Consider the following 72,089-nt stretch of genomic DNA (forward strand, 5'->3'; position numbering starts at 1 on the left):
GAAAGCTATTAACGACAAAACTTTAATTAGCTAGATACTTTTTTTTTCCAAAGGAAAAAACAATTTAAACTCTTACATACATATGCTGTCTGCCACTATTTGAATTGTGTTCAATAAAACATTTGAAGAACACAATCAAAGAAATTGAAAGGGGGTGGATTATTTTCTTTTAATTTTGAAGATTGTGAAATGCGTGAAGATAATTTAAAAATGATAATCAGTAAATCAACTTTGGTATTAAGAGAAATTTTAGTGTTGATAATATTACTTGTGTATGCAGTTAATGGAAATGAAAAACTTGCAACGCAATGCGTTAATCAAGGCGAACAGGTAAGTGATGCATTAACATTCATTAAACTATGATGATAGTTTGTTATGAAATATTGATTAAATTTTCCCAGTGCGACGCATATCAACAAGATCCATGTTGTGATAAGAATTTCAGATGCAAAAGTACATATCAAACCAATCAATTAAAATGTATAAAAATAGGTAACTGATTTTATTAAATTAAGAGTGTAACAGAATTGTTGCTAGCAGTATATATATGTTGATAATATACCTTCATAAACTATTATGTCATTCGAAAAGTTATCTTAAATTAAAGTTAAGATCAGACTCGGTATTATAATATATCAAGTAGATTAGAACATGTAACCACACTATTACTTACTGTTTCTTCTTTTTGAGGGACGTTAATGATTTGTATTTAAGCTTGTATTATAATAAGACGATTTTCACGTTAAAATAACAAATTATTATGTACTGTTACATATCATTACTTCAAACTTTGATCTGTTCTGCGAGCTCTCTTCATGATGAAGAAAAAATCCTTTAAAGAATATCATTATCACAAAATAGGCTTGGTATAAATATACTTTAATTATGCAATTGAATTCTTTTCTTGTTTAGCAAAATTGGACGATTTTTGTCGAACGAATGAAGATTGTAGTGACATATTACATTCTAAATGCTCAATAAAAAACAAATGTGCTTGTAGACCAAACAATATTCGAGTGAACAATACGGATTGTGCACCATTATTAAATGAGTTTTGTTGGAAAAATGAAAAGTGTGGGCCTGCTAACTCTATATGTCTCGATAGTGAATGTAAATGTAGAAATGGTTATTTACCCAAATCTAATAACCAATGCGTACCAAGTAATTATAATTATAAGAAAAATATTATTCGTTGCAGCCAAATTAACTTTGATTAAATCTTTCTCTATTGCTTTCATTTTATTTCAATTCTCATACTTGTAGAGGTATTAGGAGCATTCTGTGAAAATGATACTACTTGCGAACAAATAAGGTTTGCGAAGTGTTCGTCACAAAATATATGTGTTTGCACTTCAAACACATTTGCTTTAAACCCAATTTTATGTTCACCACTTTTAGAAGAGCCATGTGATAGCAAGAATGAATGCGGAGTTACGAATTCCGTGTGTATTAACAATAAATGTCAATGTAAATCAAAATATATACCATATTCTAATACTGCTTGTGAAATACGTACGTTTCAATTTGAATTGACAACTTTTATTTTTCTCAAATATTCAATTACTCAATTTTTCATAATATCATTAGAACTAGCTTACTTGGGAATGTCTTGCAAATTTCATGTATACTGTCAAAATTTAATAAAGAACACAATTTGTAACATTGATGAAAAATGTACATGTAGTCATAACTACTTTGCAAAGAATTTTAATACCTGTGGACAAGCATTCAACGCACACTGTTCCGCTGATGAACCCTGTGCAACAATAAATTCTGTTTGCCTTGATGGCATATGCCAATGTAAAACCAATTATGTGTTCCATAATTATAAATGCGTTGCAAGTATGTAAAAGTATTGAATGACCAATTTTGATAAGCTATCACTGAATAAAATAGCTGATGTTTTTATTATTATTATCATTATTGTTATAGAATACTTGAATGAACCGTGTGAAACGTCTGCCGATTGTGAGGAAATAAAATTTGCAGCATGTTCAGAAGACAAAACATGTCGTTGTGAAGATGAATACGTCGCTATCAATAAAACAAATTGTGTAGTACGTATAGGTAGATATTGTTCAACCGATCAAAAATGCGGTGCGAAAAATTCTCATTGTGTCCGCAACGAATGTCTGTGTAAAATTGGTTATGCCACTATTTCTGAGAAACAATGTTTACCTAGTAAGTGACTCGTTGAAATTGAATTAAATAAAAATCACACGGTCATAAAAAGAACGGAATAAATAAAGCGTGTACTGTAAAAACGGACTCTCCTAATTTTAAATTATCAAAGTTGCTATCTATACTGTAATTTTTAAGTTTTATGCAGCAATGAACGTATTGCAATTCAAGTAACAAATCTTGCATCGCAAAAATCGCGATTTCGTTCAAAGATATTTTTTGGTTCATGGGAAGATATTAACTATTTATTTAATAAAAATTAAATTGGGATCTTTATGGACTAAATATTACTACACGGAAAGAAATTTATGGGAAGTTTTCCTATGCATTATGGGAATGGTTCCCATAATAGTATGGGAATAGTACTTTTACTACTAAAGGAATGGTTCCCATATATTATGGGAACCATCCCCATAATAGTATGAGAATAGTTCCCATAATGATATGGGAATGGTTCCCATACCATTATGGGAATGGTTCCCATAATATTATAGGAACCATTCCCATATTGTTATGGGAACCATTCCCATGATGGTATAGGAATCATTCCCATACTATTATGGGAATGGTTCCCATATTGGTATAGGAACTATTCCCATAATGTGATGGGAACCATCCCTATAATATCATAAAATTTTTTTTCTGCACAATAGTGTAGAAATTTCCCAAAATTTAAATTTTCTTGAATGTTTTGTGCTGACAAAAAATTCTTATTAAAAATTTTAATGTTTTTTTGCCAAATTCGATTTATTTTTTCAATGTTTGAATTTTCGTTTTTATGTTTAATAATATTTCGGTGTATTGTAGAAGTGATTACCACACTTCTTTAAATTAATTTTTTCATGATAATATGGGAACCATTCCCATAATATTATAGGAATGGTTCCTATAACAGCATGGGAACTATTCCCATAATATTATGGGAATGATTCCCATAATATTATGGGAACTATTCCCATAATATTATGGGAATGATTCCCATAATGGTATAGGAACCATTCCAATTGCATTATGGGAATCATTCCCATAATATTATGGGAATAGTTCCCATACTATTGTAGGAACCGTTCCCATAATATTATGGGAATGGTTTTTATAATTTATGGGAATGGTTCCTATAAATTATAGGAACCATTCCAATAAATTATAGGAATGATTCCCATAATATTATAGAAAGTATTCCTATAAATTATAGGAACCATTCCTATAATTATAGGAACCATTCCTATAGTGTTATGGGTATCATTCCCATAATTATAGGAACTATTCCTATAATTATGGGTATCATTCCTATAATTATAGGAACCGCTCCTATAATTTATGGTCGTAATTCCTATGATGGTATAGGAAAAAATTTCACAAAATTTTGGGAACCGCTGCCATAATTTTCTTTCCGTGTACAGCTCGCATTGTAATTTTCCAATTTTGTTATTAAATTCAAAGATACCAACATACAAAATAATAAATTTAACTATTGAAAATGCATCGATAAAATAATCTTACACCAATCTTGCCGAAGCCTGGTCCGTAAAATTTGTTTTACTATAGAAAAAAAAAATTGTATTCGAAATTCTATTCGTGTTGTGTAGCAACGATGCCGTAAATTTTACTATTTCTTTTAAAAAACCTTGCGTTACTATTTGAAAATTTGGTGACAGTAGAGCACTACCACTCCGAGGTGTGCAATTAAATAAATGCTCAGATGTAATATCAATTATTCCTGTATTCTTTATTTCAAGTACAAAACTAATTTTGTTTGTCATTGCACTTTTAGTAAAACTTAATAGATTATGTGACGATGATAATGAATGTAAACTAATTACTAATGCCAAATGTTCAGAAAATAATCGATGTGTCTGTAAAAAAAATCACGTTAAAACAGATATCTTAGACTGCGCACCATTGCTTAATGAAACATGCACGAGTGACAAAGAATGTGTACCAGATAATTCTGTTTGCATTGATAATAAATGTCAATGTAAATTAAACTACTTGCAGCTGTCTAATAACGAATGCGTATTAAGTAAGGAAGATAATACATTCAAATTCAAGGGAAAATTCATTCAACAAATGAACAACTGATTTATTTATTGATTTTAGATTATTTAGGAAAACGGTGTACTCAAGACGAAGATTGTAGTATGATACCTTATGCAAAGTGTTCAAATACGAGTAAATGTATTTGTCATTCAAATTATGTACAATTGAATGCAACAGCATGCGCACCATTATTGGAAGGATCGTGTGCTAACAGTACACAATGTATACCGAAGAATTCAATATGCATTGACAATAAATGTGTTTGTCCCAATAATTATTTGCCACGATCAGTGGATACGTGTTTACCATGTAAGTATAGTTGTTGAAAAGAAAAAAAATTGTGTAAGCAATTTGAATTTGAATAATAGTGTTTTTGGTTAGTTTCTTTGGGACAATCTTGTAGATATGATAAGGATTGTAACAAAATATCAAACTCACAATGTTCAGATGACAATAAATGCATTTGTAACTTTGGTTATTCGAAATTCGATAGTCTCATATGTTTACCGCTTATTGGAGGTCAATGTAATGAGCACAAAGAATGTCTTGTCTATAATTCCAATTGTGAAAATAACACATGCCAATGTTTAGAAAATTATGTACCCCAATCTAATCGACAGTGTGTATCAAGTAAGTGTTTAAGCTTTTTCTTTTTGCGACTAATGGTGACATGAAACAAAACTACGAGCTCGAAATATTATATCGTAAGACTCCAAAATAATCCAGTTTAACGTACCACAGACAGACTTTGTCACGTACGATTGGATTAAGTTTCTAGTAGATTCAATAGAAATCTAACCATAGGATTTCTCTTGATAACACCGCTTTCCACAAGTGTTACCGTTTTCAGTCTCTAGTCGAGTAAGTTAAAAAGTAAACAATTGTTTCAAAAATTTGTATATGAAGTAGATTGATTAAAAAAAATCGGCTGTTTTTTTTTTAAATTATATGGAAATTATTGTTCGAGAGAAAGAAAAGAAAATACCGTTAAAGCTCAAGCTGTTAATATTAATATTCACAACCGCCTCATCGCAATTTTCTATTTTCCATTTAGGTCATTCGATTTCCTAAAACTTGTTTTTTACAAAGTTTTCAAAATTCCTCAAAGCTCTTTAGTTATTGGCATTCAATAATAATAAGAAATCTACATTCATTTCGAATCTGCCGATTGGCCTTTTTATTAATATCAAATAGACTTTTAGTACTTTCTAGGCTGTCTTTGTCACTTACAATTGAATTCTATTGGAGTTTTTGAATAGGGTAAAATTGTCAAGGCTCGCACATGTCTTGGTTCCCAAAAACTGATTCCATTATCAATTTCATTGTAGCAGCTGAATAACATTATTTTTTTCCAGTTCAATTGAATCAAGTCTGTTTTAGTCATTATGACTGTAGCGAAATAATAAATTCGCATTGCTCTAGGCACGATTTCTGTGTTTGTTCATCAAATTATATTGCAGTAAATGGAAATATGTGTGCACCACAGTTTAATAATCCTTGTTCAGAAATAACCACATGTATGACGAACAATACGATTTGTGTTGATAATATATGCCAATGCAAACCTAAATTCGTTAGTGATAGTTATAATAATTGTGTCCCAAGTGAGTATAAAATGATCATTAGATAAAATGTCATTTCTCATAAGTGAAGTTTTAGTCGCATGAGGCAACAAAAATACTTTCATTGAAAAATAATGATGAAATGACTTTATTATCTATATATTTATTAAGATGCGTTGCGTCGGAAATATTCACTAGTAAAAATTAAACATTTCACTCCTTCAAAAAATTGAAACTCCGTTTTTTTTAGTTCAATATAAAAATAGTTTGCGAAAAATTGTAATAACAATTCTTTAAGAAAGAAATTGTTTAATTTAGGTCTCTTTTAAATTAGTTGATGGTATTATTTTTAAATTGAAATGTACCAAACATAATTGATTCTCAATACTCTATAATTTTATTAATTAATGATTATTTGAAGAAGATTTTTTCTTCGATAGCACATTTGGGAGAATCGTGTCAAAAAGATGAAGATTGCATTGAAATAAGGCATGCTAAATGTTTGAATGAGAAGTGCAATTGCAAAATAGATTATATTCCATTAAACAAGACAAAATGTGCACCACTTTTAAACGGTTATTGTTATAGCCATGCCGATTGTATTGTCGAAAATTCAAATTGTGCTTTAAATAAATGTCGGTGCAATTTTGGTCATTCGGCGAAATTCAATAACAGATGTGAGCGAAGTACGTAAATATTACTATTTTTTAAAATGCTTTGATCAATCTAAAGTGTATATATGTAATATTTGATTTCTCTTGAATTTTATTTAATAATCAGTACAGTTAAGAAAATCAATTATTGATATAAAGTGAAATGATTTACATTGTTAATTTAATTCTTATGAATAATGTCTTAAAAATTCGAATTGATGTAAAATTTGAGTATTTATGGTTGGGCGCGTTTCCATCCCCAGACAAAACGTCCCACGACAAAATATCCCCAAAAACCCCTACTCGTTTTTTTAGTCGTAATCTTATTCAGAGTAACAATTCCAAACAAGAATCGATGTTGTGAGTATATGTAAAGATGATGTCACATAAACCGCCATTTTGATGTTAAACTGACACGTGTACACTTAAATATCTACCTAATAACTGGTCGATAATTAGTAGATATCGCAAATTAAAATGTGTAATTTGCCGCGTTAAATCACTAAACTTATAATCTTTATCAAACTTAAAGTTTAATAGACACCGAACAATATTAGGTTTCATCCCAGATGTGTTGGTGGAATCGTCAGTGAGGCACCTCCAACACATCCTGCCTCATACCTAACACTGAAGTTACCAAAAAATTATAAATGGGTTGGACCTATAACGCCACCGTCCATCATACAGTTTTAAATGAAATTAATTGTTAAATATTTTTAATTTTTATTTAATCTATTACAAGATGGTAAGTAACCGGCTACACGTATGTAAATAAACACCATCTGTGTGTACACGGTTGACTTTTCTATTGTTTATGTGCCACATCACCATACAAACGCATTTCAAAACCGTTTCGAATAGAAGTCCCCAGGGTCAACCATCGGGAGATATTTTGTCTGGGGATCAAAACGCGCCCAACCAGTATTTATATAAATGAATTCATAATTATATTTATATGTAATATTTTTAACTGATCTGAGCTCTTATAATTTTAAGTAAATTGCTTTCAACTTTATAAGAAATTTTTAACAGTGTTGTTTATTTTCGAAAAGTTCCCTTAGGAAAATCTTGTAAAGTAGATGAGGATTGTAAATACATAAAAAATTCAAAATGTTCGATCGGTAAAATTTGTACTTGTGATGTAAACTATTATGCTTTGAATAAATATACTTGTATGGCTTCTTTGAATGCCCCTTGTTCAAAGGATGAAGAATGTCAAATGGATTTCTCTTTTTGTTTTGACAACATGTGCAAATGTAAACCAAATGCTACAGCTATTTCTGCTAATCAATGTATGATAAGTAAGTCTTATTTTTGAATTTATACCCTTTGTCTTCAGAGCCTTCAACAATCGTTACACAATTTATTGAATCGGTTTGTTAGTTCAAATAACATTAGCAACAAAACTATAAAAAAATCACTGATTCTGATATTTTTTCCTGATATTTTGATTCAAAGATCATGTTACTTTTTATCTTGATCATTTTAATTATTTTCTATCAAAAAACATTGAATTTATCGAAGATAATCGTGAGAATACTTTAAAAAACAATCCTTGTTGATTATTTTCAATTACTAGAACTTTTTTGGAGAGTAATATGAAACGTAACTTTTTTCGAGCTCGAAAAGCGAAAATACTACTGTACTAAACCGTACTGTCGATCTCAAAGAGCCCGAATATATGTTAACAATAATGTTCTTGAGCTCCTTAAGGTTTAAACGGTTTCCTGATTTCTTTTTTTCGATTTTTTGACGCGTGGTTATCATAGAATCGGTGCTGCTATTGGCACCATCCACAGAAGAAATCCGTGTCTCTCAGTGGCAATACGGAAATAGTTAAAAATACGGATAAAATTTCCGTGGATGTAATGAAGATACGGATGCATTTTCCTTCAATAGAATAGGGGTCGTGTCACCTCCTATCTTATAGAAAACTTTTAAAATTCAACTACTTTATTTGTTACGACTTTTTTCAGCCCGTTTGCTATATTCTTGTAACAGTAGTTCAGAGTGTGCAGAGCCCTGGCATGAACAATGTTCAAAAGATAAAAAGTGTGTTTGTAAAGAAAACAATGTTGCATTAAGCTTATCATCATGTTTGCCTATTTTGGGTGGACTTTGTTGGAAAGATGAGCAGTGTTCTGCTGAAAATTCTGTTTGTGATGATTTTCGTTGCGTATGTCAACATAACTATAAATCTGTCTCCAATAATATGTGCTTAGAGGTCAATTAAGAAAACAGATATAATAGGCACCATCTATTTTGTTGTCCCAATGGACTCATGATTTTATAATTATTTTATCGTGAATTTTAATGTCTCGAAATGTAATTATTGTTGTTCTTTTAATATATAATAAATAATTATCAAACATCGATCATGTCTTCTTTTATTGCATCGCTCCAAAAATAAGTACGTACTTTATAGTTTTCTGCATGTTACTTCGACGAACTTGCGGGGTCTTAAAAATTTTTTGTAAATTGAAGTGTCTTTGCAAATGATACAATAGAAAGTGATCTACTTTTACTCTAACTTAAGATTTTAAGTTGAATTGCTTTTATTTTTGTTTTAATCGAATTTTCTTTCCACGTGTGATATAAAAGATGATAGTAGAACATTGCAATTTGTCTATTTGTCACCTTAAAATTTGGGTCATGTGACAATATTCCGTGGGTTTACTTCGAGTTTCCTTCCTAGATGCGTACGGTACTATTTTTGCTTCAACTATATTTTTTTTCTGTATTAGATCCGTTGTTACAATTATCGGTGTATTAAGCAGCTTTATGTTCCCTTTTCTTATTTTTCCCTACCAAATTGTTAACTTCCCGCTAAGAAAATCGATGATTTTCAAAATTTCGGGAAGTTATTGTTTTCGAAAATCGAAATTTCATCAGGTGTCGACGTTCTGTTCTGAGGTCCTAGGAAGCTATTCTTACTATTTTTAGAATGATGTCCGAGTGTCTGTATGTATGTATGTGTGTGTGTGTGTGTGTGTGTGTGTGTGTGTGTGTGTGTGTGTGTGTGTGTGTGTGTGTGTGTGTGTGTGTGTGTGTGTGTGTGTGTGTGTGTGCATGTATGTTCAGATCATTTGATCAAGTAGACTCGAAAATATTGGCGAATTACGAAAAAAAAATTTTTTTATTTTAAAGTTTTTTATTGATTTCTCAGAAACGAGTTGAACGATCGATTGCAAAATCTAATCAGCTCTATAACTTAAAATAACGCGTCGGTTGCCACCTCAACCTTCAAAATCGGATAATTTGTTCGAGAGTTATCGTGAGAGAAAGAAATGGTGAAAAACGGTTTTTTGCGAATATCTTTAAAACAACTGAACTAAACAATTCTAAAATCTGATCAGCTTTACAATATATTAAACGCGTCGATTGCCACCTCAACCATCAAAATCGATTCATTGGTCTAAGAGATATCGCGGGAAAAAGAAACGATGAAAAACAGTTTATTTGCCAGTATCTTTGAAACAACTGAACTATACAATCCCAAAATCTGATCAGCTCTAGAACTCAATAAAATACGTCGATTGCCGCCTCAACCATCTAAATCGGTTAATTCGTTCGCGAGATACCGTGGGAGAAAGAAATGCTAAAAAACGGTTTTTTTCGAAAACAATGGCATACAAAAGTATTTTCGAGCTCGAAAATGTACTCACAACAATGTTTTCGAGCTCCTCGAGCTCGACAACAGCAGGAAGTTTTAGGGCTGGCCCGCAGGGTCAACCGATAGACAAGATTTCTTTATTTTTTTATTTATATTTTTGTCATAAATTTAATATTAATAGTGATTCATAGCTTTTATATTTACACCTAAAAAACCCCATTTCAAACTGAATGATTATCATAATCAACAGAGAGTTAGTTGAGTAATTAAATCAATAAAAACTCATTATCAAAAGTCGTTTCTAAAATTATTTATAACGAGTTGCCGTTAAAACTCATCATTAAATTTTATTTAAAAAAAAAGTATCGTTCAAAATTAATGGTAATTAGTTTTTGTTTTATCAATAGATGTAAAATCCTGCTAGATTGAAAAAAAATTAATTTTATCTCGTTGTTAAATTTCATTAAAAGGCGTCATATGTAACCACAACAGCCCAAGGGGTATAAGCATGGGGAATCGGCCCCGGTAAGATATTTTAGTGATACTTAGAGAGTACACTGTAAAAAATCCGGAGTGAATTCGGATTGAAATTAAATTCGAATTCACTCCGCATTCACTCCGCCACTCTGACTCCACATTATGAGATTATTTGTTAGTAACCAATTCAATTACCGGTTTAAAATAACATTCTATTATAGAATTATTTTTAGAAAAAACGCTTCGAAATACATACATATTGACACACAAGAGTTTACCGATAACATTATTGTTGGATATTTCGATGAAATAAAAATTAGAAATAACTTTTTTTATTGAAGTGGAAGCTATTAACTATAAAACTTCAATTAACTGGTTGGTTTTAATTCGAAAAGGAAAAGACTATTTAAAACTTAACATCCGCATAATAACTGTGGCTATTTAAATTGGGTTCAATAAAACATTTGGAGAACACAATCGAAGAAATTGAAAGAGAGTGGATTATTATCGTTTAATTTTGAAGATTGTGAAATGCGTGAAGATAATTTAAAAATGATAATCAGTAAATCAACTTTGGTATTAAGAGAAATTTTAGTATTGCTAATATTACTTATGTATGCAGTTAATGGAAATGAAAAACTTGCTACGCAATGCGCTAATCAAGGCGAACAGGTAAGTGATGCATTAACATTCATTAAACTATTATGATAGTTTGTTATGAAATATTTATTAAATTTTGCCAGTGTGACGAATATCAACAAGATCCATGTTGTGATAAGAATTTCAGATGCAAAAGTACACAGAAAACCAATCAATTAAAATGTATAAAAGAAGGTAACTGATTTTATTAAATTAAGAGTGAAACAAAATTGTTGCAAAGAACATACCCATCTTGATAATATACGTTCATAAGCTATTATGTCATTCGAAAAGTTATCTTAAGTAAAAGTCAAGATCAGACTCGGTATTATAATATATAAAGTAAATTAGACCATGTAATCATACTATTACTTGCTGTTTCTCCTGTTTGAGAGACGTTAATGATTTGTATTAAAGGTTAAATTATATTAAGACGATTTTCGCGTTAAAATAACAAATCATTATGTACTGTTACATATCATTACTTCAAACTTTGATCTGTTCTGCGAGCTCTCTTCATGATGAAAAAAAAATCCTTTAAAGAATATCATTATCACAAGACAGGTTTGCTATAAATATACTTTAATTATGCAATTGAATTCTTTTCTTGTTTAGCAAAATTGGACGATTCTTGTCGAACGAATGAAGATTGTAGTGACATATTACATTCTAAATGCTCAATAGAAAACAAATGTGCTTGTAGACCAAACAATATTCGAGTGAATAATACAGATTGTGCCCCATTATTAAATGAGTTTTGTTGGAAAAATGAAAAGTGTGCGCCTGCTAACTCTATATGTCTCGATAATGAATGTAAATGTAGAAATGGTTATTTACCCAAATCTAATAACCAATGCGTACCAAGTAATTATAATTATAAGACAAATATTATTCCTTGCAGCCAAATTAACTTTGATTTAATCTTTCTCTATTGCTTTCATTTTATTTCAATTCTCATACTTGTAGAGGTATTAGGAGCATTCTGTGAAAATGATACTACTTGCGAACAAATAAAGTTTGCGAAGTGTTCGTCACAAAATATATGTGTTTGCATTTCAAACACAATTGCTTCAAGCCCAATTTTATGTTCACCACTTTTAGAAGAGCCATGTGATAGCAAGAATAAATGCGGAGTTACGAATTCCGTGTGTATTAATCATAAATGTCAATGTAAATCACAATATATACCATATTCTAATACTGTTTGTGAATTACGTACGTCATAATTAAAACTATCAACCTTTCTTCGTTTCAAATTATTCAATTATTAAAATTTTTATGTAATTATTATAACTAGCACATTTGGGGATGCCTTGTACAAATAATGCGCATTGTGAAAATTCGATGAACTATACAATATGTAATAGTAACAGAAAATGTGCATGTAATTATGGCTATTTTCCAAAGAGCGATAACACGTGTGGACGCGCATTTAACGCTTACTGTTCCTCTGATGAACCTTGTGCAACAATTAATGCTGTTTGCCTTGATGAGAAATGCCAATGTAAAACCAATTATGTGTTCCAAAATTCTAAATGCGTTCCAAGTATGTAAAAGTGTTGAATGACCAATTTTGATAAGCTACCACAGAATAAAATACCTGATGTTTTTATTATTATTATCATTATTATTATAGAATACTTGAATGAACCGTGTGAAACGTCTGCCGATTGTGAGGAAATAAAATTTGCAGTATGTTCAGAAGAAAAAACGTGTCGTTGTAAAGATCGATACTTTGCTTTCAATGAAACAAATTGTAAATTAAGTATTGGTGGGCAATGCTTCACTGAGAAAGATTGTGGTATCAAACATTCCAATTGTTGGTTCGGTCAATGCTTGTGTCAACTTGGTTACATTGCTATTTCAGATGAACAATGTATACCTAGTAAGTAATTGGTTAAAAATGAATAAATTAAAATTCACATAATAATTTCAATTGTCGTTGTACTTTTAGTCGAACTCAACAGATTTTGTGTCAATGATAATGAATGTAAACTAATTACTTATGCAGAATGTTCAAAAGATAATCGATGTGTCTGTAAAAAAAATTATGTTAAAACAGATGTCTCAGAGTGTTCACCATTGCTTAATGAACGTTGCACAAATAACAAACAATGTGTTACAGATAATTCTATTTGTATTTATAATAAATGTCAATGTAAATTTAGTTACTCGCAGAGATCTATTAATGAATGCGTATTAAGTAAGAAAAATAAAATATCAAAACTTATGTCACACTGTAAAAATTTTTTGCTGTGAAAATAGTCCCCGAGGACTTTCCGTGGTCTGCTCAGTGTGAATTGACGGTGTGAAAATTTAGCGGGGCACTTTTAACACGGTATGAGTGTTTTGTTTTTATACCGCTCACTTTTATAACCTCAAATTTTGTCCAATAATATAATCTGTCGTGAAAAATTACCAAATAATATATAGGCTGCAGTACTAGTATATCGTTATCCATGCGTCGTGTAACTTTCACACTGGATAATTTGGAAATTTTAAAACCAAATCATTCACACCACACCGCAGCCTCAAAATTTTTACAGTGCAGAAGAGTCGATTCCATCTATTGTATGAATGGACAACTAATTTACTTATTGGTTTTAGGTTATTTAGAAAAAAAGTGTGCTCAAGATGAAGATTGTAGTGAGATACCTTTCGCAAAGTGTTCAAATGCGAGTAAATGTATTTGTCATTTAAATTATGTACAATTGAATGCAACGACATGCGCACCATTATTAGGAGGATTTTGTACTAATGACGTAGAATGTAAAACTAATAATTCAACATGTGTTGATAATGAATGTGTTTGTGCCAATGGTTATTCGTCACGTTCAGCAGATGAATGTGTACCAAGTAAGTTTAAGGATAAAAAAAAAAAAAATTTTCTAAGCGATTTGAATTTTAATTATTATTTTTGTGGTTAGTTTTTTTAGGGCAATATTGCAGATATAATAAAGATTGTGATAAAATATCAAATGCAGAGTGTTCAGATGACAATGAATGCGTTTGTAAATTTGGTTATTCAAAATTCGATAGTGTTGTATGTTTACCGCTTATTGGAGGTCAATGTAATGAGCACAAAGAATGTCTTGTCTATAATTCCAATTGTGAAAATAACATATGCCAATGTTTAGAAAATTACGCACCCCAATCTAATCAAAAGTGTCTATCAAGTAAGTTTTTAAGCTTTTTTTTTTGCAGCAAATGATGACATCAAACAAAACCACGAAACGATGAGCTCACAATATTGTATCTTAAGACTTCGATATAATCCAGTTACTGTCACAGACAGACTTGATCACCTAGGTTCCCCCACTACTTAATCGAAGACAATACAACCAATGACAAAGCAACCAGAAAAATTATGGCATAGGTATTGGTGGCAATGGTGACATGTACGGTCGTTTTGGCATTCGAGCCAATGTAAGAAACTGACACGTGTACACACTATTATTTATAATTAATTAATTGTTTGATTAATTAATAGATAAACATGCGATTTAAGAGTAATAATACAGTTAATTCACCAACTAACAATCTTAAACGAAATTAAATTCGTTAGACACCGACTAACATTCGGTTTCATCCGGGATGTGCTGGTGGAACAGTCAGTGAGGCACCTCCAAAACACCCTGCCTCATACCTAACACTGAAGTTACCAAAAAATTATCAATGGGTTGGACCTATAACGCTACCGCCGATATTGCGGTTTTAAATAAAATGAATTATTAAATGGTTTTAATTTATTATTTAATCTAATTGTGAGTTGGTAAGCTAACATCTACACGAACATAACTTAACGCCATCTATGTGTCCACGTATGACATCACAATCCATAAGTCACATCACCACACAACCGCAATTATTTCAATTTGATATTTTTTCAATCAAAATTCTGTCGCGGTTGAACCGTCCGCGGTTGAACGGTCATGGAACCGTCACCTAAGATTGGATTCAGTTGGAGTTTTTGGATACTTCAATATTGTAAAATTCACATATGTGTTAGTTCCCAAAAATATTGTTCTATATTTTTTTGTTAATATTATATGTTTCAGCTCAATTGAATCAAATCTGTTATAGTGATAATGACTGTTACGATATAGCAAATACGCATTGCTCGAGATACAATTTATGTGTTTGTAATTCAAATTATCTTGCAATAAATGGAAATGTGTGTGCACCACAGTTAAATATTCCCTGTACAGAAATAACTACCTGTGCGACAAACAATTCAACTTGTATTGATAATAAATGTCAATGTAAACCTAAATACGTCAGTAATGATTATAACAATTGTGTGCCAAGTAAGTATAAAATATTGAAAGTGAAGCTTTAGCTGTTTTAGGCGACAAGAGTACTTCTTTACTATAAAATAAAAAAAAAGTTTTGAAATCAGAGTATAAATTAGATAAGATTTAATTTCATGTCTTTTTTAACTTCAATGTACTAGAAATGTTTGAATCTTTATACATCATAGTTGAAATAATTGATAATTTTCTAATTAAAGAGGTTGCCCTGTGTGACGGCTTGTTTTTTAAGCGTTTTTTGGAAATTTTTTTTGACGACCAACGAAAAGATAGAATTTTGAGTTCTTTATCTCACTTCATCAGCATATTCGACACATGTTAAGGAATCAATTTATTTGAAAAAATAAAAATCGATTTTTTTGAACTCATCACACGGGGAACCCCTCTTAAGAAATCTTTTTTTTTTTTTTTTTTAATTATTTAATTTTATTTTCCTCGATAGCACATTTGGGAGAATTTTGTTATGGAAATGAAGATTGCATTAAAATTAGGAATTCTAAATGTATTGATGGAAAGTGTATTTGTAAGAAAAATCATATTGCATTAAACAATAAAAAGTGTGGGACATTTTTAAACAATTATTGTACAATCGACGCCGATTGTATAATTGCGAATTCGATTTGTGTTTCGAATAATTGTCAATGTAAATTTGGCTATTCAGCGATATTCAATCATACATGTAAACCGAGTATGTAAATATTACTATATTTTTGAAATGCTTTAATTTATTTAAAGTGTACTTATGTAATAATTTATTTCTCTTGTATTCTATTTAATAATTTTGTTTATTTTCGAAAAGTTCCATTAGGAAAATCTTGTAAAGAGGATGAGGATTGTGGATACATAAAAAATTCAATATGCTCAGTCAATAACATTTGCATTTGTGATGTGAAATATTATGCTTTGAATAAATATACTTGTATAGCTTCTTTGAATGCTCCTTGTTTAACGGATGCAGAATGTCGTATGGATTTCGCGTATTGTTCTGACAACGTATGCAAATGTAAACCTAATGCTACAGCTATTTCTACTAATCAATGTATGCTAAGTAAGTATCATTTACTAGATATATAAATATAAAATAAAAATGAGAGAAAGGAGCGCAAGACTACCTATTGAAGGCGTTATTAGTTGATCATTAAACAAAACAACTATTTTCCTTTTGACAAACAGAAAAATACCTATCAATTCCATTTTCAAAACTTTTAGAATTTTTATCATGGGTCCGACTTGCCTCGTAATGTGACTGCGCTAAGGCCCATTTATCGCCTAGAAACATGAAACTGACAAAGATACTTTTTTTCGATTTTTTGACGCGTGGTCATCATGGAATTTGGATTTGACCTCCTCCTCTCTAATAAACGACTGAAAATGCAACTGCTATATTTATAACGTATTTTTGTTAGCCCGTTCGCTATATTCTTGTGACAGTAATTCAGACTGTGCAGAGCCATGGCATGGGCAATGTTCAAAAGATAAAAAGTGTGTTTGTAGAGAAAACAATGTTGCATCGAGCTTATCATCATGTTTGCCTATTTTGGGTGGAATTTGCTGGAAAGATGAGCAGTGTTCTATTGAAAATTCTGTTTGTAACTATTTTCGGTGTGCATGCCAACATAACTATGAACCTGTCTCCAATAATATGTGCTTAAGGAGCACACAATAGGCGCCATCTGGTTTGTTTTTACAAGTGACACAAGATTTTATAAGTATCTTGTTCTTTGTATTTTATTTTTCTCGAAAAATATTTATGTTAATTATTGTCATTCTTCTTATATATGCATACATATTTATTTAATAGTTATCGAATATCATTCGTGGATTTATTTTTTATGTAGCTTCAAATATAAGCACGTGTTAGATGCAAACATTGTTTTTTGAATTTTTCATTGAACAACTTATCGAGTCTCAAACGAAATAACCCCATGATTATTCAATCATTAATTTTAATAACTTCCCCGGAATTGTGCAATGATCGTGAAAAGACGTACAAATTACTATGCTAGCTGTACAATTACTATATTTGTTTACTGTTATTATTACAATTTATATGATCTCATGTGTTATCATAAAAATTTTTCCAAAAGTATCTTATTTTTTGAAATATTTTTCGGGCTGTTTTTCTCCATGTACTTTATTCTAATATCGAATGAAAACTCCGTAAGTAAGGAAAACATATCTTTTTGCATTGTCTCGATATCAAATTTCTAAAACTGTTAATTAATTAAAACAAAAAAGTACAATGTCTCCTTTTAGTCATATCATTTGGTTAATTATAAAAAATTAATAACATTCTAGAATATTGAATTTTTTTTGTAGTTTTATTTTGTAGTATATCAAATTTTTAATAATTTTACTTATTATAACTTTTTTTCTTATATTTATTTATCACACTAAAATTAAATTTCATCATTTGAATTTAAATTAACGCAGGAACAAATACACATAACCAGTAAAAAACATCCACGAACTTTGGATCCGTATTTTTTCTAATTTTAGTTTATCAACGCACATTAATATCGACTTTACTTTTCTCATAATTTCATCATTTCGATATAATTTACAAATTTTCTCTTCAATAACAACATTTTTTGGCTTAAAAAATGAAATTGAAAACAAACTTTTTAATTTTCCTGTGCTTCATAGTTTATAAGCGATTAATAATCACAATAAAGTATTTGAAGTAAAAAAACAATATTTCATAAGTTTCAAGAAATATAAGTTTTTTATTCATCACAACAACAATAAAATCTATGAATGGATTACACGAAAAACATAAGTTGTTTCTTGTCAAAATTATTATTTTGGATGTGAGGATAGAGGTCCTCCTACAGGAGCACAAAAAATTGTTTTGTTAGTATTGGTAATTCAAGTAAAATTGAGGGATGCCGAGTTTATGAATAAAATTTTTTTTTTATCATTATTTGGACGGGGTCTGTCGTGCCCCGAAAAAAAAATTTTGCTTTTTCGTAAACTATGACAAAATCATGATGGATTTGTTCGAGATAGATCAAAACAACTTGTACCTGATGCTCAAAAGCTACAAAAAACAATTAGCGGCTTTGGGAAGCTGCCGTACTCAGGTCTTCCCTACACGGAAAGAATTTTATGATAAAAATTACTCTGTAATTTCGAGTAATCCTGGGCCGTTGCAAAAAATTGGTATTTTTTGTTTAAATATTAACGTTGCTAGATCATGTTTTACTCTACACGGAAAGAAAATTATGGAAAATGTTCCCATAATTTTGTGAAATTTTTTCCTATACCATCATAGGAATTACGACCATAAATTATGGGAGCAGTTCCTATAATTATAGAAATGTTGCCCATAATTATAGGAATAGATCTTACAATTATGGGAATGATACCCATAACGTTATAGGAATGGTTCCTCTAATTAGAGGAATGGTTCCTATTGTTTCGGCTCTAAAACGCGTTACACAAAAATTTGCACAACGTATTTTATTGTCGAATCCTAAGTTGTTATTAAGCAAGTTAGGTGGTTTTGTGGATAAATAGACTCGGTTAAATTATAACAATTACTATATTCTATGTTAACGGTATACAAAATTTAGAGAGACAGGTCAGGTACAGTCCTGTACTCTCTGCGGGTCAATTGGTAAGTGTCAGTACAATTTTACAAGCTTAGGTATAAGGGTTGTCCTCGTAGTAGGTGGGGAGAAATTTGGTATAGTGGCGATAAGGAAACGTTAGATGACGTCAAAGTTTTCTCAAAAACTCATGGATAGAACTACGTCTCAGGATAAGTGGTAAAATGGTCAAAAGGGGATAGGTTGAAGGTCGGAGCAATATAACTGTAGGCACTCAATTTTATTGCTTTATGACAGGAAAGGATTTAGTCGCCAAATGTTTAAATATTATTTAGAAATTTCCCGACCATACCGTGAGAACAACCGTTTTATGCATTTTATAAAAACATCTATTTGAAAGTTTGGAAAGAAGTACGTTCAAGGACAACACATGCACGTTGTTCTTAACATACTCCCCCCGTTGAGCAGTTATGATCAACACTTTATAATTACAATATTTGAAAGGTAAACAATGCAAATGATAAAGAGTCTATGGTCACAATAATAATTAATCCACTATGATGTCCGGTAAATAAGATTATTAAAATTCACGTGAAGAGCAATTGTATGTTATTAGAGTTTTCACAACGGTGATTTGAACTGATTAACGACATTATTAGTATCACTTCTTGGTTCCTCTGACGTGGAAACTGCATCTTCTTCATGGATATTGACTGGCAATGGGGCTATCTTTCTAATACTACGTTCGACACTGCCCGTCGACGTTTTTACGGTAACGACTCGTATAACTCCGTCAGCTCCAGGATGTACGTTAGTTATTAGACCCATTCGCCATTGCAGAGGTGGAAGATTATCTTCCTTAATTAGGACAACTGTCCCAATTTTTATGGTCTCTGGCTGACCCTTAGTCGACCACTTATGTCTGATGTTGAGTTCGTTTAGATACTCTTTGGACCAACGGTTCCAAAAATGTTGACGTATCTGCTGGAGGTGTTGCCATCTAGATAGACGATTCTCTGGAGTTTCTCTATAATCATGCTCAGGTAAAGACGTTAGTGTGTCGCCAATAAGAAAGTGTCCAGGAGTTAGAGATTGCAGGTCATTAGGATCAGATGATAAGGGAGTCAGAGGACGAGAGTTAAGGATAGCTTCAATATTTATAACAATAGTATTAAATTCTTCGTAGGTAAATAAAGTCGTGCCGATAGCACGTTTCAAATGATGTTTGAAGGACTTTACAGCCGCTTCCCATAGTCCCCCAAAGCTCGGAGCTCGAGCAGGTATAAAGTGCCAACGTATACCCTTGTGGGTAGCAAAATCATGTACTCTCTGATTATGCTGTGGGTCATTCCATAGATCATTTAGCTCCTTTAAACTGTTATTTGCTCCAACAAAATTCGTACCATTGTCAGAGTAAATATCGGAGCATTTGCCTCTTCGCCCAATAAAGCGCTGTAGCGCAGCTAAAAATGCCTCCGTGGTTAAATCGGTGACTACTTCAATATGAACTGCCTTTACAGCTAAACATACAAATATAGCGACATATATTTTTATTTGAGTGCGGTTGCGGAATTTCTTTTCCTTCATGAGAAAGGGTCCACAATAATCTACGCCCACTTTACTGAATGGTCGGGCAAAGTTTACACGATCAGCTGGTAAATCACCCATCAAATAATCCAGTTTTGGTGCATTAAATCGTGCGCACGTTACACATTGTCGAATTACCTTGCGTACTTGTTTTCTACCATCTATAATCCAGTAACGTCGTCTTAAATTGTACAATGTGCCTTGCGCTCCCATGTGTAGGAGTTCGAGATGCTCACGACGGATGATTAACGATGTAATATGATGTGACTTCGGTAAAATGATCTGATGTTTTTCTGAGTAGTCTAATGATGAGTTCTGTAGCCGTCCACCGACTCTTAATAACCCTTCTTTATCTATAAAAGGGTTCAGTGTGAGTAATTTACTGTGCGAACTTAGAGGCATTTTGCGTTGAATGCGGTGTATCTCTTCAGCAAACGCTATCGATTGCGCCAATTTAAAGATAATCTTACGAGCATTATGAATTTCTTCCAGTCTTATAATACCCTTGTTTTTATTATCTATCTTCATGCGCATACACAAGGCGACAATAGACTCAAGCCTTGTCATAGATGAAAATTTATTCCATAGTTCTGTGTCCCTTGGTGTGGCGTGAAAACAGAGAACCCTTTTCAGTTCAGGTATCGGTGTATTTATCTTGGGTAAGTCGAGAGTTGGCCAGGTATCGCTGGTCTGTTGAAGCCATGTGGGTCCGTGTCGCCACAGCGCCGACCGTATGAATTCTGTAGGTAACAAACCGCGTGACAAAATATCGGCTGGATTATCCTTTGTTCTTACATGATACCAATCATCCTTACGTGTGTTTTTTAGAATATTAAGAACTCGATTAGATACAAACTGCTTTAATTGTTGAGGTTCCGATGACTTTAACCAATACAGCACGATAGTCGAATCAGTCCAAAAAATAGTTTTATTAATAGGCACTGGGAGAGCCCGTACGACCGATGCATATAAATTCGATAGCACCGATGCTCCGCACAGTTCGAGTCGTGGTATTGTGGTTGATTTTGTCGGCGCGACTCGTGACTTAGCGCAAAGTAATTCAGTTTTTATGTCTCCGGTACTGTCTATAGTCCGCAGGTATAAGCAGGCGCCATAGGCCTTCTCACTTGCGTCGCAAAACCCGTGTATCTCAGTAACTTGAGTACCTGAGATCCGAGCGTGACGAGGAAACGTGTAATGGTTTAATTCTTGTAGTTGGGTTTGAAACTGTCTCCACTCGGTATGAAGGTCTAGGGGTAGAGATTCATCCCAATCTAACTGTCTCGTCCACAGTTTTTGCATATATATTTTAGCATAACATATGACTGGTCCCAACAGTCCCAGTGGATCAAATATCTGGGCAATCTGAGATAAGACTGTCCGCTTGCAAAGTACCTTGGTAGGTTCAGGTAGTTTGACCGTATATACTATCGTATCTTCGTTAGCATTCCAATATATTCCCAGCGTCTTCAGTGTCACTGACTCACCTAATTGAAATTTAGAGTTTATGCTTTCCTTAGGTAAATCTTCCAACAGCTCTGGTACGTTTGAGGCCCATTGGCGTATATTAAAACATCCTAATTTAAGCAATGCTATCAGTTGGTTTCGTTTCTCTCTCGCTTCTTCAAGAGTATCCGCTCCGGTGGCGGTGTCGTCAACGTAAGTTTCTTTGGTGATGATTGTTGCTGCTAGAGGGTAGCGGTGACCTTCATCCTCGGCCAACTGCGCAAATGTGCGTGACGCGATAAAGGGTGACGTTCTTCCACCAAAGATCAGTACATTTATCACCATTGTTGTCAATTTGCCTTCCTTGTTTCTCCAGATTATGCGTTGATATTTTCGATCTTCTGGTCGTATAATAATTTGTCGAAACATCTTTTCAGTGTCGGCGGTGAAAACTACCTCGTATATTCTGAATCTGATCCATAGTGATGTCAAGTCAGTGTGGCGTGTAGGTCCTATTGGTAATGCGTCATTTAATGACCAGCCAGTACTGGTTTTGGCTGATCCGTCAAATACTACACGTAACTTTGTAGTAGTACTACTCTCCTTAACTACTGCATGATGTGGCAGGTAGTAACCCTCGTCGCTGGGTATCGTCTCGAGCTCAGTCATGTGTCCCAGGTCAATATACTCTTGAATAGTTGCGTGGTAAGCCTCTCGCAATTCAGAATTTTTTAATAGTTTGTTTTCCAGATTTATAAATCTCTTGATAGCTCGGCTCCTTGATTCTCCGAGTAATTTGATCTTGTCGTTGAACGGTAGTGCTACAACGTAACGTCCATTGCTGTCACGAGTTACATGTGACCTGTAATGTTTTTCGCACTCAATTTCTTCTGAGGTCTGCGTTTCGTCTGCTGTGTCTTGCTCAATTTCCCAGAATTTTTCCAAATTAATTTCATTAGAAACGTGACAATGTTCTATTTGTTTTAAATTTGATGCAGGTGCTTGACCTCCTACGACCCATCCTAGCCTGGTCTTCTGTAGATAAAGATCTTCGGTTGAGGTAGATAGATTTATTTGACCGACGCACAGAATAGATAAACTTATACCTGAGCCTAAAAGCATATCTATTGCTGCTGGCCTATGGAAGTGCGGATCAGCTAGCTTTAGATTCCTTGGTATTTTCATTGATCCACGATCAATTGTTTGGTTGGGTACTAGACCTGCAATTTGCGGTACGGTTAAAAATTGCAGTGTACGTTCAAAATGTCCATCCGATGAACGGATAGTTGCTGTAATCATGTGTTTAGAAGTAGTGTTTAGAGAGTCTAGAACGCCGATTGGTACTGCATACTTGCGTTTTGGTAGATTTAATAATGAGGCTAGACGTTCGGTCATGAAGTTAGTAGTAGAGCACGTGTCTACAAGCGTACGGCATTTCTGAGGTTCTTTGTTTTGGTTCAGTACATGCAGTGTAGCGGTTATTATTAAATCACTGGTAGGTCGGTTAATGACGTAAGCCATGGGTCGGTTTGTCGGTGTCTCAGGTACTTGACTGGCTTGCGTTGGGTAGTTGTTACTTCGTATAGCGGCCCTTGTATTGGGTCTTGGGTTCCAGTTACCTGCGTCTTTATCATTCTCATCAGTAGGCTTGTGTAGGAGGGTATGATGACGTTTATTACACTTAAAACAGTTATTTGAATTGCAGTCTCTAGCTTTATGAGTAGGGCTTAGACAGTTAAAGCACAGTGAAGATTTGGTGATAACTTTTTCTCGTTCTTGAGGATTCATAGCCAGAAATGAGGCGCATTTGCGTACACTATGAGTCTCGTTACATAGTGGGCACGGTACATATTGATTGATAACAAAAGTTTGTCTCTGTTCCTTCCCTTGTCCATTGACGTGTGCAGACTTCTGAGCAGCATTTCTGTTATAATGATTATTATTGTTGTGGTGGTTATTATTGTTAGACTGTGTAGGTGGCTTGATCTTCGGTATATCAGCGCAACTTGCTCGCTTTTCTAAAAATTCCAGTAAATCCGTGTATTGAGGCATGCTTGTACCTTTCAAGGTCAATTCCCACTGCCACGCGGTTTCAGAACTGATTTTGGATAGTATCAAGTCAATCAGTGGTGTATCCCAATTCTTAACCGGTTGTTTTAGATTTTCCAAAGCACGTAGATTTTGACGTATGTTGTCGACAAGGTCACCGAGACCTTCTGGTGTGTCCTTGGCCAACCGCGGCAAATCTCGTAGTAAGCCCCAATGTCTTCTGATTATTTTTCTGGTGCAATCGTATTTATTTTTCAGAAGTTCTAAGGCCGTCTTATAATTCTGACCAGTAGTTCCTAATGATTGAATTATCTGGCGGGCCTTACCTTGGACAGCCAATCTCAAGTACTGTAGTTTGCGAGCGTCAGACATAGTTGCATTGTCGTCTATAATCGCGGTAAATAGGTCAATAAATGATGACCAGCCTTCATACGATCCGTCAAAGGTCGGTAACGGTATTTCAGGTAGTTTTATTTCGTTTGCACCGGCGGCCAATGAGGACGGGGTGGGTGTCGGACAGTGGTCATGAGTAACAGATGCAGCACCCGTCTGTGATGTCGTTGATTCTATTTCCTTTTTAAGTTTATTAACCCGTGCAAGTACACGACAATATTCATCTTGAATCTCGTCAGCCTTTTGTGTATCTTCCGGTTCTAATTCTTCGATCTCAAATTGGATGCTGTCGAACTTATCCCAATGTTTATTAACATTATTTAGACATGCAAGCAGATAGTCAAAGTCGCGTTCAGCTGGATCAACAGCTATAAATTCATCGACTGTTTTGGTAAACTTGGTAATTTGACGTTTAATAGATCCACGACTTCGTTTCAATTCAGTTAAGCGCTCGGTTTGTTCCTTGGTCAATACCATTGTAACTATTGCGCGACGGTAATTAATAGGTAAAGGTAGGTAGGTGAAGATTTGTATAAATAGTTATATGGGAGCTGGCGACAATATACTAACGACTTACCTTATGTGAGCTAGTAGATTGACTGGATTTCCGCTGTATTCACGTCGTGGATGAGCCCTCAGACGTAACTCTGGTTGGTTGATGATGTTGGATTAGTTTTTACACAATTACACTCACTTGTCGCGACCTTCTGGTTTACTCAAATTGTCTATTTTTTTTTTTTTATTTTATTAGTAAACGCACTAAAGTTCACTTGACACTCCGTGAATTTACTAATCCGGCTCGAAGGACCATATGTTTCGGCTCTAAAACGCGTTACACAAAAATTTGCACAACGTATTTTATTGTCGAATCCTAAGTTGTTATTAAGCAAGTTAGGTGGTTTTGTGGATAAATAGACTCGGTTAAATTATAACAATTACTATATTCTATGTTAACGGTATACAAAATTTAGAGAGACAGGTCAGGTACAGTCCTGTACTCTCTGCGGGTCAATTGGTAAGTGTCAGTACAATTTTACAAGCTTAGGTATAAGGGTTGTCCTCGTAGTAGGTGGGGAGAAATTTGGTATAGTGGCGATAAGGAAACGTTAGATGACGTCAAAGTTTTCTCAAAAACTCATGGATAGAACTACGTCTCAGGATAAGTGGTAAAATGGTCAAAAGGGGATAGGTTGAAGGTCGGAGCAATATAACTGTAGGCACTCAATTTTATTGCTTTATGACAGGAAAGGATTTAGTCGCCAAATGTTTAAATATTATTTAGAAATTTCCCGACCATACCGTGAGAACAACCGTTTTATGCATTTTATAAAAACATCTATTTGAAAGTTTGGAAAGAAGTACGTTCAAGGACAACACATGCACGTTGTTCTTAACACCTATAATTTATAGGAATACTTTCTATAATATTATGGGAATCATTCCCATAATATATAGGAACTATTCCTATAAATTATAGAAACCATTTTCATAAATTATAGGAACCATTCCCATAACATTATAGGAATGGTTCCCATACTGGTAAAGAAATAGTTCCTAAACCAAATGTAAACTAAATGCTACAGCTATTTCTGCTAATCAATGTATGATAAGTAAGTCTTACTTTTGGATTAATACCCTTTGTATTCAGAGCCTTTAACGATCGTTACACAATTTATTGAATCGGTTTGTTAGTTCAAATAACATTATCAACAAAAATTTAAAAAAATCACTGATTCTGATATTTTTTCTGGATAATTTATATATCAAAGCTCTGGTTTGATTCAAAGCTCATGTTACTTTTCATCTTGATCATCTTAATTAATTTCTGTCAAAAAACATCGAATTTATCGACGATAATCGTGAGAATACTTTAAAAAACAATCCTTGTTGATTATTTTCAATTACTAGAACTTATTCGGAGATTAATATGAAACGTAATTTTTTTCGAGCTCGAAAAGCAAAAATACCACTGTACTAAACCGTACTGTCGAGCTCAAAGAGCCCGAATATATGTTAACAATAATGTTCTTGAGCTCCTTAAAGATTGAACGGTTTCCTGATTTTTTTTTCAATTTTTTGACGCTTGTTCATCGGGGAATAAGGATCTTGCCACCTCCTCTCTTATAAAAGACTCTGAAAATTCAACAACTATATTTTTTACGTTTTTTTTTCAGCCCGTTTGCTATATTCTTGTAACAGTAGTTCAGAGTGTGCAGAGCCCTGGCATGAACAATGTTCAGAAGATGCAAAGTGTGTTTGTAAAGAAAACAATGTTGCATTAAGCTTATCATCATGTTTGCCTATTTTGGGTGGACTTTGTTGGAAAGATGAGCAGTGTTCTGCTGAAAATTCTGTTTGTGATGATTTTCGTTGCGTATGTCAACATAACTATAAATCTGTCTCCAATAATATGTGCTTAGAGGTCAATTAAGAAAACAGATATAATAGGCACCATCTATTTTGTTGTCCCAATGGACTCATGATTTTATAATTATTTTATCGTGAATATTAATGTCTCGAAATGTAATTATTGTTGTTCTTTTAATATATAATAAATAATTATCAAACATCGATCATGTCTTCTTTTATTGCATCGCTCCAAAAATAAGTACGTATTTTATGGTTTTCTGCATGTTACTTCGACGAACTTGCGGGGTCTAAAAAATTTTTTGTAAATTGAAGTGTCTTTGCTAATGATATAATAGAAAGTGTTCTACTTTTACTCTAACTTAAGATTTTAAGTTGAATTGCTTTTATTTTTATTTTAATCGAATTTTCTTTCCACGTGTGATATAAAAGATGATAGTAGAACATTGCAATTTGTCTATTTGTCACCTTAAAATTTGGATCATGTGACAATATTCCGTGGGTTTACTTCGAGTTTCCTTTCTAGATGCGTACGGTACTATTTTTGCTTCAACTATATTTTTTCTTTATATTAGATCCGTAGTTACAATTATCGGTGTAATAAGCAGCTTTATGTTCCCTTTTCTTATTTTTTCCTACCAAATTGTTTTTTTTTTTTTTATTTATATTTTTGTCATAAATTTAATATTAATGGTGATTCATAGCTTTTATATTTACACCTAAAAAACCCCATTTCAAACTGAATGATTATCATAATCAACAAAGAGTTACTTGAGTAATTAAATTAATAAAAACTCATTATCAAAAGTCGTTTCTAAAATTATTTATAATAACTTGCCGTTAAAACTTATCATTAAATTTTATTAAAATAAAAAAAATGTCGTTCGAAATTAATGGTACTGAGTTTTTGGTTTATCAAAAGATATAAAATCCTACTAGATTGAAAAATAATTAATTTTATCTCGACGTTAAATTTAATTAAAAGGCGTCACATGTAACCACAAAAGCTCGAAGTGATACTTAGAGGACATATATATATTAATAAAATACTAAGATCCTGGAAGTTTCAAATCTCTAACTGAATTGGTTTTCGAAAAAAATAAAAAAATGATATGTAAATAGAAAAAAATCGTTTCTCAGGATTGGCTGGACCGATTGATTTAAAATTTTAGTATGGTTTGGAGGCTCTTAATAGCTTTAAATAAATTAACAGTTACATAGCTTCATCAGATCCTTAACAAAAAAAAAATGTTTTCTGTAACCATGATACAATTTTGGTACAATTATAGAACTATTTTTTTTTAAAGCCTTATATAATATATCCCCTATAATATATTCCCTATAATATATCACTTTTTTAAACTTTTGAGAGTCTGAACATTAATAAGTGTAGACAGAAAAGAGTTTATTAATAGTATTACCAACGGACATTACGATAAAAAAATAATTCAAAGCGACATTTTTTAATTATGATCGGAAGTTATTAACTATAAAATTAAATTTTACTCGTAGTAAGTGATCAATGAAAAATAAAAATTTGAAACCTTACATCCTTATGCTGACTGTGACTATTTAAATTGTGTTCAATAAAACATTTGAAGAACACAATTAAAGAAATTGAAAGGGAGTGGATTATTTTCTTTTAATTTTGAAGATTGTAAAATGTGTGAAGATAATTTAAAAATGGTAATCAGTAAATCAACTTTGGTATTAAGAGAAATTTTAGTATTGATAATATTACTTGTGTATGCAGTTAACGGAAATGAAAAACTTGCAACGCAATGCGCTAATCAAGGCGAACAGGTAAGTGATGCATTAACATTCATTAAACTATTATGATAGTCTGTTATGAAATATTTATTAAATTTTTCCAGTGTCACGAATATCAACAAGATCCATGTTGTGATAAGAATTTCAGATGCAAAAGTACATATGAAACCAATCAATTAAAATGTATAAAAATAGGTGACTGATTTTATTAAATTAAGAGTGTAACAGAATTGTTGCTAGCAGTATATTTATCTTGATAATATACGTTCATAAACTATTATGGCATTCGAGAAGTTATCTTAAATAAAAGTTAAGATCAGACTCGGTATTATGATATATCAAGTAGATTAAACCATGTAACCACACTATTGCTTGCTGTTTCTCCTTTTTGAGGGACGTTAATGATTTGTATTTAAGATTGTATTATAATAAGACGATTTTCACGTTAAAATAACAAATTATTATGTACTGTTACATATCATTACTTCAAACTTTGATCTGTTTTGCGAGCTCTCTTCATGATGAAGAAAAAATCCTTGGTATCAATATACTTTAATTATGCAATTGAATTCTTTTCTTGTTTAGCAAAATTGGGTGATTCTTGTCGAACGAATGAAGATTGTAGTGACATATTACATTCAAAATGCTCGATAGAAAACAAATGTGCTTGTAGACCAAACAATATTCGAGTGAATAATACGGATTGTGCACCATTATTAAATGAGTTTTGTTGGAAAAATGAAAAGTGTGGGCCTGCTAACTCTATATGTCTCGATAATGAATGTAAATGTAGAAATGGTTATTTACCCAAATCTAATAACCAATGCGTACCAAGTAATTATAATTATAAGAAAAATATTATTCGTTGCAGCCAAATTAACTTTGATTAAATCTTCCTCTATTGCTTTCATTTTATTTCAATTCTCATACTTGTAGAGGTATTGGGAGCATTCTGTGAAAATGATACTACTTGCGAACAAATAAAGTTTGCGAAGTGTTCGTCAAAAAATATATGTGTTTGCACTTTAAACACATTTGCTTTAAACCCAATTTTATGTTCACCACTTTTAGAAGAGCCATGTGATAGCAAGAATGAATGCGGAGTTACGAATTCCGTGTGTATTGATAATAAATGTCAATGTAAATCACAATATATACCATATTCCAATACTGCTTGTGAATTATGTACGTCTTAATTAAAATCATCAACCTCTCTCCTTTTCAAATTATTCAATTATTAAAATTTTTCTGTAATTATTATAACTAGCACGTTTGGGGATGCCTTGCACGGATAATGCGCATTGTGTAAATTCAATGAACCATACGATATGTAATAGTAACAGAAAATGTGCATGTGATTATGGCTATTTTCCAAAGACCGATAACACGTGTGGACGCGCATTTAACGCTCACTGTTTCCCTGATGAACCTTGTGCAACAATTAATGCTGTTTGCCTTGATGAGAAATGCCAATGTAAAACCAATTATGTGTTCCAAAATGATAAATGCGTTCCAAGTATGTAAAAGTGTTGAATGACCAATTTTGATAAGCTATCACTGAATAAAATACCTGATGTTTTTATTATTATTATAGAGCACTTGAATAAGTCATGTGAAGTGTCTACTGATTGTGATGAAATAAAATTCGCTGAATGTTCAGAAGAAAAAACGTGTCGTTGTAAAGATCAATACTTTGCTTTTAACGAAACAAATTGTGCTTCAAGTATAGGTAGGCAATGCTTCACCGATAAAGATTGTGGTATCAAACATTCCAATTGTTGGTTCGGTCAATGCTTGTGTCAACTTGGTTACATTGCTATTTCAGATGAACAATGTATACCTAGTAAGTAATTGGTTAAAAATGAATAAATTAAAATTCACATAATAATTTCAATTGTCGTTGTACTTTTAGTCGAACTCAACAGATTTTGTGTCAATGATAATGAATGTGAACTAATTACTAATGCAGAATGTTCAGAAGATAATCGATGTGTCTGTAAAAAAAATTATGTTAAAACAGATGTCTCAGAGTGTTCACCATTGCTTAATGAACGTTGCACAAATAGCAAACAATGTGTTACAGATAATTCTATTTGTATTTATAATAAATGTCAATGTAAATTTAGTTACTCGCAGCGATCTATTAATGAATGCGTATTAAGTAAGAAAAATAAATATATTGAAAATTATGTGACATTGTAAAAATTTTTTGCTGTGAAAAAAGTCCCCGAGGACTTTCCATGGTCTGCTCGTCGTGAATTGAAGGTGTGAAAATTAAGTGGGGCACTTTTAATACGGTATGAGTGTTTATTTTTTATACCGCTCACTTTTATTACCTCAAATTTCGTTCAATAATATAATCTATCGTGAAAAATTACCAAATAATATATAGGCTTTAGTACTAGTACATCGTTATCATTAATGTAAATTATTTTAAAATAAAAATTGAATACCTAGTGTCGAAGTATTCGAGAGTTTTTATTAAAGAACTTATACATTTCCATCATTGACGGTGTGAACGTTCTAATTCAAACAGTCCAAAATTTAATTCCATGCGTCGTGTAACCTTCACATTGGATGATTTGAAAATTTTAAAACCAAAGAATTCACACCACACCGCGGCCTCAAAATTTTTACAGTGCAGAAGAGTCGATTACATTTATTGTATGAATGGACAACTAATTCGCTTATTGGTTTTAGGTTATTTAGAAATAAAGTGTGCTCGAGATGAAGATTGTAGTGAGATACCTTTCGCAAAGTGTTCAAATGCCAATAAATGTATTTGTTATTCAAATTATGTACAATTGAATGCAATGACATGCGCACCATTATTAGGAGGATTTTGTACTAACGACGTAGAGTGTAAAACTAATAATTCAACATGTTTTGATAATGAATGTGTTTGTACCAATGGTTATTCGCCACGTTCAGCAGATGAATGTGTACCGAGTAAGTTTAAGGGTTAAAAAAAAAAAAATTTTCTAAGCGATTTGAATTTTAATTATTATTTTTGTGGTTAGTTTTTTTAGGGCAATATTGCAGATATAATAAAGATTGTGATAAAATATCAAATGCAGAATGTTCAGATGACAATGAATGCGTTTGTAAATTTGGTTATTCAAAATTCGATAGTGTTGTATGTTTACCGCTTATTGGAGGTCAATGTAATGAGCACAAAGAATGTCTTGTCTATAATTCCAATTGTGAAAATAACATATGCCAATGTTTAGAAAATTACGCACCCCAATCTAATCAAAAGTGTCTATCAAGTAAGTTTTTAAGCTTTTTTTTTTTTGCAGCAAATGATGACATCAAACAAAACCACGAAACGATGAGCTCACAATATTGTATCTTAAGACTCCGATATAATCCAGTTACTGTCACAGACAGACTTGATCACCTAGGTTCCCCGACTACTTAACCGAAGACAATACAACCAATGACAAAGCAACCAGAAAAATTATGACATAGGTATTGGTGGCAATGGTGACATGTACGGTCGTTTTGGCATTCGAGCCAATGTAAGAAACTGACACGTGTACACACTATTATTTATAATTAATTAATTGTTTGATTAATTAATAGATAAACATGCGATTTAAGAGTAATAATACAGTTAATTCACCAACTAACAATCTTAAACGAAATTAAATTCGTTAGACACCGACTAACATTCGGTTCCATCCGGGATGTGCTGGTGGAACAGTCAGTGAGGCACCTCCAAAACACCCTGCCTCATACCTAACACTGAAGTTACCAAAAAATTATCAATGGGTTGGACCTATAACGCTACCGCCGATATTGCGGTTTAAAATAAAATGAATTATTAAATGGTTTTAATTTATTATTTAATCTAATTGTGAGTTGGTAAGCTAACATCTACACGAACATAACTTAACGCCATCTATGTGTCCACGTATGACATCACAATCCATAAGTCACATCACCACACAACCGCAATTATTTCAATTTGATATTTTTTCAATCAAAATTCTGTCGCGGATGAACCGTCCGCGGTTGAACGGTCATGGAACCGTCACCTAAGATTGGATTCAGTTGGAGTTTTTGGATACTTCAATATTGTAAAATTCACATATGTGTTAGTTCCCAAAAATATTGTTCTATATTTTTTTGTTAATATTATATGTTTCAGCTCAATTGAATCAAATCTGTTATAGTGATAATGACTGTTACGATATAGCAAATACGCATTGCTCGAGATACAATTTATGTGTTTGTAATTCAAATTATCTTGCAATAAATGGAAATGCGTGTGCACCACAGTTAAATATTCCCTGTACAGAAATAACTACCTGTGCGACAAACAATTCAACTTGTATTGATAATAAATGTCAATGTAAACCTAAATACGTCAGTAATGATTATAACAATTGTGTGCCAAGTAAGTATAAAATATTGAAAGTGAAGCTTTAGCTGTTTTAGGCGACAAGAGTACTTCTTTACTATAAAATAAAAAAAAAAAGTTTTGAAATCAGAGTATAAATTAAATAAGATTTAATTTCATGTCTTTTTTAACTTCAATGTACTAGAAATGTTTGAATCTTTATACATCATAGTTGAAATAATTGATAATTTTCTAATTAAAGAGGTTGCCCTGTGTGACGGCTTGTTTTTTAAGCGTATTCGACACATGTTAAGGAATCAATTTATTTGAAAAAATAAAAATCGATTTTTTTGAACTCATCACACGGGGAACATCTCTTAAGAAATCTTTTTTTTTTTTTTTTTTAATATTTAATTTTATTTTCCTCGATAGCACATTTGGGAGAATTTTGTTATGGAAATGAAGATTGCATTAAAATTAGGAATTCTAAATGTATTGATGGAAAGTGTATTTGTAAGAAAAATCATATTGCTTTAAACAATAAAAAGTGTGGGACATTTTTAAACAATTATTGTACAATCGACGCCGATTGTATAATTGCGAATTCGATTTGTGTTTCGAATAATTGTCAATGTAAATTTGGCTATTCAGCGATATTCAATCATACATGTAAACCGAGTATGTAAATATTACTATATTTTTGAAATGCTTTAATTTATTTAAAGTGTACTTATGTAATAATTTATTTCTCTTGTATTCTATTTAATAATTTTGTTTATTTTCGAAAAGTTCCATTAGGAAAATCTTGTAAAGAGGATGAGGATTGTGGATACATAAAAAATTCAATATGCTCAGTCAATAACATTTGCATTTGTGATGTGAAATATTATGCTTTGAATAAATATACTTGTATAGCTTCTTTGAATGCTCCTTGTTTAACGGATGCAGAATGTCGTATGGATTTCGCGTATTGTTCTGACAACGTATGCAAATGTAAACCTAATGCTACAGCTATTTCTACTAATCAATGTATGCTAAGTAAGTATCATTTACTAGATATATAAATATAAAATAAAAATGAGAGAAAGGAGCGCAAGACTACCTATTGAAGGCGTTATTAGTTGATCATTAAACAAAACAACTATTTTCCTTTTGACAAACAGAAAAATACCTATCAATTCCATTTTCAAAACTTTTAGAATTTTTATCATGGGTCCGACTTGCCTCGTAATGTGACTGCGCTAAGGCCCATTTATCGCCTAGAAACATGAAACTGACAAAGATACTTTTTTTCGATTTTTTGACGCGTGGTCATCATGGAATTTGGATTTGACCTCCTCCTCTCTAATAAACGACTGAAAATGCAACTGCTATATTTATAACGTATTTTTGTTAGCCCGTTCGCTATATTCTTGTGACAGTAATTCAGACTGTGCAGAGCCATGGCATGGGCAATGTTCAAAAGATAAAAAGTGTGTTTGTAGAGAAAACAATGTTGCATCGAGCTTATCATCATGTTTGCCTATTTTGGGTGGAATTTGCTGGAAAGATGAGCAGTGTTCTATTGAAAATTCTGTTTGTAACTATTTTCGGTGTGCATGCCAACATAACTATGAACCTGTCTCCAATAATATGTGCTTAAGGAGCACACAATAGGCGCCATCTGGTTTGTTTTTACAAGTGACACAAGATTTTATAAGTATCTTGTTCTTTGTATTTTATTTTTCTCGAAAAATATTTATGTTAATTATTGTCATTCTTCTTATATATGCATACATATTTATTTAATAGTTATCGAATATCATTCGTGGATTTATTTTTTATGTAGCTTCAAATATAAGCACGTGTTAGATGCAAACATTGTTTTTTGAATTTTTCATTGAACAACTTATCGAGTCTCAAACGAAATAACCCCATGATTATTCAATCATTAATTTTAATAACTTCCCCGGAATTGTGCAATGATCGTGAAAAGACGTACAAATTACTATGCTAGCTGTACAATTACTATATTTGTTTACTGTTATTATTACAATTTATATGATCTCATGTGTTATCATAAAAATTTTTCCAAAAGTATCTTATTTTTTGAAATATTTTTCGGGCTGTTTTTCTCCATGTACTTTATTCTAATATCGAATGAAAACTCCGTAAGTAAGGAAAACATATCTTTTTGCATTGTCTCGATATCAAATTTCTAAAACTGTTAATTAATTAAAACAAAAAAGTACAATGTCTCCTTTTAGTCATATCATTTGGTTAATTATAAAAAATTAATAACATTCTAGAATATTGAATTTTTTTTGTAGTTTTATTTTGTAGTATATCAAATTTTTAATAATTTTACTTATTATAACTTTTTTTCTTATATTTATTTATCACACTAAAATTAAATTTCATCATTTGAATTTAAATTAACGCAGGAACAAATACACATAACCAGTAAAAAACATCCACGAACTTTGGATCCGTATTTTTTCTAATTTTAGTTTATCAACGCACATTAATATCGACTTTACTTTTCTCATAATTTCATCATTTCGATATAATTTACAAATTTTCTCTTCAATAACAACATTTTTTGGCTTAAAAAATGAAATTGAAAACAAACTTTTTAATTTTCCTGTGCTTCATAGTTTATAAGCGATTAATAATCACAATAAAGTATTTGAAGTAAAAAAACAATATTTCATAAGTTTCAAGAAATATAAGTTTTTTATTCATCACAACAACAATAAAATCTATGAATGGATTACACGAAAAACATAAGTTGTTTCTTGTCAAAATTATTATTTTGGATGTGAGGATAGAGGTCCTCCTACAGGAGCACAAAAAATTGTTTTGTTAGTATTGGTAATTCAAGTAAAATTGAGGGATGCCGAGTTTATGAATAAAATTTTTTTTTTATCATTATTTGGACGGGGTCTGTCGTGCCCCGAAAAAAAAATTTTGCTTTTTCGTAAACTATGACAAAATCATGATGGATTTGTTCGAGATAGATCAAAACAACTTGTACCTGATGCTCAAAAGCTACAAAAAACAATTAGCGGCTTTGGGAAGCTGCCGTACTCAGGTCTTCCCTACACGGAAAGAATTTTATGATAAAAATTACTCTGTAATTTCGAGTAATCCTGGGCCGTTGCAAAAAATTGGTATTTTTTGTTTAAATATTAACGTTGCTAGATCATGTTTTACTCTACACGGAAAGAAAATTATGGAAAATGTTCCCATAATTTTGTGAAATTTTTTCCTATACCATCATAGGAATTACGACCATAAATTATGGGAGCAGTTCCTATAATTATAGAAATGTTGCCCATAATTATAGGAATAGATCTTACAATTATGGGAATGATACCCATAACGTTATAGGAATGGTTCCTCTAATTAGAGGAATGGTTCCTATTGTTTCGGCTCTAAAACGCGTTACACAAAAATTTGCACAACGTATTTTATTGTCGAATCCTAAGTTGTTATTAAGCAAGTTAGGTGGTTTTGTGGATAAATAGACTCGGTTAAATTATAACAATTACTATATTCTATGTTAACGGTATACAAAATTTAGAGAGACAGGTCAGGTACAGTCCTGTACTCTCTGCGGGTCAATTGGTAAGTGTCAGTACAATTTTACAAGCTTAGGTATAAGGGTTGTCCTCGTAGTAGGTGGGGAGAAATTTGGTATAGTGGCGATAAGGAAACGTTAGATGACGTCAAAGTTTTCTCAAAAACTCATGGATAGAACTACGTCTCAGGATAAGTGGTAAAATGGTCAAAAGGGGATAGGTTGAAGGTCGGAGCAATATAACTGTAGGCACTCAATTTTATTGCTTTATGACAGGAAAGGATTTAGTCGCCAAATGTTTAAATATTATTTAGAAATTTCCCGACCATACCGTGAGAACAACCGTTTTATGCATTTTATAAAAACATCTATTTGAAAGTTTGGAAAGAAGTACGTTCAAGGACAACACATGCACGTTGTTCTTAACATACTCCCCCCGTTGAGCAGTTATGATCAACACTTTATAATTACAATATTTGAAAGGTAAACAATGCAAATGATAAAGAGTCTATGGTCACAATAATAATTAATCCACTATGATGTCCGGTAAATAAGATTATTAAAATTCACGTGAAGAGCAATTGTATGTTATTAGAGTTTTCACAACGGTGATTTGAACTGATTAACGACATTATTAGTATCACTTCTTGGTTCCTCTGACGTGGAAACTGCATCTTCTTCATGGATATTGACTGGCAATGGGGCTATCTTTCTAATACTACGTTCGACACTGCCCGTCGACGTTTTTACGGTAACGACTCGTATAACTCCGTCAGCTCCAGGATGTACGTTAGTTATTAGACCCATTCGCCATTGCAGAGGTGGAAGATTATCTTCCTTAATTAGGACAACTGTCCCAATTTTTATGGTCTCTGGCTGACCCTTAGTCGACCACTTATGTCTGATGTTGAGTTCGTTTAGATACTCTTTGGACCAACGGTTCCAAAAATGTTGACGTATCTGCTGGAGGTGTTGCCATCTAGATAGACGATTCTCTGGAGTTTCTCTATAATCATGCTCAGGTAAAGACGTTAGTGTGTCGCCAATAAGAAAGTGTCCAGGAGTTAGAGATTGCAGGTCATTAGGATCAGATGATAAGGGAGTCAGAGGACGAGAGTTAAGGATAGCTTCAATATTTATAACAATAGTATTAAATTCTTCGTAGGTAAATAAAGTCGTGCCGATAGCACGTTTCAAATGATGTTTGAAGGACTTTACAGCCGCTTCCCATAGTCCCCCAAAGCTCGGAGCTCGAGCAGGTATAAAGTGCCAACGTATACCCTTGTGGGTAGCAAAATCATGTACTCTCTGATTATGCTGTGGGTCATTCCATAGATCATTTAGCTCCTTTAAACTGTTATTTGCTCCAACAAAATTCGTACCATTGTCAGAGTAAATATCGGAGCATTTGCCTCTTCGCCCAATAAAGCGCTGTAGCGCAGCTAAAAATGCCTCCGTGGTTAAATCGGTGACTACTTCAATATGAACTGCCTTTACAGCTAAACATACAAATATAGCGACATATATTTTTATTTGAGTGCGGTTGCGGAATTTCTTTTCCTTCATGAGAAAGGGTCCACAATAATCTACGCCCACTTTACTGAATGGTCGGGCAAAGTTTACACGATCAGCTGGTAAATCACCCATCAAATAATCCAGTTTTGGTGCATTAAATCGTGCGCACGTTACACATTGTCGAATTACCTTGCGTACTTGTTTTCTACCATCTATAATCCAGTAACGTCGTCTTAAATTGTACAATGTGCCTTGCGCTCCCATGTGTAGGAGTTCGAGATGCTCACGACGGATGATTAACGATGTAATATGATGTGACTTCGGTAAAATGATCTGATGTTTTTCTGAGTAGTCTAATGATGAGTTCTGTAGCCGTCCACCGACTCTTAATAACCCTTCTTTATCTATAAAAGGGTTCAGTGTGAGTAATTTACTGTGCGAACTTAGAGGCATTTTGCGTTGAATGCGGTGTATCTCTTCAGCAAACGCTATCGATTGCGCCAATTTAAAGATAATCTTACGAGCATTATGAATTTCTTCCAGTCTTATAATACCCTTGTTTTTATTATCTATCTTCATGCGCATACACAAGGCGACAATAGACTCAAGCCTTGTCATAGATGAAAATTTATTCCATAGTTCTGTGTCCCTTGGTGTGGCGTGAAAACAGAGAACCCTTTTCAGTTCAGGTATCGGTGTATTTATCTTGGGTAAGTCGAGAGTTGGCCAGGTATCGCTGGTCTGTTGAAGCCATGTGGGTCCGTGTCGCCACAGCGCCGACCGTATGAATTCTGTAGGTAACAAACCGCGTGACAAAATATCGGCTGGATTATCCTTTGTTCTTACATGATACCAATCATCCTTACGTGTGTTTTTTAGAATATTAAGAACTCGATTAGATACAAACTGCTTTAATTGTTGAGGTTCCGATGACTTTAACCAATACAGCACGATAGTCGAATCAGTCCAAAAAATAGTTTTATTAATAGGCACTGGGAGAGCCCGTACGACCGATGCATATAAATTCGATAGCACCGATGCTCCGCACAGTTCGAGTCGTGGTATTGTGGTTGATTTTGTCGGCGCGACTCGTGACTTAGCGCAAAGTAATTCAGTTTTTATGTCTCCGGTACTGTCTATAGTCCGCAGGTATAAGCAGGCGCCATAGGCCTTCTCACTTGCGTCGCAAAACCCGTGTATCTCAGTAACTTGAGTACCTGAGATCCGAGCGTGACGAGGAAACGTGTAATGGTTTAATTCTTGTAGTTGGGTTTGAAACTGTCTCCACTCGGTATGAAGGTCTAGGGGTAGAGATTCATCCCAATCTAACTGTCTCGTCCACAGTTTTTGCATATATATTTTAGCATAACATATGACTGGTCCCAACAGTCCCAGTGGATCAAATATCTGGGCAATCTGAGATAAGACTGTCCGCTTGCAAAGTACCTTGGTAGGTTCAGGTAGTTTGACCGTATATACTATCGTATCTTCGTTAGCATTCCAATATATTCCCAGCGTCTTCAGTGTCACTGACTCACCTAATTGAAATTTAGAGTTTATGCTTTCCTTAGGTAAATCTTCCAACAGCTCTGGTACGTTTGAGGCCCATTGGCGTATATTAAAACATCCTAATTTAAGCAATGCTATCAGTTGGTTTCGTTTCTCTCTCGCTTCTTCAAGAGTATCCGCTCCGGTGGCGGTGTCGTCAACGTAAGTTTCTTTGGTGATGATTGTTGCTGCTAGAGGGTAGCGGTGACCTTCATCCTCGGCCAACTGCGCAAATGTGCGTGACGCGATAAAGGGTGACGTTCTTCCACCAAAGATCAGTACATTTATCACCATTGTTGTCAATTTGCCTTCCTTGTTTCTCCAGATTATGCGTTGATATTTTCGATCTTCTGGTCGTATAATAATTTGTCGAAACATCTTTTCAGTGTCGGCGGTGAAAACTACCTCGTATATTCTGAATCTGATCCATAGTGATGTCAAGTCAGTGTGGCGTGTAGGTCCTATTGGTAATGCGTCATTTAATGACCAGCCAGTACTGGTTTTGGCTGATCCGTCAAATACTACACGTAACTTTGTAGTAGTACTACTCTCCTTAACTACTGCATGATGTGGCAGGTAGTAACCCTCGTCGCTGGGTATCGTCTCGAGCTCAGTCATGTGTCCCAGGTCAATATACTCTTGAATAGTTGCGTGGTAAGCCTCTCGCAATTCAGAATTTTTTAATAGTTTGTTTTCCAGATTTATAAATCTCTTGATAGCTCGGCTCCTTGATTCTCCGAGTAATTTGATCTTGTCGTTGAACGGTAGTGCTACAACGTAACGTCCATTGCTGTCACGAGTTACATGTGACCTGTAATGTTTTTCGCACTCAATTTCTTCTGAGGTCTGCGTTTCGTCTGCTGTGTCTTGCTCAATTTCCCAGAATTTTTCCAAATTAATTTCATTAGAAACGTGACAATGTTCTATTTGTTTTAAATTTGATGCAGGTGCTTGACCTCCTACGACCCATCCTAGCCTGGTCTTCTGTAGATAAAGATCTTCGGTTGAGGTAGATAGATTTATTTGACCGACGCACAGAATAGATAAACTTATACCTGAGCCTAAAAGCATATCTATTGCTGCTGGCCTATGGAAGTGCGGATCAGCTAGCTTTAGATTCCTTGGTATTTTCATTGATCCACGATCAATTGTTTGGTTGGGTACTAGACCTGCAATTTGCGGTACGGTTAAAAATTGCAGTGTACGTTCAAAATGTCCATCCGATGAACGGATAGTTGCTGTAATCATGTGTTTAGAAGTAGTGTTTAGAGAGTCTAGAACGCCGATTGGTACTGCATACTTGCGTTTTGGTAGATTTAATAATGAGGCTAGACGTTCGGTCATGAAGTTAGTAGTAGAGCACGTGTCTACAAGCGTACGGCATTTCTGAGGTTCTTTGTTTTGGTTCAGTACATGCAGTGTAGCGGTTATTATTAAATCACTGGTAGGTCGGTTAATGACGTAAGCCATGGGTCGGTTTGTCGGTGTCTCAGGTACTTGACTGGCTTGCGTTGGGTAGTTGTTACTTCGTATAGCGGCCCTTGTATTGGGTCTTGGGTTCCAGTTACCTGCGTCTTTATCATTCTCATCAGTAGGCTTGTGTAGGAGGGTATGATGACGTTTATTACACTTAAAACAGTTATTTGAATTGCAGTCTCTAGCTTTATGAGTAGGGCTTAGACAGTTAAAGCACAGTGAAGATTTGGTGATAACTTTTTCTCGTTCTTGAGGATTCATAGCCAGAAATGAGGCGCATTTGCGTACACTATGAGTCTCGTTACATAGTGGGCACGGTACATATTGATTGATAACAAAAGTTTGTCTCTGTTCCTTCCCTTGTCCATTGACGTGTGCAGACTTCTGAGCAGCATTTCTGTTATAATGATTATTATTGTTGTGGTGGTTATTATTGTTAGACTGTGTAGGTGGCTTGATCTTCGGTATATCAGCGCAACTTGCTCGCTTTTCTAAAAATTCCAGTAAATCCGTGTATTGAGGCATGCTTGTACCTTTCAAGGTCAATTCCCACTGCCACGCGGTTTCAGAACTGATTTTGGATAGTATCAAGTCAATCAGTGGTGTATCCCAATTCTTAACCGGTTGTTTTAGATTTTCCAAAGCACGTAGATTTTGACGTATGTTGTCGACAAGGTCACCGAGACCTTCTGGTGTGTCCTTGGCCAACCGCGGCAAATCTCGTAGTAAGCCCCAATGTCTTCTGATTATTTTTCTGGTGCAATCGTATTTATTTTTCAGAAGTTCTAAGGCCGTCTTATAATTCTGACCAGTAGTTCCTAATGATTGAATTATCTGGCGGGCCTTACCTTGGACAGCCAATCTCAAGTACTGTAGTTTGCGAGCGTCAGACATAGTTGCATTGTCGTCTATAATCGCGGTAAATAGGTCAATAAATGATGACCAGCCTTCATACGATCCGTCAAAGGTCGGTAACGGTATTTCAGGTAGTTTTATTTCGTTTGCACCGGCGGCCAATGAGGACGGGGTGGGTGTCGGACAGTGGTCATGAGTAACAGATGCAGCACCCGTCTGTGATGTCGTTGATTCTATTTCCTTTTTAAGTTTATTAACCCGTGCAAGTACACGACAATATTCATCTTGAATCTCGTCAGCCTTTTGTGTATCTTCCGGTTCTAATTCTTCGATCTCAAATTGGATGCTGTCGAACTTATCCCAATGTTTATTAACATTATTTAGACATGCAAGCAGATAGTCAAAGTCGCGTTCAGCTGGATCAACAGCTATAAATTCATCGACTGTTTTGGTAAACTTGGTAATTTGACGTTTAATAGATCCACGACTTCGTTTCAATTCAGTTAAGCGCTCGGTTTGTTCCTTGGTCAATACCATTGTAACTATTGCGCGACGGTAATTAATAGGTAAAGGTAGGTAGGTGAAGATTTGTATAAATAGTTATATGGGAGCTGGCGACAATATACTAACGACTTACCTTATGTGAGCTAGTAGATTGACTGGATTTCCGCTGTATTCACGTCGTGGATGAGCCCTCAGACGTAACTCTGGTTGGTTGATGATGTTGGATTAGTTTTTACACAATTACACTCACTTGTCGCGACCTTCTGGTTTACTCAAATTGTCTATTTTTTTTTTTTTATTTTATTAGTAAACGCACTAAAGTTCACTTGACACTCCGTGAATTTACTAATCCGGCTCGAAGGACCATATGTTTCGGCTCTAAAACGCGTTACACAAAAATTTGCACAACGTATTTTATTGTCGAATCCTAAGTTGTTATTAAGCAAGTTAGGTGGTTTTGTGGATAAATAGACTCGGTTAAATTATAACAATTACTATATTCTATGTTAACGGTATACAAAATTTAGAGAGACAGGTCAGGTACAGTCCTGTACTCTCTGCGGGTCAATTGGTAAGTGTCAGTACAATTTTACAAGCTTAGGTATAAGGGTTGTCCTCGTAGTAGGTGGGGAGAAATTTGGTATAGTGGCGATAAGGAAACGTTAGATGACGTCAAAGTTTTCTCAAAAACTCATGGATAGAACTACGTCTCAGGATAAGTGGTAAAATGGTCAAAAGGGGATAGGTTGAAGGTCGGAGCAATATAACTGTAGGCACTCAATTTTATTGCTTTATGACAGGAAAGGATTTAGTCGCCAAATGTTTAAATATTATTTAGAAATTTCCCGACCATACCGTGAGAACAACCGTTTTATGCATTTTATAAAAACATCTATTTGAAAGTTTGGAAAGAAGTACGTTCAAGGACAACACATGCACGTTGTTCTTAACACCTATAATTTATAGGAATACTTTCTATAATATTATGGGAATCATTCCCATAATATATAGGAACTATTCCTATAAATTATAGAAACCATTTTCATAAATTATAGGAACCATTCCCATAACATTATAGGAATGGTTCCCATACTGGTAAAGAAATAGTTCCTAAACCAAATGTAAACTAAATGCTACAGCTATTTCTGCTAATCAATGTATGATAAGTAAGTCTTACTTTTGGATTAATACCCTTTGTATTCAGAGCCTTTAACGATCGTTACACAATTTATTGAATCGGTTTGTTAGTTCAAATAACATTATCAACAAAAATTTAAAAAAATCACTGATTCTGATATTTTTTCTGGATAATTTATATATCAAAGCTCTGGTTTGATTCAAAGCTCATGTTACTTTTCATCTTGATCATCTTAATTAATTTCTGTCAAAAAACATCGAATTTATCGACGATAATCGTGAGAATACTTTAAAAAACAATCCTTGTTGATTATTTTCAATTACTAGAACTTATTCGGAGATTAATATGAAACGTAATTTTTTTCGAGCTCGAAAAGCAAAAATACCACTGTACTAAACCGTACTGTCGAGCTCAAAGAGCCCGAATATATGTTAACAATAATGTTCTTGAGCTCCTTAAAGATTGAACGGTTTCCTGATTTTTTTTTCAATTTTTTGACGCTTGTTCATCGGGGAATAAGGATCTTGCCACCTCCTCTCTTATAAAAGACTCTGAAAATTCAACAACTATATTTTTTACGTTTTTTTTTCAGCCCGTTTGCTATATTCTTGTAACAGTAGTTCAGAGTGTGCAGAGCCCTGGCATGAACAATGTTCAGAAGATGCAAAGTGTGTTTGTAAAGAAAACAATGTTGCATTAAGCTTATCATCATGTTTGCCTATTTTGGGTGGACTTTGTTGGAAAGATGAGCAGTGTTCTGCTGAAAATTCTGTTTGTGATGATTTTCGTTGCGTATGTCAACATAACTATAAATCTGTCTCCAATAATATGTGCTTAGAGGTCAATTAAGAAAACAGATATAATAGGCACCATCTATTTTGTTGTCCCAATGGACTCATGATTTTATAATTATTTTATCGTGAATATTAATGTCTCGAAATGTAATTATTGTTGTTCTTTTAATATATAATAAATAATTATCAAACATCGATCATGTCTTCTTTTATTGCATCGCTCCAAAAATAAGTACGTATTTTATGGTTTTCTGCATGTTACTTCGACGAACTTGCGGGGTCTAAAAAATTTTTTGTAAATTGAAGTGTCTTTGCTAATGATATAATAGAAAGTGTTCTACTTTTACTCTAACTTAAGATTTTAAGTTGAATTGCTTTTATTTTTATTTTAATCGAATTTTCTTTCCACGTGTGATATAAAAGATGATAGTAGAACATTGCAATTTGTCTATTTGTCACCTTAAAATTTGGATCATGTGACAATATTCCGTGGGTTTACTTCGAGTTTCCTTTCTAGATGCGTACGGTACTATTTTTGCTTCAACTATATTTTTTCTTTATATTAGATCCGTAGTTACAATTATCGGTGTAATAAGCAGCTTTATGTTCCCTTTTCTTATTTTTTCCTACCAAATTGTTTTTTTTTTTTTTATTTATATTTTTGTCATAAATTTAATATTAATGGTGATTCATAGCTTTTATATTTACACCTAAAAAACCCCATTTCAAACTGAATGATTATCATAATCAACAAAGAGTTACTTGAGTAATTAAATTAATAAAAACTCATTATCAAAAGTCGTTTCTAAAATTATTTATAATAACTTGCCGTTAAAACTTATCATTAAATTTTATTAAAATAAAAAAAATGTCGTTCGAAATTAATGGTACTGAGTTTTTGGTTTATCAAAAGATATAAAATCCTACTAGATTGAAAAATAATTAATTTTATCTCGACGTTAAATTTAATTAAAAGGCGTCACATGTAACCACAAAAGCTCGAAGTGATACTTAGAGGACATATATATATTAATAAAATACTAAGATCCTGGAAGTTTCAAATCTCTAACTGAATTGGTTTTCGAAAAAAATAAAAAAATGATATGTAAATAGAAAAAAATCGTTTCTCAGGATTGGCTGGACCGATTGATTTAAAATTTTAGTATGGTTTGGAGGCTCTTAATAGCTTTAAATAAATTAACAGTTACATAGCTTCATCAGATCCTTAACAAAAAAAAAATGTTTTCTGTAACCATGATACAATTTTGGTACAATTATAGAACTATTTTTTTTTAAAGCCTTATATAATATATCCCCTATAATATATTCCCTATAATATATCACTTTTTTAAACTTTTGAGAGTCTGAACATTAATAAGTGTAGACAGAAAAGAGTTTATTAATAGTATTACCAACGGACATTACGATAAAAAAATAATTCAAAGCGACATTTTTTAATTATGATCGGAAGTTATTAACTATAAAATTAAATTTTACTCGTAGTAAGTGATCAATGAAAAATAAAAATTTGAAACCTTACATCCTTATGCTGACTGTGACTATTTAAATTGTGTTCAATAAAACATTTGAAGAACACAATTAAAGAAATTGAAAGGGAGTGGATTATTTTCTTTTAATTTTGAAGATTGTAAAATGTGTGAAGATAATTTAAAAATGGTAATCAGTAAATCAACTTTGGTATTAAGAGAAATTTTAGTATTGATAATATTACTTGTGTATGCAGTTAACGGAAATGAAAAACTTGCAACGCAATGCGCTAATCAAGGCGAACAGGTAAGTGATGCATTAACATTCATTAAACTATTATGATAGTCTGTTATGAAATATTTATTAAATTTTTCCAGTGTCACGAATATCAACAAGATCCATGTTGTGATAAGAATTTCAGATGCAAAAGTACATATGAAACCAATCAATTAAAATGTATAAAAATAGGTGACTGATTTTATTAAATTAAGAGTGTAACAGAATTGTTGCTAGCAGTATATTTATCTTGATAATATACGTTCATAAACTATTATGGCATTCGAGAAGTTATCTTAAATAAAAGTTAAGATCAGACTCGGTATTATGATATATCAAGTAGATTAAACCATGTAACCACACTATTGCTTGCTGTTTCTCCTTTTTGAGGGACGTTAATGATTTGTATTTAAGATTGTATTATAATAAGACGATTTTCACGTTAAAATAACAAATTATTATGTACTGTTACATATCATTACTTCAAACTTTGATCTGTTTTGCGAGCTCTCTTCATGATGAAGAAAAAATCCTTGGTATCAATATACTTTAATTATGCAATTGAATTCTTTTCTTGTTTAGCAAAATTGGGTGATTCTTGTCGAACGAATGAAGATTGTAGTGACATATTACATTCAAAATGCTCGATAGAAAACAAATGTGCTTGTAGACCAAACAATATTCGAGTGAATAATACGGATTGTGCACCATTATTAAATGAGTTTTGTTGGAAAAATGAAAAGTGTGGGCCTGCTAACTCTATATGTCTCGATAATGAATGTAAATGTAGAAATGGTTATTTACCCAAATCTAATAACCAATGCGTACCAAGTAATTATAATTATAAGAAAAATATTATTCGTTGCAGCCAAATTAACTTTGATTAAATCTTCCTCTATTGCTTTCATTTTATTTCAATTCTCATACTTGTAGAGGTATTGGGAGCATTCTGTGAAAATGATACTACTTGCGAACAAATAAAGTTTGCGAAGTGTTCGTCAAAAAATATATGTGTTTGCACTTTAAACACATTTGCTTTAAACCCAATTTTATGTTCACCACTTTTAGAAGAGCCATGTGATAGCAAGAATGAATGCGGAGTTACGAATTCCGTGTGTATTGATAATAAATGTCAATGTAAATCACAATATATACCATATTCCAATACTGCTTGTGAATTATGTACGTCTTAATTAAAATCATCAACCTCTCTCCTTTTCAAATTATTCAATTATTAAAATTTTTCTGTAATTATTATAACTAGCACGTTTGGGGATGCCTTGCACGGATAATGCGCATTGTGTAAATTCAATGAACCATACGATATGTAATAGTAACAGAAAATGTGCATGTGATTATGGCTATTTTCCAAAGACCGATAACACGTGTGGACGCGCATTTAACGCTCACTGTTTCCCTGATGAACCTTGTGCAACAATTAATGCTGTTTGCCTTGATGAGAAATGCCAATGTAAAACCAATTATGTGTTCCAAAATGATAAATGCGTTCCAAGTATGTAAAAGTGTTGAATGACCAATTTTGATAAGCTATCACTGAATAAAATACCTGATGTTTTTATTATTATTATAGAGCACTTGAATAAGTCATGTGAAGTGTCTACTGATTGTGATGAAATAAAATTCGCTGAATGTTCAGAAGAAAAAACGTGTCGTTGTAAAGATCAATACTTTGCTTTTAACGAAACAAATTGTGCTTCAAGTATAGGTAGGCAATGCTTCACCGATAAAGATTGTGGTATCAAACATTCCAATTGTTGGTTCGGTCAATGCTTGTGTCAACTTGGTTACATTGCTATTTCAGATGAACAATGTATACCTAGTAAGTAATTGGTTAAAAATGAATAAATTAAAATTCACATAATAATTTCAATTGTCGTTGTACTTTTAGTCGAACTCAACAGATTTTGTGTCAATGATAATGAATGTGAACTAATTACTAATGCAGAATGTTCAGAAGATAATCGATGTGTCTGTAAAAAAAATTATGTTAAAACAGATGTCTCAGAGTGTTCACCATTGCTTAATGAACGTTGCACAAATAGCAAACAATGTGTTACAGATAATTCTATTTGTATTTATAATAAATGTCAATGTAAATTTAGTTACTCGCAGCGATCTATTAATGAATGCGTATTAAGTAAGAAAAATAAATATATTGAAAATTATGTGACATTGTAAAAATTTTTTGCTGTGAAAAAAGTCCCCGAGGACTTTCCATGGTCTGCTCGTCGTGAATTGAAGGTGTGAAAATTAAGTGGGGCACTTTTAATACGGTATGAGTGTTTATTTTTTATACCGCTCACTTTTATTACCTCAAATTTCGTTCAATAATATAATCTATCGTGAAAAATTACCAAATAATATATAGGCTTTAGTACTAGTACATCGTTATCATTAATGTAAATTATTTTAAAATAAAAATTGAATACCTAGTGTCGAAGTATTCGAGAGTTTTTATTAAAGAACTTATACATTTCCATCATTGACGGTGTGAACGTTCTAATTCAAACAGTCCAAAATTTAATTCCATGCGTCGTGTAACCTTCACATTGGATGATTTGAAAATTTTAAAACCAAAGAATTCACACCACACCGCGGCCTCAAAATTTTTACAGTGCAGAAGAGTCGATTACATTTATTGTATGAATGGACAACTAATTCGCTTATTGGTTTTAGGTTATTTAGAAATAAAGTGTGCTCGAGATGAAGATTGTAGTGAGATACCTTTCGCAAAGTGTTCAAATGCCAATAAATGTATTTGTTATTCAAATTATGTACAATTGAATGCAATGACATGCGCACCATTATTAGGAGGATTTTGTACTAACGACGTAGAGTGTAAAACTAATAATTCAACATGTTTTGATAATGAATGTGTTTGTACCAATGGTTATTCGCCACGTTCAGCAGATGAATGTGTACCGAGTAAGTTTAAGGGTTAAAAAAAAAAAAATTTTCTAAGCGATTTGAATTTTAATTATTATTTTTGTGGTTAGTTTTTTTAGGGCAATATTGCAGATATAATAAAGATTGTGATAAAATATCAAATGCAGAATGTTCAGATGACAATGAATGCGTTTGTAAATTTGGTTATTCAAAATTCGATAGTGTTGTATGTTTACCGCTTATTGGAGGTCAATGTAATGAGCACAAAGAATGTCTTGTCTATAATTCCAATTGTGAAAATAACATATGCCAATGTTTAGAAAATTACGCACCCCAATCTAATCAAAAGTGTCTATCAAGTAAGTTTTTAAGCTTTTTTTTTTTTGCAGCAAATGATGACATCAAACAAAACCACGAAACGATGAGCTCACAATATTGTATCTTAAGACTCCGATATAATCCAGTTACTGTCACAGACAGACTTGATCACCTAGGTTCCCCGACTACTTAACCGAAGACAATACAACCAATGACAAAGCAACCAGAAAAATTATGACATAGGTATTGGTGGCAATGGTGACATGTACGGTCGTTTTGGCATTCGAGCCAATGTAAGAAACTGACACGTGTACACACTATTATTTATAATTAATTAATTGTTTGATTAATTAATAGATAAACATGCGATTTAAGAGTAATAATACAGTTAATTCACCAACTAACAATCTTAAACGAAATTAAATTCGTTAGACACCGACTAACATTCGGTTCCATCCGGGATGTGCTGGTGGAACAGTCAGTGAGGCACCTCCAAAACACCCTGCCTCATACCTAACACTGAAGTTACCAAAAAATTATCAATGGGTTGGACCTATAACGCTACCGCCGATATTGCGGTTTAAAATAAAATGAATTATTAAATGGTTTTAATTTATTATTTAATCTAATTGTGAGTTGGTAAGCTAACATCTACACGAACATAACTTAACGCCATCTATGTGTCCACGTATGACATCACAATCCATAAGTCACATCACCACACAACCGCAATTATTTCAATTTGATATTTTTTCAATCAAAATTCTGTCGCGGATGAACCGTCCGCGGTTGAACGGTCATGGAACCGTCACCTAAGATTGGATTCAGTTGGAGTTTTTGGATACTTCAATATTGTAAAATTCACATATGTGTTAGTTCCCAAAAATATTGTTCTATATTTTTTTGTTAATATTATATGTTTCAGCTCAATTGAATCAAATCTGTTATAGTGATAATGACTGTTACGATATAGCAAATACGCATTGCTCGAGATACAATTTATGTGTTTGTAATTCAAATTATCTTGCAATAAATGGAAATGCGTGTGCACCACAGTTAAATATTCCCTGTACAGAAATAACTACCTGTGCGACAAACAATTCAACTTGTATTGATAATAAATGTCAATGTAAACCTAAATACGTCAGTAATGATTATAACAATTGTGTGCCAAGTAAGTATAAAATATTGAAAGTGAAGCTTTAGCTGTTTTAGGCGACAAGAGTACTTCTTTACTATAAAATAAAAAAAAAAAGTTTTGAAATCAGAGTATAAATTAAATAAGATTTAATTTCATGTCTTTTTTAACTTCAATGTACTAGAAATGTTTGAATCTTTATACATCATAGTTGAAATAATTGATAATTTTCTAATTAAAGAGGTTGCCCTGTGTGACGGCTTGTTTTTTAAGCGTATTCGACACATGTTAAGGAATCAATTTATTTGAAAAAATAAAAATCGATTTTTTTGAACTCATCACACGGGGAACATCTCTTAAGAAATCTTTTTTTTTTTTTTTTTTAATATTTAATTTTATTTTCCTCGATAGCACATTTGGGAGAATTTTGTTATGGAAATGAAGATTGCATTAAAATTAGGAATTCTAAATGTATTGATGGAAAGTGTATTTGTAAGAAAAATCATATTGCTTTAAACAATAAAAAGTGTGGGACATTTTTAAACAATTATTGTACAATCGACGCCGATTGTATAATTGCGAATTCGATTTGTGTTTCGAATAATTGTCAATGTAAATTTGGCTATTCAGCGATATTCAATCATACATGTAAACCGAGTATGTAAATATTACTATATTTTTGAAATGCTTTAATTTATTTAAAGTGTACTTATGTAATAATTTATTTCTCTTGTATTCTATTTAATAATTTGGTTTATTTTCAAAAAGTTCCATTAGGAAAATCTTGTACAGAGGATGAGGATTGTGGATACATAAAAAATTCAATATGCTCAGTCAATAACATTTGCATTTGTGATGTGAAATATTATGCTTTGAATAAATATACTTGTATAGCTTCTTTGAATGCTTCTTGTTTAACGGATGCAGAATGTCGTATGGATTTCGCGTATTGTTCTGACAACGTATGCAAATGTAAACCTAATGCTACAGCTATTTCTACTAATCAATGTATAATAAGTAAGTATCATTCATTAATTTATATAAAATGAAAATGCGAGAAAGGAGGACAAGACTACCTATTGAAGGCGTTATTACTTTATTATTAAACAAAACAACTATTTTGCTTTTGACAAACAGAAAAATACCGAGCAATTATATTTCCCAAACTTTTCGAATTTTTATCATGGGTATGACTTGTCTCGTTATGTGACTATGCTAAGGCCCATTTACCGTCTAGAAACATGAAAATGACAAAGATACTTTTTTTTTCGATTTTTTGACGTGTGGTCATCGTGGAATTTGGACTCCTCCTCTCTAATGAACGACTGAAAATGCAACTACTATATTTTTTACGTCTTGTTTCCAGCACGTTTGCTATATTCTTGTGACAGTAATTCAGAGTGTGTAGAGCCATGGCATGGGCAATGTTCAAAAGATAAAAAGTGTGTTTGTAGAGAAAACAATGTTGCATCGAGCTTATCATCATGTTTGCCAATTTTGGGTGGACTTTGTTGGAAAGATGAGCAGTGTTCTATTGAGAATTCTGTTTGTATCGATTTTCAGTGTGCATGCCGACATAACTATGAATCTGTCTCCAATAATATGTGCTTAAGGCGCACACAATAGGCGCCATCTGGTTTGTTTTTATAAGTGACACAAGATTTTATAAGTATCTTGTCCTTTGTATTTTATTTGTCTCGAAAAATGTTTATGTTAGTTATTGTTATTCTTCTTATATATGCATACATATCTATTGAATAGTAATCAAATATCATTCATGTATTAATTTTTTATGTATCTTCAAATATAAGTACGTGTTGGATGCAAACATTGTTTTTTGAATTTTTCATTGAACAACTTATCGAGTCTCAAACGAAATAACCTCATGATTATTAAATCATAAATTTAATAACTTCCCCGAAATTGTGCACTGATCGTGAAAAGACGTTTAAATTACTATGCTAGCTGTACAATTATTATATTTGTTTACTGTTATTATTACAATTTATATTATCTCATGTGTTATCATAAAAATTTTTCCAAAAGTATCTTATTTTTTGAAATATTTTTCGGGCTGTTTTTCTCCATGTACTTTATTCTAATATCGAATGAAAACTCCGTAAGTAAGAAAAATATATCTTTTTGCATTGTCTCGATATCAAATTTCTAAAACCGTCAATTAATTAAAACAAAAAAGTACATGACTTCTTTTAGTCATATCATTTGGTTAATTATAAAAAATTAATAACATTCTAGAATATTGAATTTTTTTTTGTAGTTTTATTTTGTAGTATATCAAATTTTTAATAATTTTACTTATTATAACTTTTTTTCTTATTTTTATTCATCACACTAAAATTAAATTTTATTATTTGAATCTAAGTTAACGCGAGAACAAATACACATAACCAGTAAAACATGCACGAACTTTGCATCCGTATTTTTTCTAATTTTAGTTCATTAACGCACATTAATATCAACTTTACTTTTCTCATAATTCCATCATTTCGATATAATTTACAAATTTTCTCTTCAATAACAACATTTTTTGGCTTAAAAAATAAAATTGAAAAAAAACTTTTTAATTTTCCTGTACTTCATAGTTTATAAGCGATTAATAATCAGAATAAAGTATTTGGAGTAAAAAAACAATATTTCATAATTTTCAAGAAATATAAGTTTTTTTATTCATCACAACAACAATAAAATCTATGAATGGATTACACGAAAAACATAAGTTGTTTCTTGTCAAAATTATTATTTTGGATGTGAGGATAGAGGTCCTTCTATAGGAGTACAAAAAATTGTTTTGTTAACCCTTCGTTACCCACGTTCTTTTGCCAGCCGAATTCACCCACGTGGTTAGCGTCGCGCCGCCGTGTTAAATTGAACGCGCTGTTGCCAAACGTTCAACCACGACTATTATACAGTATTTAATAATTATCAAAGAAAAATTGTAATATAAATTCGCAGTTTTTTCATGGAACCAGATTATTTATTATCAAATTCGAAAAATTAACATTTTCAATTATATATATATTGTATTATCCTATGAATAATAATTTTTTCAGAACTTATTTGTACTAAAGTTTATATCATTATATTTCTATTTTATATAATAATATTCTAATACTCTAATACTCTAATAAATTCTAATACTCACAAAGTTATAAAACAAAATTATTTTATGTAAATAGTATTAATTATTATTTAATAACAATTAATTTGTAAATAATATAATTAAAATAAAAATTAACCTGAAAAATCACTTGTCTTTACCAGTTGTGTTGAACGTGTGGTAAAACAGGCTAAAATACTGGCGGCAAAGAAAGTTGGCAACAGCGCAGTTTGAAAAAGATCAAGAGACATACCCGCGATGGGCGGCAGAGCGCCGCTTTCTCAAACTCGGTCTCGAATTTTAGAATGTAAAAATATTTTCCAAGGGTTTTTATGCATGTAAATAGCATTAAAAATTTTTTAATAGATCAAAGAAAGAATTAAATTTTTTTCAAGACTACGAATTGAAGTAGTTACGAAAAAAAAAATAAAATTTAAAAAAGGCGGCGCCACGCTCATAGCGTGGGTAAGGAAGGGTTAATATTGGTAATTCAAGTAAAATTGAGGGATGCCGAGTTTATGAAAAAAATTTTTAACAGGGGTTATCAGATATTTTCGGTTGGGTTTTTTTCGGAAACAAAATCTCTAAATACAAAATGCAGACCGCACATTGATGCACTAATGTCTAATCTAGCGAAGTGCGCTTTAATTGTTTGATAATATTCGTTTGTTAAGATAGTACCGTTTGTGGACTTGAGTGTAATAGAGAGAAAAGTGCGAACCCCTCTTAAGAAAATTTTTTTTTTATCATGTTTTGGACGGGGTCTGTCGTGCCCCGAAATAAAAATTTTGCTTTTTCGTAAGCTATGACAAAATCATGATGGATTTGTTCGAGATAGATCTAAACAACTTGTACCCGATGCTCAAAAGCTACATAAAAACAATTAGCGGCTTTGGGGAGCTGCCGTACCCTAGTCTTCCCTATGATTATGAATAGCCATTTATAAATAATTATGTATATATTTCTCTCGCGATTTTATAGCCATCAGGTCCGCCACAATTATATAGAAAAGTTGTTGTCATTTACTTTATCAATCAATTCTTGAGTAACATAGTCAGCCAGAACAATACTTAAAGCGCGATGCGTAACTTCAAAAGTTTCAGTCATTATATCATTAAGTGGCCGAGAACAACGAGTTTGATCATAATAACCGCCATTTTTAGCAATGTCTACACGATTATGACCAGCTACAAAAAAACTAATATCATTGATAAAACATTGAAAAGGCTTAAAAAAACTTTCTTTCATCAACTGATGAATCAACACTGACTTCTTTGCAATACCAATAATCGTATTGTCTTTGTTATTAATACGATCACTTTGAATCTCGCAATTACTTTTCAAATTAAATGCACATCCATCAAATGAATTGTCAAAACTAGCTAATAATATTTTACCACGATACTGTCCAATAGTGTCATTGAGTTGCCAATTTTTGATAATACGTGATCCACCCCAAACTGAACGAATAAAAAAGTTAACAATATCACAATAACTTCTGGTAACATCCAATGTCGGAGATAGAACAGTGCGTATGATCATTATTATAAATTCACCTGGATTATCGATAAGAAAATCATTTATGTCCACTAATGCGTTTACTAATTGATAACTGGTCATAGTTTTATCCTCGTATGAAATAAGTATATTTGATTGAGCACGTATTCCAATGTCCAAAACTCGAATTCCATATTTCAATTGATGGGAAATATCCAAATCTTGTGTTTGTAATTCGTTATTATTGATACTGAATGATAATGACGAATGAGAGCCAATAAGAGATAGTTGATTTATTTTTTTCGAGTCAGGCAGTTTAACTAAATATTTTACACGTTTTGAATACGGTTTGTGTGTATACGTTTTACAACTACATGCCTCTATTGTATTATTACTTATTTCTGTATATAATATAAAATATATAACAATGAATTGCTTTAGGAACATACTAAATAGTTTATTTGTTCACATGAATTTAGGAATATAATAACCGTTACTGATTTTCCACAATGTATCTAATTAGACTTCAATATCGTTCAAGTCACACAATTAAAAAGTTATTAATAATATCATAAAATTCAATTGACACGTAAAAACTTATGCTTATTATACTTTTTTCTCTTTCTTAATCAGTTAAAGTAATTAACTGTTAATAATGAATTTTATTTCCAACTAATGACCAAAAAAAATATTCGTCTATCTAATTTGATAAGGCGTTTATCATTTTAACAATAAATTTTTTTAAAACGATAATTGCCTGTATGAAAGTGTTTTATGTTCAAAAATAAATTTATAAAATTTTGTGACTAAAATTATTATAGAAAAAAAAATTTTAATATAATTTTAAGTAATTATATAAGTTGACATAACTGATCAATATAAAAAGTATATTTTTTATAATGCAATTTATTTATAAATTTTATTTCGAATACATATGAAAATTATAACAAGATAGTTAATTTATGTGTATTGAGCTTACATTGTTATTTTTTATGATAAGAAATTTCGAATTTATAATTCAATTATTGATTTTTTTAATGTATCGGAGGACCCTGGCGGATCTGAATTACGGTAAATTACCATACTTTACCGCAAATGTGCCGCATTAACGGTAGTTTACGGTACTCTGCGGTTATTTACGGTAATTTACAGGGGGCCTGGTCATTTACGCCATCTTACGGCGAATTGCGGTAAATTACCTTCATTTTAACGCAAACTTACGGTATCAATACCGTGCTTTTGCCGGAAAATACCGTACTTTTGCCATAAAATGCCGAACGTTCATGGTATAATACCGTATTTCACCGTAAAAGTGCCACATTTTACCGAAAAATATTGTCATTCTTCCGAACACCGTAAATTACAGTACCCGCATGGAAAAATATATATGTGAAAAATATACTCATAAATATATGTCAAATATAAGTCAAATATAGAAATATATATTTTGACATATATTTTTTTTGCATTAAATTATATGTGCGCATATATGGTTACATATATGTGTAAATATATATTTATGTATAAGACTGCAACATGTTTGCATATATTCTCATTTATAAGTCACATATATTTTACACATACGCCAACACATATTTTTACATAAATTTTTACATATATACTAAATATGTGTTGACTTACATATTTGTGTATATGCGAGCATATATATAAAAATATATGCAGACATATATTTTTTCATATATGTTTGTATGTATACCAACATATATTCTCTAGACTTTTTCAGAGTTTTTCAGAGAAAAGTCCGAAAAATTTCCACTAGGGATTTCAGGTATTGAAAATAAAAAAAAATTCATGTAAGTTTGTGATATTGTAAAAAATATGTTGAAATATATGTCAATATATGTGTGCATATATAATATATATGAACATATATGTTTACATATATGTAAATATATATGTTTCTATATAGATTAATATATATGTAAATGTATATAGCTGTATATATGTTGAGATATATAATTGCGTATATGTTGATACATATATTGAGATATATACTTTCGTACATTTTTATATATATGCAAACATATACATTAACGTATATGACAAAATATATGTCCGCATATATTTCTTATATATTCCACATATATCCTGCCATCTACGAAATCATACATGCATACATTTATATCAACATATAATTGAAAATATATTTGACGTATATTTTTTTAGCGTACATATATTTTGTATATATCACACTTATGTCACGTATATTTTCGACATATATATTTTTTCATGCGGGTATTTACCCTGATTCGGATCCGTCAGGGAATAATTTGAATCTCTGCCTCTTTTAGAGGAAAAAATAGTATATTGTACACTTTGGTTGAATAGTTGGGAATTTAAAGTAGCATTTGTAACAGTCTACCCAAGCCTAAAACAAGGATGGAAAAAACAAATTGAGATGTCCTATCACTGCGAAAATAAGTATGTCCTATTGATCCATCCAAAGTATGTGCTTCTTTTAGAATTCATAAATTTTGATGGCAGTAAATTTGAAAATACTTTTTGACGGGTCACTGGTGAGTAAAAAGTCTCAATCTGCGTGTTGGCCACTATCTTCTATGGCTTGGGGGAAAAATTATATATCCGTGTAAAAATGTCTCACTTTTCTCCTTAGGTATGCAATACACGACTTATAAATATGAATACCATCCAGAACACCAAGTTAAATTAGGAAAAATTGCTGTTATTTATTGCGTCCATTAACTCTTGAGTAGGATAATCAGCCAGTACAATACTTAAAGCACGATGTGAGTTGGTAAAAGATTGGGTTAGCAAATCGTTCAATGGTTTAGCGCAGCCGTTAAGATAGGTGAAACCACCATCTCTTGCAATTTGATGCCGACCATGAATACCATCGAGAAGACTCAAATTATTTATATAACATTTGTGAGAACCAGTTGCACTTTTCACTCTTAATTGATGAATATGCCACCATTTCACTTCAATACTAATGGATTTTTTAGTTTTACGAATCATCTCATTATTCTGAATCAGACAATGATCCTTTATATAAAAAGTACAATTGTCAAATGACTGATCTGTACTGGCTAATAAAATTTTTCCACTATGCTGCCCAATAGTATCATTGAACTGCCAATTTTTAACCAAACGTTTTCCATTGGAAATATCGTTTATATAAAAATTCATAATATCACAATTACTCAAGGTTAGATCGTATGTAGAGGGATGATCTTGATTTATAAGCATAACTATAAGCTCACCAGGATTAGAGTCCAGGAATTCATTAGCTATCTCTATTGCATTATCTAAAGTAAAGATTTTCGAAAAGTTAAACGGATAAATTTCGAAGGTATTAAATTGGGGACGAACACTAATATCCAACACACGTATTCCATATTTTAATTGCTGTACAATATTCAAATCTTGTGTTTGTATCTCTTTATTTGGCAGATTGTAAGAAAATGACGAATGAGTACCGATAAGCGCAAGATCACTTAATTTATGAGAATTTGCCAATTTCACTAAAAATTTTGATCGTTCTAAATATGGTTTGTATGACCGCGGCTGACATCCACAAGCTTTTACTAAGTTATTGGAAACTAATGAATAGAGTATGTGTAAAAAAATAGTTAACCACTTTAGTAGCATTTTTATAAATAAAAAAAAAACGCAATAATGATGTTCTACGGAAGTAATGGATTGTACAAAACTGTTCTGATAACTGTCGTAATTGATAATAAATTGACGTTTGGTTTATTTAAGTACTCTTTGACTCGTTAACGAATCTATATATATTGATATGATATTTCGAAATATAAGATGATATTTTTTTAATAGTTTCATGACTTTGATTAGTGGTCTTGGTTATAAATATTTTGTCATAAACGTCGTCAAAAATAACAAATCACTAAAATAATACTTTTAGACTTTTTTGGAACTGAGAGTTTTAAAAAAATTTGAAAACCTCTTGACCCTGCGGGCCAGCACCAAAACTTCCCGCTATTTTCGAGCTCTTGAACTCGAAAATACTATTGTTAATACATTTTTAAGCTTTTCAAGCTTAATACTAGTGCTTTCGCACCTTCCAATGCGAAAATTCAAGTAAGAAACGATAAAAAAAAGCAAATCGTGGTTTTTAAATTTTTAATCACCACTATCTTTTGAAATAATGAACCGGTTTTGACGTTCAAGGTGACATTCGACGCAGTTTTTTAACTACTAACGTTAAAAAAATACCTGTCGTCAATTAGATCAACGATTTGGATGTCATTAAAAAAAAAACACTTTTTCGAAATTTATTCCACGATTGTTTTTCAACAAATGAACCGATTTAGATGTTTGAGGTGGAAAAGAGGAGGGAAACAGTCAGAATATCTTCCTGGGACCTCAAAACGTCGAGATCTGTGGAAGACTCGGCTTTCAAAAATCGGACCGAAACCAAAAACGCGTTTTTTGTTAAAACCAAAAATTCGTGCTATAGCGATTATAAAATACAAAAGAAAAATAAGATGCTATAAAAGCGATCAGCTGAAAGATTATACTTAAGGTAGTTCACTCGCGACCTTTAGTGTATGCTATTGCTTACTCTCTCACTCGCTATTGCTTCCTCTTTTAGTTGATATCGTTGACTCGCTTTTTCTCATTTGAAATTGTGAGACAGATTTCTTTGAGTATTTATAACTTTTTTACTAATCGGTAGTATGACTATTTAAAAATTTTTTTAAATTCGAAATTTTTTTTTCTATAATTTGTTAGTTTTTGGAAAAATTCTTAAGCAAAATAATTTGAAATATACGTGAAAATATTACTTTTTTTTTAGATTAGTCCGAGCTGCTACATGTTAACTGTGTGCACTTTGATTATCAATATTTCGCCTTACAAACGGTCAAAAATTCTGATTTTTTAAAATTACATGCTGGACATCTACCTTGATATCATATTTCAATTACATGAAATTCTTATGTACAGTCGGTTTGCGAGTGAACTAATTTGAAAACAATCACAAAAATTAAAATAATTGAAGAAAAAAAAATCTGAAAAACGTTTGACTCTTTGAGTCAGTCCTAAAAATTTTTGTTGCTTTTAAGCTCAAGAAATTTAAAAACGTTATATAGTATACATTTTTTAGTTTTTAACTGTCCATTTATAATGAAAAAAAAATTACCTCTTGCAGCTTCGTGATGAATTCATTGTAGCAAAACCCGGAGTAAATTAAGTAATTAAATGAACCCTGATTAGATACAGAAAAAAATTTTGTGCATGTGTTAAAAATGGTCCGTGTTAAATTTTTCGTGTTGATTATTTTGTATTAAATTAACATTTCACTGTGTTACCTGAAAATTTTATATCGATATACTACACAGAAAAAAAGAATTTCTTGGCGCAAGAAATATTTTGTATTATGAATTGAAGACAAAAATTTTTCTTGGTTCAAGAATTTATTTCTCGCCTAAAAAATTTTGTTCTTGTTCCAAGAAAATTTTATCTTACCCCAAGAAAAGTTTTGTTTTCACTTTATAATACAAAAAATTTCTTGGTTCAAGTAAAAATTTTCTTAGAACAAGAAAAAATTTTTTGCGCCAAGAAATCTTTTTTTTCTGTGTATATAACACTTTAAAAGTGTTACTCAGTACAAAAAATTGAGATTATCATTGTTTATCAAGTGTTACATTAAATTTAGCACAAAGTTTGTGTTGAAAACTCAATCGATACTCATGGAACAATTATTAGAAAAATGAAAGTGAAATCGACATTTTATGAGTCAATTTAATGATACTGAAGTTAGCAGACGTCTAATAATTTTTTGAGTTTATTTTAGACTATAAATTATAAAAAAAAAAAAATTTGAAAAAATTGCACCTGTAGTTTTTAAAATTTTCTGCAAGTGCATATTTTTGGTTATTATTTTTTTGTAAATAATTTGTTGAAAATAAAATCCGAAAATTTTAAATTGTCTGCTAACTTCAGTACATTCAAATTAACCTAAAATTTTCGATTATTAATATATTAAATTTACCTTTCACTTAAAGCTGGAATGTTAATAATGTTAATAAAAAAGATTTGGTTGTAATTTTAAATTATGTCATGTAATGATAAAATTACTTTTTTGCTGTTGTTGACTTTTGTATGGAAATTAACTGATTTACTGTTTAGAACTGGTATGAAATATTACGTGATTTATTTAAAAATTTTGACGAATAAAAAAATTATTTGATGCCAAAAAATAGTAGAATGTTAAATGATTGTTGTCGCTATTGATAACCTCAGAATAATATAGGGGTGGGACGGGCAAATCGAGGTGGGGGGCAAAATGGGGTACCACCGAAATTTCTATAAAAAAAGTTTAAATACAATTGAGCATTGTTTTGAATTTTTTTTCTTAATCTTTTTGAAAAATTGAAAGTTTCAGTCGAAAAATGTTGGTGACTTGTTTTATGATAAAATCTATTTTAAAAAAATTTTTTTTTTACATCTAATAATTATGTGGAATGTAATTTTCCTTTGTGTAAATCACTTATAAGAAAATGTTATTTCATCAGGTTCATTTAATTTCCAGAAATTTTTTTTTCACCTTTTTTAATGCCTTGATAGCCACCTCAACCACAAGTTAACATCAAGATACTGCCGTATTCTGAAGCCAATTTAAAGGAAAGTGTAGAAAAGTAAACAGTTACCTTTAAGTTGACAGTAAATTGTCTGTAACTTGAATTCAATTTGACTACAAGTGTTACTGTCAGACAATGACGTTAAGTTGATTGAAAGTTTCACTTCAAATTGATGGCAAGTTTATATGTCAAGTTACATTCAGATGACGGCAGTAGATTTGCATCAACTTGCACGCAAGTATTATCCAGCCGAGGCTTACCAGAAACTTGTTAAGTTAGCCGAAAATATTTCACTACAGAACTTGCTAAGTATTATAAGGACCCTGATAGCCATAGTTTCTGATCAGAAAGTTGGTGTACATGAATTGCGATTAACTTGACGACAACTTTCAGCTTGTGTAACTGTTGACTACAAGTTGCTCAGAAACTTGGCGACAATTTACTGCCGCAACCTGTCACCAAGTTTCTGAGCAACTTGTAGACAACTTGTAGTCAATAGTTACACGAGCTGAAAGTTGTCGACACGTTTCTCGGAAAGTTGCCGTCAACTTATGGAAGTGCTAACTTTTGCGGTCAACTTGGCGGCAGGTTGCGGTCAACTTGGCTATCAGGGCCATTTTGCCCGCAAAAAATAAAAATTTCTTTTTTAACAGCAGCTGAAAATTTTTCCTCAATTTGAATATCATAAAAAAAAAAATATTTAACGTATTTGTTGAGCCCCCGAAGACTTAGTATTTCTTTAAGTATTCCGTTTTGTCCCTCTCTTCCTTATAAATTATATTATGATAATAAAGTTAATCGACATCTACTAATTTTTTGATTTTTTTCAAAACAGTAAATGATCAAAAAAAGTATTTTTAGAAAATGCACTTATAGTTTTTTAAATTTTCTACACGTGCATATTTTTAGTTTTTTTTTTTTTTTGTGATCGATTTGTTGGAAAATAATCCAAATATTGTTAATTGTCTACAAGCTTTAGGGTCATATTATATTTACTGTAAATCTATGGTACAAAAATAAAATGTAAAAGTTAATATTTTTTTCTCACCACTGACATTTAAAAAATGTAACATTTACTTCTCGAATTCCCCGAATTTTCTATCAAAATTTTAACACAAATAGTCTGTGTTAAAAAAATAACACAAATATAGTATGGACCATTTTTAACACCCAGATTTTTTTGATTTTAACACAATATTTTTTACTGTAAACATCAACACAAAATTAAACACTGATATTAATTATCAAACACCACTCACTTTTCACCACACAATTTTGCGATTTAAAAATAAAAATTACGAGTAAATTTTTCAAAAATGGCGGCATAAAAAAAATGAAAAAAAAAAAAATTGTTTTTGCACTAATCACTTCACAAAAAAAGTTCACTATTGTCCACATTTGATCACTGTCAATTTTTAAACACTTTTATATATTAATAATAATTAATAATAAATAATTACACGAATTTTAAATCAATCAAACGAATGACAATAAACGCCGGTCGTTAGACAATGGAAAAAATGGAACGAAATAATTATAATTTTTTTGACGATTTGTATTTTAATTACCGATCAAATTATTATCACAAAGTATTCGTTAGATTGTAGTAATTATTGAGAGATGATACTTTTGATTTATTTAAACGAAAAAACATTAAATTTATTTACTTAATCCCGAACTACACAAAGCCCGGATTATTTTGATGGCGACAAGCTGAAGATAGACACAAAACACTTGCGCAGTTGTAGCGACTGTCGAAATGACTTGCGTAGTAGAAATAAATTTAGTTTGCGCGCGCGCAGAAGCTTCTCGAAGCGTCCAGAGTCAACTCGTCTCCCGCCTGATAGAAGCTCTCATTGTTGTTGTCATCGGAACTCGTCAAAATTATTTTATACATTTCATTATTCAGCAACTCCATAATAAATACATTTTTGTTTTTAAATTAATATTTTTTTAATAAAAAAAGTTTTTAAATAATAAATTCAGTGTCAGTGAGTATTAGTTGTGAAATAAAGTGAAATTCAGTGTCGGCTTAACCTCATGATACTGAAGTCAGCCGACGTCTAATAATTTTTAGATTTTTTTAAAACAATAAATTTAAAAAAAAAAATATTTTTAAAAATTGCACCTAGAGTTTTTTAAATTTTCTACATGTGCAATTTATAAGTATTTTTTTTTTGTAACTCATTTGTTTAAAAAAAAATCCGAAAATTATTAATTGTCTACTAACTACAGGATCATTAAAATAATTAATTCAATTAATTTGCCACTCGATAATTAATACATTTTTATTTTTAAATTATTGATTTATTAATAAAAAATTTTTAAATATTAAATTCAGTGTCTGTGAGTGTTAGTTGTGAAATAAAGTGAAGTCTAGTGCCGGCTTAGCTCGCGATATTTTAACGCCACGTTCGTTGTGATTTTAGAACGCGAATTAAAATTTAAAAATTTAAAAGTTTTATGAAATTAATATTCTCAAGTGATTTTTGTACTCTGGTGATTAATTAGTAGTATTAGTTTGATTTTCTTAGTGAGTGTTTGTGTGTTTAATTAATCAACTTATGTGGTGTTGATGTACGAGCAGTCGATGCGGAGAAAGAAAATGGCGGGAAGAGTGAGTAAATTTAAAAAAGTTTTTAATGACAATTTTTTTTTAACTTTTGGTAAAAAAATTACTAAGTAATTTATATTTATAACAATTTTATTAATTTATTTATTATAAAAATATTTATTCAAAAAATTAAAAAATTTGAATTTTAACTTTCGCGCGGGTTTTAAGAGGATGCGCTTTATTCAATATGGCGCGATTGTCAACAAACCTGACACGTTTATTTATGTTTTTCATTTACAAATAATTAATTTACTTAAATATATGTATGAATGGAACGAAATAATGATAAACAATGAGGAATATTTAAATGAAGCGATGATATTAATAATTTATGAAAAATTACGATGGCAAATTTGCGACAATTTTTTACTTAATTATTGACAATTGACAAAATAATTAATAATGCCAAGTAAGTTATTATTTAAATTAATGTAAGTGAATATATATTATAATCACTTCATATTTATTTATAATGTATAGGAAATTTATGAGCGTGAATGTAGCAGACATCAGACAAATTTAAATTATTAATAAACAGAGTAAATAATTAATAAAATAAAATTTTAAAAAAATGCACGTTTAAAAAATTTTGAAAATAATAAGTGCATTTTTTCCAAATATTATTTTTTTAATTATTTACTCTATTAATAATAATTATTATTTATTAATTAATAATTTTAAATTTGTTTGATGGCTGCTACGTTAACATTCATAGGAATTTTAATAGAAATAATCGTTTTTGAAATTTGAATGATTAATGATCTCTAGATATTTTTATAAAAATTTCAATGATAATTACTTTCGACAGATTTATAGAAAATTTATTACTGTCCTTTGAAAAAGAGTACCAACATGGTATACTTATTTTTAATAATTCAAAATATGGACATATATTTTATTATGAGTGTGACTGCAGCTGACGATTTGCAGTTTTTTAAATTTTAAAATAAACAAGTAAAATAAAAATTCAAAAATTTGGATTTAGATAATTCTAAAATCCATACGCGCATTTTTTTTTATTTCATTATTTTAATTTATTTATTTATTCAATACTTATAAATTGTTTCATACCTGTTACTTCATACTCATTATTTTCTTTCATATAAATAAATTTATTTGTATATCTTTTGAACGAATAAATATAAGTATGTCATATGTGTACTTGTTTAAGAAGGCCTTCTTAAGGCTGTGAATTTCTGGTTCTATAAAAATTCTACAATATCAATTTTTTAAATTTAACTACTCATCTATATTTATGTTTTTATAAAAATTAAAAAAATAATGAATTTTGAACGTGTGGTTCTATAGAAAATAAAAAGCCCTTTGAAAAGAGTACCAACATGGCACTGTTACTTTTTATAATTTTAAGAATGTACATATATTTTATTTCATATAAATAAATTAATATGTGTATATCTTTAAAATAAATAAGAAGAAGTATGTCATGATGGTACTCGTTTTAAAGTACTCTTAATTTTCTATTCAAAAATTTATCAAATGATGGCTTTCATTCGAATATTTTTGAAAAAATTATTTACATTTTAAAATCATCGTTAATTTTGCAATTTTTATAATTACAAAGTAATGATTATTATTTTTTTCTTCTATTTTTTCAATAACTTACATTGAACTGGAGGTACTAAATCCATTGCTAAGCATAGAAGATTGAAATAGTTATTTAATAATTCCGTTACTAAAAAATATAAAAAATTATTTAGTAAGCGAGTCTTGCACTCGTTAGACAAAGCTTGAAAAAATGATAGATAGCGATATTTTTAAATGTACTATTGATTCAAATAGGCACTACGACAGTAGTTAATTTAAAAAAGTTTGGAAAATCCAAAAGTGCACGACTCATAATTCTTATTTGATCGTAAACATTAAAAAAATATTCCGAAAGGGTAATGTCGCAGGCAAAATAAAAAAAATAAAAATAAATAAAATTTAAAGGACAAATGTTATTTATTTATATAAAAATGATAAAAAAAATAATTTTATTTAAAATAAAAAAAAAAAAATAATAAATTTCAAACGTAAAAGATTCCGAAATTTTTCGCCGTACGATCTGTGAAAAATTTTACTTTTTTTTTTCTGTTTTTATTTTTCACTTGTTTATTTATTATTTTTATTTATTTATTTATTCGTCTAATCTCAATTTTTTATATTTTTATTTTCGAAATACCCGCGCCAAATGAATCGGTTAAAAGTATGGCGCAGGCACACTGGGTGATAGTATGAGAAAAAAAATACCACGCATGCGCACTTGTTAAGACGAATGTCCACACATATTTTTTAGGCTAAAATTAAAGAAAATGCGATTTAATTTTTTATTAATTACAATTGCATAACACAAAGTTAGATAGCCATTTTCGAAAGCAAATCCTTCTAGGGCACAACGAGTCATTTAAAAAAAAAATGGAGTTAAATTATGGATTCTTTTTCGAGATATTGTGTTTTCAAGCTACAAAATTTTTTTACTGCTTGACGGGAAAATATTTTAGTTTATTTTAATGATTTTCTCGTTTCTATTGCACTGAATTTGTTTTTGAAAATCGCAGAAATAATCTTTATTACATTGTCTGTAAATTGGTGCATCATGTGAGATGTTTCTGTTCACTAATAAGACGATAATAACAGAAATAGTTGTAGAAAGGAGGCGAATAAAAATTTTCGATCGTAAAGCACTCCCTAATGCTTCGCATTATGAGTCGTGCAAAAATCTTCCGCAAAAAAAGTCACTTAAAATTGTCATTAAGTTAGTGTCAGCTAATGCGTACTTATCGCAGTCATTTTGTGGCAGTAGATTGACGTCATCTTATCTTCAGCTTGGTTATCAAAATTTCTAACTGCCGGTAACTAGATAACCAGGTGAGAGTCATCCCTGATGGCAAGACTTTCTGGTCAGAAAGTTGATGTCAATTAGTTGCGATCAAGTTGATGACAATTTGTTGACAACTTCAACGTTTCACCTGTTGTCAACTTTCCGTCACCCAATGAAATGCCAATTTTTGCCAACAATTTTCTTAGAAAGTTGGCATCCAGTTGTAGTCAACTTATTGAAATGTCAATTTTAGTGTTAAACTTAACATCAAGTTGCAGCAGCGAGGTTGTCGCTAGCTTCTTTGGAAACCAAAGTTTCAGCTCGGGAATTGAAATGAATCTCTTGACGTCTAGATGATGTACAGTACATATAAAAAATTCCAGCTTAACTTTTTAGCTCTCATATACGTTAAATAACATGTAAATTTGATGTAAAATTAGAGCTGCTATTTGACATCAAGTTTATATGTAATTTTATTTGTGGGAGAGAACAAAAAATTGAAATGGAATTTTTTTGTGTACTAGACCTCATCAAGATGACAAATGTTTTATATAAATTTTTGAATTAAAATGTTGATTTTCTAGAGAGTTCTTATCGACGTCAATTTTTGATCTCCCGTATACGTTAAATATCTGCTTTAATTTGACCGTTGGTTGAGCTCAACTGGCTACTTGGGTTGCTGTCAACTTGACTATCATCTGTATCAGTTTGACGTTGGGTAACTGATTTATCCAATCATGATAAAAATCAAATCGTTTTTACTTTACTAACATAAGTTACCTTTTACGCTTTTAAGTTTGAATCGAACTTCGATTAGAATATCTCTTATTTAAATTATGTAATGGCAGTAGTGAAATTTTATTTTCAAACAAATAAATAAATGGTAAAAAAACTCGTCAGTCTTAATATAAAATTTAAAGCTACTAATCTATGCCATTACACCATAAATCAATTAAAAGAAAACTCAAAAATAATGAAAGTCGGTATTTATAACAAACACTGCTATCATTTCCGGTGTTAAACAAGACATTTCCATTAGTAATCTCAGTACTTTCATATAAATACGTCTTTCGCTCATCACGAAGCTCCAGTTGACGTTCGTATTCGTCCTCCCATCAGAAGTAAAGAAATGATTAACGCGAATTATCATTTTCTGGTAAATATCTTGTGGCTGAATTATTCATTTGACAGATAATTACTGACTTTGATACTTATTGGTTCTCATTTTGGATCAAGAATAGATCATACTGTCGTCATTAACCCTGGGAAATGGATTGCCCATTACCAGCTGGGGCCCAACTACATTTAACACTAAAATAATATCACCAAAACCATCACGTCTGTATTTACCAACTGGACCAAACAGATATCCAGGAGTAATTCCCCTACCATTTAACAGTAAGTAGGTTTTTTTGTATTTGAAAGTTTCCTGGTTTTGCATTCAATAAAACAAAAATACCTTGAGGCAAAAAGTGGAAAAAAGCAGCGATTCAAAACATTTTTACTCTGCTACAAATTGTCCTTAAAATTTATACACTGAAAAAAAGAAATATTTGTCCCTAATAAGTCAATTTATTTGTGACTTTTTTTGAATATTTCTTAATGACAAATAAATATATTTGGTACAACAAAATATGACAGTTGATTCAAATAATTTTATAATTTGACGGAAATATATAATTTATTTGTGGTAAGTAATTGATATATTTGTGGTAATGATATTAAATTTATGACAAATAACCTAAAATTTGGTGATACTATACATATATTTGAAGCCCTTATTTATTTGTAGCAATTGGATCATTTTTTTACCACAAACAAATCACTTATTTCACGCAATTAAACTACTTAAACATATTATATCTTTCTCACAATTAAATATTTATTTGGCCATATCCAAAAAATCGATATCTTTGGCTCAAATAAATCTTTTGTTCAGTGTAGCAAATTACTCGGTTATTAACAAATTTAAATCAGTTAGAATTATTAAATATAAAGTAACTTATTTATATACTTATCAAATTTCTTGGTGACAAATGTCATAAAAATTAAAATCACGATCAATTTTATTTTATTTTGTTCAAATAATTGTTTTTTTGTTCATAGGTCAGTTAATTTTTATTTCAAAGCTGATAGTTATTTTAAAAACCTGAATTTAAATTTGAAATTATTTTTTTCACGTATAATTAGTTTATAACCACGATAAATTTCACAGCAAGACTTTAATAAACTCACAATTATCAAAAACTAATTAAGGTTTTTAAAAAAAAGTTAGGACTGTATTTTTTTGATTTTTTAAAAATTAAAATTAACTCGATATCTTGATTAATCACACGTATCACATATTTTGAAAAAGTTAGATAGTATTTTCATTAAAGATTATGCTTCAATTCTGATGTATCTGGAGATCGAAACATTTTTTGCCCAACGAAAATGAAGAAAATTCATGTAATTTAACTGCGAAACATTTCAGAAATCTAGATCCAGTAGATTTTTTACTTTTCATTTGGTTTTTTTATTTTCGATCCGTGAAAAACGTTCCGATCTTCAGGTACATGAATCAAGAATATTTATTAGAGGTGTGCGAACAGTTCAAACTTACGAATAATTCCAAAATTTTCTATTGAATGACTTAAAATTGTACACGAAAAAAAATAAACTTTGAAAATTAGTGTTTGAAATTATAATCCGGAACCTGGGTGTCAATATGGGGAATTTTAACACTCAAAATAATAAATTTTATAATACGTGCCGTCAATTTTTTAAGTATCCGTTACGATTTTTAAAGTTCACATAATAATTTTCCTTGTATAGACAATAAATTTTCATACTTATCCTGTAATTATTCACATTTTAATTATAAATGAAAAAATTACTCTTTAGAATGATAGTATTTACTGATCACTTTATCATTGTATTACTTGCCGTTCTCAATTTATATAGTTCATTTTTTTCCGTGTAATAGTTTTCCGAATAATTCAAATTTCTGTTAGAAGTAAATAGAGTTTAGACACAAATCTATCAAAAAATTATTTAACCTTAAATTATTATAACCTTAACTCAATTAAATAATTCAAGTTGACGACAATCCTGCTCTGACATTTGGCGACAGTAGAGTACTATATCTCCACTTCGTGTTCAAAGTGTGCAAAAACCGAGTATTTGAAAGTCGATCAGAATTTTTTCGATTCGAATTTCGAGTAATTTGAAAAGTTATGAATAATTCGAATATTCGAATTATTCGATTCGATTTGAACCCGATTCGCACACCCCTAATATATACCTTCAATCAAAAATTTTTTTTTTCTTTGAATAAGAATATACTTCTCTACGTCCAATTATCCTTGAAAATTGTAAAAATTTTAAACAGCATATCCCACATTACCCCATCATCAACGTGCCTTTAAAAAAATATATCATATACTTAATGTTTATTCGGTTTAATGGTTTGACGAAGGTCTCGATAAAAACACAAGGCCAATTTATGAGGTCGCTGATGAATATGTGAAAGCTGATCCTGAAAACAGTAGTGTCATTGGTACGTCAACAAAACATACGACGTCATCCATAAACCATCAGCAACACGAACCAACCAGTATTGTGGAGGACGGTAGCAGTACGATAAATCGTGAAAAATTGACAAGGGATATTCTACTAGCCACCGCTGGAATCACATCCCTCGATTGGTTTCTCACCAACAAAGGCTACAATACTCCACTTCATCCACCAGTCAGTCAACTTTTGGCGCTTTTGCTGTCTCAATACGGTAGATATCTACCTATCAATAATATCAACAACGACACGCGTTTGCCTCGTGTTTATTCCTACATGACAGTAAACAACATACACAATAGCCGACCGTTTGGTCAATACAAGTGGACCCGCGATTTCCATTCCGATTTTCATGGGGATCAATCGCTTTAATTTTTAAAATAAAGCTTACGTTTATTTGTTTTTTTTTTTCAAATGTTTATTTATGCCTTCCGTAAATTTTTAATATAAATATCGACAATGTTTCACTTGAAACTGATAAAATAAATATAAAATACCAGAGTTGGGTTTGTCGGAATAGGAATTTTTTTTTTCGCCAAAATAGTTTTAAATTGCAATTTATTGCTGGTACAAAATATTCAAGAATAAATCAACATTTTTTTTTATAAACATTTTAAAAAACAATTATTCTGAATAACGAAAATTTTGTGTTTGCATAGCAATGAAATATTTGTCATATTTTTAAAAATATATATTAGCAAAATTTAAAATATTTCGCATATTAAAAGGCGAGAAAGTGAATTTTTTATGAGCGTCCCATTTTGGCCAGTCCTATATATTTATTTAAAAATGTCAATAAGAGTTGTTTTACTAGTGAGAATATATTTTATATAAATAAATTTAAATCTGTTTCGAGGAATTTCACACCTTATTTCAGCATTCTATTTTTATAAATATGATTTATTAAAATTACCAAGATATTATAATGGAAAGAAATGAAAAATTAACGATTCGCTGCCGTATTTATGAATATATATTTAAAATAAGTTTAAAAAAAAGTTAATGATACATGACTGGTGTAAAAGGCGTGAAATAAATATACATATGTATACGAAATCAACATATATTTTTAAACCCAGTTTTAGAAATGTTGCATCTGGAATTTGATTTAATTTCGAAATTAAACTCATTAGTTTCTCAATGTATCGACATAAAACTTACAGTAAATTTTTGGACAAACGAATAGCTGTTGAAATTTCATTAGATCTAAATTATTTTTTCCTGGGTAGTCAATTTTAATCAGGGTCAAAAAAATAACTTGATTTTGGCGTAATTTTGAAAATTGAAATTAAAACAAGTCAAGTTTAAGTTCCCTTTCTTAATAAAAGAAAAACATATTTTTTAAGATATGACCCTAGCGGACCTAATTTACAGTGGAATCTTTCTATATTTGACTCA

The 72,089-nt window shown here is 31.5% G+C and overlaps 5 protein-coding genes across 6 annotated transcripts in view; 4 read left to right on the top strand and 1 right to left on the bottom strand.

The window, feature by feature from the left end:
* Positions 1–12,155: 12,155 nt before the first annotated feature.
* On the top strand, positions 12,156–27,149 carry LOC130668230 (prion-like-(Q/N-rich) domain-bearing protein 25). Its single transcript, XM_057470409.1, has 10 exons — positions 12,156–12,380; positions 12,463–12,711; positions 12,802–13,050; positions 13,120–13,368; positions 13,773–14,021; positions 14,093–14,341; positions 15,224–15,472; positions 15,918–16,163; positions 16,275–16,523; positions 26,676–27,149. Exons 2-10 carry the CDS (start codon positions 12,474–12,476, stop codon positions 26,930–26,932), a joined length of 2,235 nt encoding a protein of 744 aa, XP_057326392.1. The 5' UTR covers positions 12,156–12,380; positions 12,463–12,473; the 3' UTR covers positions 26,933–27,149.
* Positions 27,150–28,530: 1,381 nt separating this feature from the next.
* On the top strand, positions 28,531–44,647 carry LOC130678772 (prion-like-(Q/N-rich) domain-bearing protein 25). The gene is made up of 11 exons (XM_057486234.1): positions 28,531–28,671; positions 28,743–28,794; positions 29,906–30,154; positions 30,233–30,481; positions 30,551–30,754; positions 31,339–31,587; positions 31,659–31,907; positions 32,792–33,040; positions 33,416–33,661; positions 33,773–34,021; positions 44,174–44,647. The coding sequence occupies exons 1-11, from the start codon at positions 28,531–28,533 to the stop codon at positions 44,428–44,430; spliced, it is 2,394 nt and encodes a 797-aa protein (XP_057342217.1). The 3' UTR covers positions 44,431–44,647.
* A 1,381-nt stretch (positions 44,648–46,028) lies between these two features.
* LOC130678781 (prion-like-(Q/N-rich) domain-bearing protein 25) lies at positions 46,029–51,167 on the top strand. Its single transcript, XM_057486247.1, has 9 exons — positions 46,029–46,169; positions 46,241–46,292; positions 47,404–47,652; positions 47,731–47,979; positions 48,049–48,252; positions 48,837–49,085; positions 49,157–49,405; positions 50,290–50,538; positions 50,914–51,167. The coding sequence occupies exons 1-9, from the start codon at positions 46,029–46,031 to the stop codon at positions 51,165–51,167; spliced, it is 1,896 nt and encodes a 631-aa protein (XP_057342230.1).
* Positions 51,168–57,805: 6,638 nt separating this feature from the next.
* On the bottom strand, positions 57,806–58,747 carry LOC130678785 (uncharacterized). The gene has a single exon (XM_057486261.1). The coding sequence runs from the start codon at positions 58,745–58,747 to the stop codon at positions 57,806–57,808; it is 942 nt and encodes a 313-aa protein (XP_057342244.1).
* Positions 58,748–68,080: 9,333 nt separating this feature from the next.
* LOC130678159 (uncharacterized) overlaps positions 68,081–72,089 on the top strand; it is a 5,557-nt gene continuing 1,548 nt past the window's right edge. Inside the window, exons 1-3 of one of the 2 annotated variants that reach the window (XR_008991769.1) lie at positions 68,081–68,295; positions 68,376–68,537; positions 70,597–72,089. The exon at positions 70,597–72,089 is cut by the window's right edge and continues 1,548 nt beyond it. Coding sequence is in view for 1 of the 2 variants with exons in the window: in XM_057485190.1 (XP_057341173.1) it covers positions 68,269–68,295; positions 68,381–68,537; positions 70,597–71,063 (651 nt within the window). In the remaining variant the exon portion in view is untranslated. The remainder of the gene's footprint in view (positions 68,296–68,375; positions 68,538–70,596) is intronic. The other variant, XM_057485190.1, reaches the window with a different exon arrangement.

The sequence above is a fragment of the Microplitis mediator genome, chromosome 1 (assembly GCF_029852145.1).
Source record: "Microplitis mediator isolate UGA2020A chromosome 1, iyMicMedi2.1, whole genome shotgun sequence".
NCBI lineage: Eukaryota > Metazoa > Arthropoda > Insecta > Hymenoptera > Braconidae > Microplitis > Microplitis mediator.

What these genes read in the sequence shown, in the direction of transcription:
- LOC130668230 (XM_057470409.1), top strand. Translation starts at nt 12,474, where the DNA reads ATGCCTTGTACAAATAATGCGCATTGTGAAAATTCGATGAACTATACA. An exon ending in AAATTCTAAATGCGTTCCAA is followed by an intron (nt 12,712 to 12,801) that starts GTATGTAAAAGT and finishes TTATTATTATAG; the next exon opens with AATACTTGAATGAACCGTGT. An exon ending in TACTAATCAATGTATGCTAA is followed by an intron (nt 16,524 to 26,675) that starts GTAAGTATCATT and finishes TTTTTTTTTCAG; the next exon opens with CCCGTTTGCTATATTCTTGT.
- LOC130678772 (XM_057486234.1), top strand. Translation starts at nt 28,531, where the DNA reads ATGTGTGAAGATAATTTAAAAATGGTAATCAGTAAATCAACTTTGGTA. An exon ending in TATTTATAATAAATGTCAAT is followed by an intron (nt 30,755 to 31,338) that starts GTAAATTTAGTT and finishes TATTGGTTTTAG; the next exon opens with GTTATTTAGAAATAAAGTGT. An exon ending in CAATCATACATGTAAACCGA is followed by an intron (nt 33,662 to 33,772) that starts GTATGTAAATAT and finishes ATTTTCGAAAAG; the next exon opens with TTCCATTAGGAAAATCTTGT.
- LOC130678781 (XM_057486247.1), top strand. Translation starts at nt 46,029, where the DNA reads ATGTGTGAAGATAATTTAAAAATGGTAATCAGTAAATCAACTTTGGTA. An exon ending in TATTTATAATAAATGTCAAT is followed by an intron (nt 48,253 to 48,836) that starts GTAAATTTAGTT and finishes TATTGGTTTTAG; the next exon opens with GTTATTTAGAAATAAAGTGT. An exon ending in TAATCAAAAGTGTCTATCAA is followed by an intron (nt 49,406 to 50,289) that starts GTAAGTTTTTAA and finishes TATATGTTTCAG; the next exon opens with CTCAATTGAATCAAATCTGT.
- LOC130678785 (XM_057486261.1), bottom strand. Translation starts at nt 58,747, where the DNA reads ATGCTACTAAAGTGGTTAACTATTTTTTTACACATACTCTATTCATTA.